Source organism: Triticum dicoccoides, chromosome 5A, assembly GCF_002162155.2.
Source record: "Triticum dicoccoides isolate Atlit2015 ecotype Zavitan chromosome 5A, WEW_v2.0, whole genome shotgun sequence".
Classification (NCBI taxonomy): Eukaryota; Viridiplantae; Streptophyta; class Magnoliopsida; order Poales; family Poaceae; genus Triticum; species Triticum dicoccoides.
Window position 1 is genome coordinate 656,574,238 of NC_041388.1, and position 56,460 is coordinate 656,630,697.

The 56,460-nt window shown below is 45.2% G+C and overlaps 1 pseudogene; it reads left to right on the forward strand.

Moving 5' to 3' along the window:
• Positions 1–43,518: 43,518 nt before the first annotated feature.
• LOC119303808 lies at positions 43,519–53,731 on the forward strand (annotated as a pseudogene).
• The last annotated feature ends 2,729 nt before the right edge of the window (positions 53,732–56,460 follow it).

Below are 56,460 nucleotides of genomic sequence, written 5' to 3' on the forward strand. Positions count from 1 at the left end.
TTCCTTTTTTTTGTTTGCTCGTTTTCCTTTTCTTTCTCCTTTTCAATTTCTTTTCTGTTTATTTTTACCTTTGTTTTATAAATTATAAATCTAGCCCCTAAATTAGTACTAATACTTATGACACTGCCATAATTGATTTGGCACCCTAAACAATTAGTTTATATTTGTTTAGTATTTAAAAGACATTTAAATATTAGTTTACTGTAGTTTTTATTAAACTAGCGCTTTTAACTACTTTATAAAAAAAAGATGTTTTCTCCACCATAATTACCTACGCATTATTTGTCACCTCTCGGACATTTTAGATTTAAAGTTTGAAAACTTTGATGTTTGCATTGATTTTAAATTTGAAGTTTGAACTGGGTTTCTAACCGACGTGAGTTTAACAACAGTAGCTGAGGTGACGTGGCATTGTTAACGCAGGACTACTGTAGCCTAATTACCCGGGCGTCACAAATCTCCTCCACTACAAGAAATCTCGTCCCGAGATTTAAGCGATGGAGTAAGGGGGGAAAGGTGCTTGTAGCGAAAAACCTAACGAGTCTTCTCGGTCTTGGTTACTCTTCTCGAAGAGGTCGATTCATTATGTTGATGTCTTCATTTCTCTGCTTCAGGTCATCATGATGAAGTCGGCATCCTTTCTTCGGAAACTCCATCGTACTTACAAAAAATGATAAGTGGTATCTCCAGAAGAATTGACCTCTACAAGGTCACGTATCTGGTAGAGAACATCAAGGAGGGTGGCGGATAGTAACTCTCGAATCGAAACTTAAGAAAATATCAAGAGCAAAGTAAAGAGGTAACCTGGGAAGTTTCGAGCGGGCAGGCAATCGTTCGATGCCTGTTATAGGGCGTGAAAGGGTCAAAGCAACGGGAATAAGTATTGTGTCCGATATCAGACCTGAAGGTGGCTCGTGAATTACATACGAGTCCACGTGCGAGGATCAACCTTGGAAACAGGGGGTGTACATGAGAGTCAGGTTTTGATCCTGTGGAACTGTGGGTTATGGGCCCACCATGTGGGTTAAAGGTAGAAAGGGCGGTGATATTTTGCACAGTCATGATAACAAGGCATGTCAAAGGATAGCCTATCAATTATGTCGGCAACGTCGGTACCAAGGGCGAGGGACGAAGAGAACCATCTTCCTGCTCGTTTTAGTATTTTTTATAAACATCATTTATCCATATCAAGTATGCTTAATCTTGGTATATTCCCATTCTTTCATTTTGACAAATCACTCTTTCTATATCGTTCACAGGCTTCTGAAGATGCTAGGAGAATTGTTGACGAAGAACGAACTAATGCACGCATGGAGATTGAAAATGCTAGAGTTGCTGTACAAAGAGTTCAAAAAGTACTTAAAGAGAAAGAGAACAGTTCACAAAGAATTAGAAAGCAGGTAAATTGTATATAATTTTATGAGCAGCATATTATCTTGTTTTCTGTACTTTAGTACCAAGCTTACCTGGAACTTATGCCTGAATCTGTATTCCTTATATATTCTTTTATTTATGTCATATACAATTACTCCCCTTGACTTCTGTACAGTTTTTCTGTTCAAAACCAGTGGTAGTTTATTTTAATTTGACTATGCAACCTTCTACGTACTGCATCATACAGCAACAGATCTTCCTGCCCAACTTTGCTTTTATTGCTTGCTTGTCCAGATGCTGTGCTTTGACACTGTCCTCAATTTGTTATACTCATTGTATTACTTGCTCTATCTTGAGAATGTAGATTCATTCGGTTGGGATATAGTTGGTATTAGAGTATTACATATCCATTGTGAATAATTTTAGACTATTCCATCGAAGCATTTTGTCCTCATGCAATTTCTATTACATGTAATGACTTAATATTATGACTCTGATGATATATATCTTCAAGCAGTCCTATTATATTTGTTTGTTTTCTGGCATGTTGAAACACTTAATAAGTTATTTGTTTGTTTTTCTGGCTCAAATATATATATGACATTTCATGAAAAAGTTAGGCAGTCAACTATGGTCATGACTTAAAAAGTTAGGTGTATGACACACATGCGATGTCCAGAATAGACTGTTAGCCTATAATATCTGAAAGAACTGTTTGTATTCAGTTGCAGCCCACCTAATAGGACTGCTTGATTCCGTCGAGTATGGAAAAAGCGAAAGGTATTTTACGGTCTCTTTTGCGTTCTTCTTCTGTTACTTGCATATTTTCTGTGGTATCATTCAAGTCATCTACTGATGTCTTCCTTGGGTTTCTCTCAAAAGCGAAAGGTAAAAACAACATGATAGCAAACGAGTATGGAAAAAGCACAATCATTTTACCTTCTATATTTTTATCTGCAATTACATCAGACGTGCCCGTAGCTTTAGGAGGATATGTTGATTCATTATGCGAGATTGATGTATCAACCGAGCTAGCTGGGTCATCTAATATAACATGCTTGGTTAGTATTTATTAAAATGGCTGTACCATGAATGCTAGGATGTAACATAAAATAATCTTACTTGAATTACAAAGGGGACGAAGATCAACTTTCCTGTGCTTATCATCTCACGTGGGTTTGATTACCTGCCCCAACATATGATCTGCCCCAACATTAGTTCCTATTGTAATCCAGCATGGGCGTTCAGAAAGCAAAGAGAAGTTAAACATAATCACAAATAGTATGATTGTCAAATACACACATATAACTAACGACATTGTAAATCCACCAAATATGTACCAGGGATCCCATATGAAGATTGTTGAACATTTGTGATATCACATAGAGTACGGCGGTGAACAATCGGCCCATCGTCTAGATGGTTTATAAAACCATCTGACTTCTTAGTGCGATAAGATGCCCGCCTCCACGCGTTGATAAGATCCCTATGGTCTACCATTTTTACAACAGGTATGAGAGTTAGAGAACAAAAAAAGCATGTACAAATCACTTAGATAGATGTTGATACAACATCTATGAAACCAACACGGGGAACATCTATGAAGTCAGGTTACTATAACGATTAATTTGCATACTATAGGTATTCAGAAAAACCCAAGAGTAGTCAGCAAAATCACGCTTAAATACTTACCAATCTTTGAAAGGGATGGTTGATTATCCTCTTGTAACCTGACCATATCCTCCTCTTTTTTCTTCCGATAAGATTCACGCCTCTATGCATTGAACTGCTCCCTTGTTTCGCCAACATTTTTTTCTTCATTACATACAGCTACTGTTGCATGCTGCTCGGAAGTTTTGTCATCTGCATTACGTTAAGCGTAAAAACCACAAAGCCCATTAAGCTCATCTGGGAAAATGGACTAAACCTCTCTGATCCGCTACCGGAGATGTCGATTTGGAAGCTGTATAAGCATGCCTGTGAATACCTTGAGTATCACCTCGTAGCTTAGTCATACCATCCTTATTATTCTCAGAATACGACGGAATACCGTCGTTTGAAGGTTCCCGCCCTACATCTTAGCAATCAACAAAATATACGGTATGTACGAAACATTAGCAGCAATCTTGACACAGTCTTATACCTGCTCCCGTCGTGTAAATATCGTGAATATTTGCATGTAAGGGTATGAAGTTTGCATTGTAGTCTCCAACATGTATCCCGCTCGTAAGGACTGCAACACATAAAATGCATTCTGCCACTTTCAGAAATGCACGTGAGGCAACATTTATAACCAATCTTCGCACAGTATTATACCTGATTCCGTCGTGTAAACGTTATCAACAATTTCAGCTACGGGTACGATGCTCGCATTGTGTTCTGCATCACTTCTCCCGCTTGTAAGACCTGGAAGACATTATGCATACAGTCTGTCACTATCAGATATTCAGGTCTCGCAACTAAACAAAAACATGGTAGACTGCATCATACCTGTAGTTACGTCATCTTCTGGTAGATGTTCGCGTGCCGTGCTTTTTGAATTCCCCATATGCAACTATTGAATGGCAAAAATCATGAAGACAGAAATGGTAGTTCTTTGATGATCTTCGCCAACATGGTAATTTCTTCTACATCTTTGACATTCTGCAAGGGTTATTGTTCTACATATATACTGCAACATGTTGCTAGCATATACTGCAATTGTATTTTATTCTACATATATACTGCAATGGCACTTTCATCTACATCTTCTACATCTCTATACTTTATTAGAATGCAAGTGTTTTTGTTCTATCTTTAGTTCAGCACAAGTGGAAACATACTCTTGGGTCCTGTATGGTTTATGTTTTCTTTTTTGCCATATTCACTCAAGTGCAGGATGCAGGATACTCCTTGGTACAAAAAAAATGCCAATTGCCAACTGTAAACATGTGTACTTGAGTCTATTTTTAACATGAAAAAAACCTAAACTGTGTGCAACAGAAATCAATCTCGCAGGCGGATCCATCCCTGTGAAAGCACTTGCCATGGCTGTATGACATGCGATGGATGTATGGGCTGTGAGATGTATGAGATGCGATTGTATGGCATTTGAGATGTATGAGATGCGATTGACGTATGAGATGGTTTGTATACCTATTTTTCGGATCCAGGACGTGTTCTGGCCGGATCCTGGACATGTCCGCGTATACTCGTCTAGGATCAGCGCCGGATCCTGGATCAAGGGCGAGGATTTCAGCGCGGCGGCGAAGTGATGGAGGGCGGCGGCGACCTGATCCAGGACCAGCGCCGGATCGTCGAGGTGTTCAGCGCAGCGGCGAAGTGATGGAGGGCCGCGTCGACCTTGTCCAGGATCGACGCGGATGGAGGACGGCGAGTGAAGCGGGGGCGGCGACCTCGACCACGATGGAGGGCGGCGACGATGGAGGGCAGCGACTGAAGCGCGGCGGCGCAGGGATGTAGGGCGGCCACGAAGGGAGACCTCGCTCGATAACAGGACTCGTCGCTCCTACGTGCGTCCGCACGGTTTTTCTGTCGCTTGTTAACCGTCGTAGGTTTTTCTGTCGCAGGTTAACCTTCGTACGTCTATTGAGGGTCACATGTGGATAGGTGCGGGTTCGGGCCTCAGGAGGAGGTTTTTTTGGTTTGTGGTGGCTTAGTCAGAGGTGGGAGGAGGTACCAAAATAAACCATGGGAGGTGGGACTAAAAAAAACCTGGAAGCGAGACTACCAACTGCTCCCTTAGGAGTAGAGATAAGTTATCGCAACGGTTTTCGATAAGTAAGAGTGTCGAACCCAACGAAGAGCTAAAGGTAGAACAAATATTTCCTCAAGTTCTATCGACCACCGATACAACTCTACGCATGCTTGACGTTCGCTTTACATAGAACAAGTATGAAATTAGAAGTACTTTGTAGGTGTTGTTGGATAGGTTTGCAAGATAATAAAGATTACGTAAATAAAAAGTAGGGGCTGTTTAGGTAAAGACACAACTAAATTAGTTTTAGTAAAGAGCTTTTGGTTACGAGAAAGTTATTTGTCCCTAGGCAATCGATAACTAGACCGGTAATCATTATTGCAATTTTATTCGAGGGAGAGGCATAAGCTAACATACTTTCTCTACTTGGATCATATGCACTTATGATTGGAACTCTAACAAGCATCCGCAACTACTAAAGATCATTAAGGTAAAACCCAACCATAGCATTAAAGTATCAAGTCCTCTTTATCCCATACGCAAACAACCTACTTACTCGGGTCTGTGCTTCTGTCACTCACGCCATCCACTATAAGCAAATCATGAACATATTGCAAACCCTACAGCGGGAATCCCTCACGCTTGCGCGACACGGAAAGCACCATAGGACAGCACCAATAATAAAACATGCAACTCAAACCAATCTTGATCATCAAATAACCCATAGGACAAAACGGATCTACTCAAACATCATAGGATAGCCATACATCATTGGGAAATAATATATAGCGTTGAGCACCATGTTTAAGTAGAGATTATAGCGGGTAAGAGAGAGGTTACACCGCTGCATAGAGGAGGGAAGAGTTGGTGATGATGGCGGTGAAGTTGTTGGTGAAGATTGCGGTGATGATGATGGCCCCCGGTGGCACTCCGGTGCCACCAGAAGCGAGGGGGAGAGGCCCCCCCCTCCTTCTTCTTCTTCTTCCTTGACCTTCTCCCTAGATGGGAGAAGGGTTTCCCCTCTGGTCCTTGGCCTCCATGGCATGGGAGGGGCGAGATCCCCTCCGAGATTGGATCTGTCTCTCTGTTTCTGCGTTCTCAGATTCTTCCCTTTCACCGTTTCTTATATTCCGGGAGATCCGTAACTCCAATTGGGCTGAAATTTTAACACGGTTTCTATCCGGATATTAGCTTTCTTGCGGCGAAAGAAGGGCATCAACCGCCTTACGGGGTGGCCACAAGGGTCAGGGGCGCGCCCAGGGGGGTGGGGCGCGCCCCCTGCCTCGTGCCTCCCTTGGGCACCGTCTCGCGTGGTTTTTCTTCCCAAAAATCATATATATTCCAAAAAAATCTCCGTCAGTTTTTATCCTGTTTGGACTCCGTTTGGTATGGATATTCTGCGAAACAAAAAACATGCAACAAATAGGAACTGGCACTGGGCACTGGATCAATATGTTAGTCCCAAAAATAGTATAAGAAGTTGCCAAAAGTATATGAAAGTTGTAGAATATTAGCATGGAACAATCAAAAATTATAGATGTGACGGAGACGTATCACACACCTCGTGGTCGTAAGTGCACTGTACCAATATGTGGTCCACAGTGTCCTCCTCTTGCAAGCATGTACAACATGGTGAGGTGGTGTCCTGTAGACCATGCCTGGTACGCCCGCCAGAGGTCCACACACGGTACTACACGGCCAGCCACGCAAAAAATTTGCACTTAAGTAAGGCCCAACCCTTCCATATGCATTCGAATGTTGGTGTTCTCGTCAGACCCAAACACAACCTGTGATAAGTAGAGCGGGCTGAGTAGACCCCAGAAACATCAGCTGGCCACCTGAATTGGTCCGGCAATTGTGTATCCCTTGCCACCCTCGAAATTGCAAGTCTGAGGTGCATGAGCTGCATCAACGCCAAGAAAGGGGTGGGTGCATTGATGTCGCGCTCATCTGTTTTCTGTGAGCGCCTATTCGACTGTGCGACTGTTGATCGTGCGGGTATTTACCAAAGACAGAATAGCCGGTGCTATATCTCGCACCGTCAATCCATTAATCCATCGGTCCCTCCAGAAGAGAACCCTGCTGCCGATGCCTACTGTGATCGCAACCAAACTGTTGAACACCTCTTTAGCCTCGTTGTCAACCAAGAACGGGATTCCTTGCCATGGTCGTTCAGGGTCTGTATGTCGCAGCCACTCCCACCGTACTCTGAGCGCCAAAGCTTGTAACCTGAGGTTTTTAATACCCAAACCTAGCAAGTTGGGTGGCATATTGTGTTCCACGCCACCAAGCACTGCCCTTCGTTAGACTTCTCCTTCCCAGCCCAAAAGAAGGATCGCATCCAACCATTTATCTCTTCAAACACCCAAGCCGGCGCCTCGAGGATCATAAGCTGATGTATGGGTCTGGCGGAGACCACTGATTTAATGGGCACAAGCCGTCCGGCCTATGAATGAGGCCTTTCTGTCAGGCCGGGATGAACTTTTTCACTTGGTCAAGTAGGGGCTGCCGGTCATTTTTCGTAAGCTGGTTGATAGATAGAGGGATGCCCAAGTATTTGCATGGAAATTTGCCTATAGCACATTGAAGGATGGTAGCAATCATATTCTGGTCCTCCTCCGATCCTCGTATGAGCACAACCATCGACTTCTTATAGTTAACCCAGAGCCTAGAGGCTTCGCCAAAACTGTGTAGGGCTGCTCGCACAAACTGTAGATCCTGGTCGGAGGGTTTGATAAACAGAGCAACATCGTCCGCATAAATGGATAAACGTTGTCTTGCCGAGACCCCTCTGATCGAGCTGACCACCCCCGCGTCCTCGGCCTTTCTCAAAATGGCCGAGAGCGCCTCCATCGCAATCATGAACAGGAGCGGAGAAATCAGATCTCCCTGACGCAAACCACATGCATGCATGAAACTGAAACTCGGAACTCCATTCACAAGCACTTTGGTGCTAGCAGTCTACAGTAGAATGGCAATCCAGCGCATCCAAGTCTCGCCGAACCCTTTATGCCGTAGCACCTGGAACAAAAAGGGCCAGGACAGAGTGTCAAAAGCCCTAGTTATGTCCAACTTCAGAAACACTCCCGGGGTTTTCATAGCGTGCATTTTCTTTGCCACTTGCCGGACTAACAGAAAGTTATCATGAAGGCATCTTCCTCGTATAAACGCTGACTGGTTGCAAGTGACAATATCTATCATGCGTCTTCTGGCGCGACAAGCCAACGCTTTGGCAAATAACTTGGCAAAGCTGTGTGTCAAGCTTATAGGTCGAAAGTCTCCAACTTCCTCTGCGTCTGCACGTTTAGGGATTAAGGTTATGGGTGCTTTATTAAGCTTGCCAAATCCAAGTCCATCCCCCACATACAGCTTCATGAAGGCTGCCATGATGTCGTGCTTGATGATCGGCCAAGCCTTTTGATAAAAAAATCCCCATGAACCCGTCCGGCCCCAGAGCTCTGTCCGCCGGCAACTCCTTAATTGCATTCCAAATTTCCTCCTTAGTGAAGATATCCTCTAGCTCGTGAAGATCCAGGGTCTCCATACCCAAGTAATCCAGGTCGAGCGTGTGATCCCTTGCCGTCTGGTGCCCTAGCAGATGAGCATATGTTTCAGAGAATATCTGCTCTTTTCTAGCTTGATCCGTAATTATGGTGTCTCCCTGCTTAATGTGGGCGATATAATTCTTTGCCCTTCTCCCATTCGCAACCGCCTGGAAAAGTTGCATGTTAGCATCCCCTTCATGGATCGAACGCAAGCCCAAGTAACGTGACCTTGAAAGTGCACCACAGCCAAAGTTCCTCCTCGCTGAGATGTCGCCTCTCCTGGGCTTGTTCAAGTCTTAGGATAATCCAGTTAGCCACAGCCATCATGAGCTTAATGTTCCCGGTCTTTTTCTGTCCCCACGCCTGCAACGCTATGGCTGTGTTATGAAGCAGAGCGTCCAGGCGCTTGAAAGGGTCTACAATAGCCTCATCACACACCCATGCTTGACGGACAACATCTTCAAAGCCCTCCAGCTTGGTCCAATATAGCTCGAAGCGGAATCTAGGTTTTGGGCTGCAGATCACGTTGGTGCATAAAAGCAGCGGGGCATGGTCCGACACACCGGTAGCTAGCGCTTGGAGCAAGCAATCCGCGTTTGCCAATTCCCAGTCAACAGAAACAAGCACCCTGTCGATCTTAGTAAGCGTCAGACAATCCCAGTCGTTCGTCCAAGTGAAACGCCTCCCATGCATATATAACTCCTTGAGCTCCATCTCATCCACAAAGGCACTAAACTTGTTCATGATACGGCGATTAATGTTGGCATTATTCTTCTCCGAGGCACGAAGGATCATATTGAAATCTCCTAAGAGCATCCATTGGCCATGGCAGACCGCTCTTCTCGCCTTTAGCTCCTCCAAGAATGCAATCTTATCAGCATCCCCTTGGGGGCCATACACCATGGTGATCCACCACTTTTGCTCGTCCTTATTGTGAACAAGCCCGGTTAGACAATGTGTCTCATAGGTCACATTGTCCACCGTAAACCTAGTGGAATCCCAAGCGAGTAGGATGCCACCACGTGTCTCAGTCGCCGGGAGGTAGGAAAACCCATCAAATGATGGTCCAATACATTGCATAATGAGATACGAGTCAAATACATCCATTTTGGTCTCCCGAAGACAAACTATGTTACATTTCACCGATGCGATGAACTCACGGACCGCCTTCCTCTTTGCTGGATTGTTAAGACCTCACACGTTCCAGCATAAAATAGATGGGTTTAAATCCATGGGCAAGATGTAAAGACTCCAACACCGACCGTACATGTCCCTAGTGCGCAGAGATCACTATCCCACTGTCACCCGCAAGGTCTTCACAGCGTGGCAGAGACTTGCCGAAGATGGCGGCAATCACACGTACATGCTACTCCCGTAGCGGCGAATCGAACAGGTCCTTCAACTCGGCCACCACCGACTCATCCGGCACCAGGTCGTCAGGGACAAGCCCCAGGGCACGGAGCAGCATGTTCTCCGCCAGCGTTGCTTTGGCATTGGCCGCAGAGCTAGCCTTCTTTGTCGCCCTGGTCGTACGCCTCGGAGTGAATGGCTCTGCCTCGGGCCGCAGAGATGAGGCCTACACTTCCTTGATCAGGGGTGGAGCTAGCCTCTTGATGATATCGGCGCAAAAAGTCTTCAGTTTTGAGTAAGCTACTGCCTCCTGTGGTGTCATGCCTGAGCTAGCAATGTCCTCTCCATCCCCGTGCTGAGCCATCCCTCCTTGATTGTCACTCTGTCCGACAACTACCAGTGCTAACTCATCCGCATTAGCGCCTGAAGTGGCCACTTGCCCACCCTGAAGCTCAACTCCATTTGCGGTAGCTAGCACAGGGAGCGTCCTGCATGGCTCATGCAGCAGTGGGGTGGGCACCCCAATGTTGCATGTATGCGATCCATCATCCACAGTGGCACCCGATTTGTCGCGATCCTCCTTGTCCTTCACCATTGCCCCACTTTCCTCCGGGATTTGAGCCTCCTGGCCCACCTCAACTTCCAATGACGGGCCATGGATCCCGCCCGCCTTGCAATCCACGTCCGCTCTCACAGGACCGATCAGGTCTATCGGTTGGGCAAGCCGAACCGCCAGCTGCGTCGAGATCTGATGCGTGGCCGCCTGTGAAGCTGTGTCGCCAATCGATGCATCCAACATGACCCCCTAACTGACCAGAGGTGGGGTCTCCACGTCGTGATCCTTCCCACTTGCCTGAGCCGCAGCCCGAGTGTTGGAAATATGCCCTAGAGGCAATAATAAATTGGTTATTATTATATTTCCTTGTTCATGATAATCGTTTATTATCCATGCTAGAATTGTATTGATAGGAAACTCAGATACATGTGTGGATACATAGACAACACCATGTCCCTAGTAAGCCTCTAGTTGACTAGCTCGTTGATCAATAGATGGTTACGGTTTCCTGACCATGGACATTGGATGTCGTTGATAACGGGATCACATCATTAGGAGAATGATGTGATGGACAAGACCCAATCCTAAGCCTAGCACAAAGATCGTGTAGTTCGTTTGCTAAATCTTTTCTAATGTCAAGTATCATTTCCTTAGACCATGAGATTGTGCAACTCATGGATACCGTAGGAGTGCTTTGGGTGTGCCAAACGTCACAATGTAACTAGGTGGCTATAAAGGTACACTACAGGTATCTCCGAAAGTGTCTGTTGGGTTGGCACGAATCGTGACTGGGATTTGTCACTCCGTGTAAACGGAGAGGTATCTCTGGGCCCACTCAGTAGGACATCATCATAATGTGCATAATGTGACCAAGGAGTTGATCACGGGATGATGTGTTACGGAACGAGTAAAGAGACTTGCCGGTAACGAGATTGAACAAGGTATCGGGATACCGACGATCGAATCTCGGGCAAGTATCGTACCGATGGACAAAGGGAATTGAATACGGGATTGATTGAATCCTCGACATCGTGGTTCATCCGATGAGATCATCGTGGAACATGTGGGAGCCAACATGGGTATCCAGATCCCGCTGTTGGTTATTGACCGGAGAGTCATCTCGGTCATGTCTGCATGTCTCCCGAGCCCGTAGGGTCTACACACTTAAGGTTCGATGACGCTAGGGTTATAGGGAATAGATGTACGTGGTTACCGGATGTTGTTCGGAGTCCCGGATGAGATCCCGGACGTCACGAGGAGTTCCGGAATGGTCCGGAGGTAAATATTTATATATGGGAAGTCATCATACGGTCACCGGAATAATTCGGGGGTTACCGGTATTGTACCGGGACCACCGAAGGGGTTCCGTGTCGGGGAACGTAGCAGAAATTCAAAATTTTCCTACGCGTCACCAAGATCTATCTATGGAGAAACCAGCTACGAGTAGAAGGAGAGTGCATCTACATACCCTTGTAGATCGCTAAGCGGAAGCGTTCAAGTGAACGGGGTTGATGGAGTCGTACTCGTCGTGATTCAAATCACCGATGATCAAGTGCTGAACGCACGGCACCTCCGCGTTCAACACACGTACAGCCCGGTGACGTCTCCCACGCCTTGATCCAGCAAGGAGAGAGGGAGAGGTTGAGGAAGACTCCATCCAGCAGCAGCACAACGGCGTGGTGGTGGTGGAGGAGCGTGGCAATCCCGCAGGGCTTCGCCAAGCACCATGGGAGAGGAGGAGGAGGGAGAGAGGCAGGGCTGCACCAAGAGGGAGAGAACTCATGTGTATGGCAGCCCCAAACCTCATCTATATATAGGGGGAAGGGGGGGCTGCGCCCCCTTTAGGGTTTCCCACCCCCAAGGGGTGCGACCAGCCCTAGATGGCAAAGGGGAGGCGGCCAAGGGGGGAGAGGAGAGGGAGGCGCACCAATATGGGCCTTAAGGCCCATCTGGACTAGGGTTTGCCCCCTCCCACTCTCCCTTGCGCCTTGGCCCCCTTGTGGGGGGCGCACCAGCCCTTCTAGGGGCTGGTCCCCTCCCACACTTGGCCCACGCAACCTTCTGGGGCAGGTGGCCCCACTTGGTGGACCCCCGGGACCCTCCCGGTGGTCCCGGTACATTACCGATATCGCCCGAAACTTTTCCGGTGACCAAAACAGGACTTCCCATATATAAATCTTTACCTCCGGACCATTCCGGAACTCCTCGTGACGTCCGGGATCTCATCCGGGACTCCGAACAACATTCGGTAACCACATACAAGCTTCCTTTATAACCCTAGCGTCATCGAACCTTAAGTGTGTAGACCCTACGGGTTCGGGAGACATGCAGACATGACCGAGACGTTCTCCGGTCAATAACCAACAGCGGGATCTGGATACCCATGTTGGCTCCCACATGTTCCACAATGATCTCATCGGATGAACCACGATGTCAAGGACTTAATCAATCCCGTATTCAATTCCCTTTGTCTATCGGTATGTTACTTGCCCGAGATTCGATCGTCGGTATCCAATACCTTGTTCAATCTCGTTACCGGCAAGTCACTTTACTCGTTCCGTAACACATCATCCCGTGATCAACTCCTCGGTCACATTGCGCATATGATGATGTCCTACCAAGTGGGCCCAGAGATACCTCTCCGTTTACACGGAGTGACAAATCCCAGTCTCGATTCGTGCCAACCCAGCAGACACTTTCGGAGATACCTGTAATGCACCTTTATAGCCACCCAGTTACGTTGTGACGTTTGGTACACCCAAAGCATTCCTACGGTATCCGGGAGTTGCACAATCTCATGGTCTAAGGAAAAGATACTTGACATTAGAAAAGCTTTAGCATACGAACTACACGATCTTTGTGCTAGGCTTAGGATTGGGTCTTGTCCATCACATCATTCTCCTAATGATGTGATCCCGTTATCAACGACATCCAATGTCCATAGCCAGGAAACCATGACTATCTGTTGATCACAACGAGCTAGTCAACTAGAGGCTCACTAGGGACATATTGTGGTCTATGTATTCACACGTGTATTACGATTTATGGATAATACAGTTATAGCATGAATAAAAGACTATTATCATGAACAAAGAAATATAATAATAACACTTTTATTATTGCCTCTAGGGCATATTTCCAACAGTCTCCCACTTGCACTAGAGTCAATAATCTAGTTCACATCACCATGTGATTAACACTGACAGGTCACATCACCATGTGACCAACATCCAAAGAGTTTACTAGTGTCACTAAACTAGTTCACATCATCATGTGATCAAGACTCAATGAGATCTGGGGTTTGGTCATGTTCTGCTTGTGAGAGAGGTTTTAGTCAACGGGTCTGAACCTTTCAGATCCGTGTGTGCTTTACAAATCTCTATGTCATCTCCTAGATGTAGCTCCCACGTTCTATTTGGAGCTATTGCAAATAACTGTTCTACTTGAAGCTATTCTAAATTGTTGCTCCACTATACGTATCCGGTATCTCTACTCAGAGCTATCCGGATAGGTGTTAAGCTTGCATCGACGTAACCCTTTACGACGAACTCTTTTACCACCTCCATAATCGAGAAAATTCCTTAGTCCACTAGTTACTAAGGATAACTTTGACCGCTGTCCTGTGATCCATTCATGGATCACTCTTGTACCCCTTGACTGACTCATGGCAAGGCACACTTCAGGTGCGGTACACAGCATAGCATACTGAAGAGCCTACGTCTTAAGCATAGGGGACGACCTTCGTCCTTTCTCTCTATTCTGCCGTGGTCGAGCTTTAAGTCTTAACTTCGTACCTTACAACTCAGGCAAGAACTCCTTCTTTGACTGGTCCATCTTGAACACCTTCAAGATCATGTCAAGGTATGTGCTCATTTGAAAGTACCATTAAGCGTTTTGATCTATCCTTATAGATCTTGATGCTTAATGCTCAAGCAGCTTAATCCAGGCTTTCCATTGAAAAACACTTTCAAAATAACCCTATATGCTTTCCAGAAATTCTACGTCATTTCTGATCAACAATATGTCAACAACATATACTCATCAGAAATTCTATAGTGCTCCCACTCACTTCTTTGGAAATACAAGTTTCTCATAAACTTTGTATAGACCCAAAATCTTTGATCATCTTATCAAAGCGTACATTCCAACTCCGAGATGCTTACTCCAGTCCTTAGAAGGATCGCTGGAGCCAGCATACCTTTTAGCATCCTTAGGATCGACAAAACCTTTCTGATTGTATCGCATACAACCTTTCCTTACGACTGGTAAGGAAACTCGTTTTGACATCCATCTGCCAGATTTCATAAATGCAGCTTGTGCTAACGTGATTCCGACGGACTTTAAGCATCGCTACGGATGAGAAAATCTCATCGTAGTCAACTCCTTGAACTTGTGAAAAAACTCTTCGCCACAAGTCGAGCTTCATGGACGGTGACATTACCGTCCACGTTCGTCTTCTTCTTAAAGATCCATTTATCTCAATGGCTTGCCGATCATCGGGCAAGTCCACCAAAGTCCATGCTTTGTTCTGATACATGGATCCTATCTCGGATTTCATTGTTTCTAACCATTCGTCGGAATATGGGCCCACCATCGCTTCTCCATAGCTCGTAGGTTCATTGTTGTCTAGCAACATGACCTTCAAGACAGGATTACGTACCACTCTGAAGTAGTACGTATCCTTGTCATCCCACGTGGTTTGGTAGTGACTTGATCCGAAGTTTCATGATCAATATCATAAGCTTCCACTTCAATTGGTGTAGGTGCCACAGGAACAACTTCCTGTGCCCTGCCACACACTAGTTGAAGAGACGGTTCAATAACCTCATCAAGTTTCCACCATCCTCCCACTCAATTCTTTCGAGAGAAACTTTTCCTCGATAAAGGACCTGATTCTAGAAACAATCCCTTATTGCTTTCGGATCTGAGACAGGAGGTATACCCAACTGTTTTGGGTGTCCTATGAAGATGCATTTTGTCCGCTTTGGGTTCGAGCTTATCAAGCTGAAACTTTTTCACATAAGCGTCGCAGCCCCAAATCTTTAAGAAACGACAACTTAGGTTTCTCTAAACCATAATTCAAACGGTGTCGTCTCAACGGAATTACGTGGTGCCCTATTTAAAGTGAATGTGGTTGTCTCTAATGCTTAACCCATGAACAATAGTGGTAATTCGATAAGAGACATCATGGTACGCACCATATCCAAAAGGGTGCAACCATGATGTTCGGACACACCATCACACTATGGTGTTCCAGGCGGTATTAATTGCGAAACAATTTCCACAATGTCTTAATTGTGTGCCAAAACTCGTAACTCAGATATTCATCTCTATGATCATAGACATTTTATCCTCTTGTCACAATGATCTTCTACTTCACTCTGAAATTACTTGAACCATTCAATAATTCAGACTTGTGTTTCATCAAGTAAATATTCTCAACATCTACTCGAATCATCTGTGAAGTAAGATCATAACGATATTCACTACATGCCTCAGCACTCATTGGATTGGACACATCAAAATGTGTTACTTCCAACAAGTTGCTATCTTGTTCCATCTTACTGAAAACGAGGCTTTTCAGTCATCTTGCCCATGTGGTATGATTTGCATATCTCAAGTGATTCAAAATCAAGTGAGTCCAAACGGTCCATTTGCATGGAGTTTCTTCATGCATATACACCAATAGACATGGTTTGCATGTCTCAAACTTTTCAAAAACGAGTGAGTCCAAAGATCCATCGACACGGAGCTTCTTCATGCGTTTTATACCATTATGACTTACATGGCAGTGCCACAAGTAAGTGGTACTATCATTACTATCTTATATCTTTTGGCATGAAAATGTGTATCACTACGATCGAGATTTAATAAACCATTCAGGTTTAATACTAATCTTGATGGTAGAGGGAGCGTGCGATGTTTGATCACATCAAACTTGGAAACACTTCCAACATATATCGTCAGCTCACCTTTAGCTAGTCTTTGTTTATTCCGTAGCTTTTATTTCGAGTTACTAACACTTAGCAACCGAACCGGTATCTAATACCCTGGTGCTACTAGGAGTACTAGTAAAGTACACATTAACATAATGTATATCCAATATACTTCTATCGACCTTGCCAGCCTTCTTATCTACCAAGTATCTAGGGTAATTCTGCTCCAGCGGCTATTCCCCTTATCACAGAAGCACTTAGTCTCGGGTTTGGGTTCAATCTCGGGTTTCTTCACTGGTGCAGCAGCTGATTTGCCGTTTCATGAAGTATCCCTTCTTGCACTTGCCCTTCTTGAAACTAGTGGTTTCACCAACCATCAACAATTGATGCTCCTTCTTGATTTCTACTTTCGCGGTGTCAAACATCACGAATACCTCAAGGATCATCATATCTATCCCTGATATGTTATAGTTCATCACGAAGCTCTAGCAGCTTGGTGGCAATGACTTTGGGGAAACATCACTATCTCATCTGGAAGATTAACTCCCACTTGATTCAAGTGATTGTTGCACTCAGACAATCTGAGCACAAGCTCAACGATTGAGCTTTTCTCCCTTAGTTTGTAGGCTAAGAAAATTGTCGGAGGTCTCATACCTCTTGACGTGGGCACGAGCCTGAAATCCCAATTTCAGCCCTCGAAACATCTCATATGTTCCGCGACGTTTCGAAAACATCTTTGGTGCCTCTACTTAAACCATTTAACTGAACTATCACGTAGTTATCAAAACGTGTATGTTCGATGTTCGAAACATCCACAAACGACGTTTGGGGTTCAGCACACTAAGCAGTGCATTAAGGACATAAGCGTTCTAGTGTCCGCATAATCGCTACTGTCAACTTTCAACTATATTTTCTCTAGGAACATAACTAAAACAGTAGAACTATAGCGTGAACTACGACATAATTTGCAAAAGGTCTTTTGACTATGTTCAGGATAATTAAGTTCATCTTATGAACTCCCACTCAGATAGACATCCCTCTGGTCATCTAAGTGATCACATGATCCGAGTCAACTAGGCCGTGTCCGATCATCACGTGAGACGGACTAGTCATCATCGGTGAACATCTTCATGTTGATCGTATCTACTATACGACTCATGCTCGACCTTTCGGTCTCCGTGTTCCGAGGCCATGTCTGTACATGCTAGGCTCGTCAAGTTAACCCTAAGTGTTTTCGCTGTGTAAAACTGTCTTACACCCGTTGTATGTGAACGTAAGAATCCATCACACCCGATCATCACGTGGTGCTTAGAAGCGACGAACTGTAGCAACGGTGCACAGTTAGGGGAGAACACTTCTTGAAATTGTTGTAAGGGATCATCTTATTTACTACCGTCGTTCTAAGCAAACAAGATGCATAAACATGATAAACATCACATGCAATCAAATAGAGTAGTGACATGATATGGCCAATATCATATAGCTCCTTTGATCTTCATCTTCGGGGATCCATGATCATCTTGTCACCGGCATGACACCATGATCTCCATCATCATGATCTCCATCATCGTGTCTTCATGAAGTTGTCACGCCAACGACTACTTCTACTTCTATGACTAACGCGTTTAGCAGTAAAGTAAAGTAGTTTACATGGCGTTCTTCAATGACACGCAGGTCATACAATAAATAAAGACAACTCCTATGGCTCCTGCCGGTTGTCATACTCATCGACATGCAAGTCGTGAATCCTATTACAAGAACATGATCAATCTCATACATCACATATATCATTCATCACATCCTTTTGGCCATATCACATCACATAGCATACCCTGCAAAAACAAGTTAGACGTCCTCTAATTGTTGTTTGCATGTTTTACGTGGCTGCTATGGGTTTCTAGCAAGAACGTTTCTTACCTACGCAAAACCACAACGTGATATGCCAATTGCTATTTACCCTTCATAAGGACCCTTTTCATCGAATCCGTTCCGACTAAAGTGGGAGAGACTGGCACCCGCTAGCCACCTTATGCACCAAGTGCATGTCAGTCGATGGAACCTGTCTCACGTAAGAGTACGTGTAAGGTCGGTCCGGGCCGCTTCATCCCACAATACCGTTGAAACAAGATTGGACTAGTAACGGTAAGCATATTGAACAAAATCAACACCCACAACTACTTTGTGTTCTACTCGTGCAAAGAAACTACGCAATAGACCTAGCTCATGATGCCACTGTCGGGGAACGTAGCAGAAATTCAAAATTTTCCTACGCGTCACCAAGATCTATCTATGGAGAAACCAGCTACGAGTAGAAGGAGAGTGCATCTACATACCCTTGTAGATTGCTAAGCGGAAGCGTTCAAGTGAACGGGGTTGATGGAGTCGTACTCGTCGTGATTCAAATCGCCGATGATCAAGTGCCGAACGCACGGCACCTCCGCGTTCAACACACGTACAGCCCGGTGACGTCTCCCACGCCTTGATCCAGCAAGGAGAGAGGGAGAGGTTGAGGAAGACTCCATCCAGCAGCAGCACAATGGCGTGGTGGTGGTGGAGGAGCGTGGCAATCCCGCAGGGCTTTGCCAAGCACCATGGGAGAGGAGGAGGAGGGAGAGAGGCAGGGCTGCACCAAGAGGGAGAGAACTCATGTGTATGGCAGCCCCAAACCTCATCTATATATAGGGGGAAGGGGGGGCTGCGCCCCCTTTAGGGTTTCCCACCCCCAAGGGGTGCGGCCAGCCCTAGATGGCAAAGGGGAGGCGGCCAAGGGGGGAGAGGAGAGGGAGGCGCACCAATATGGGCCTTAAGGCCCATCTGGACTAGGGTTTGCCCCCTCCCACTCTCCCTTGCGCCTTGGCCCCCTTGTGGGGGGCGCACCAGCCCTTCTAGGGGCTGGTCCCCTCCCACACTTGGCCCACGCAACCTTCTGGGGCAGGTGGCCCCACTTGGTGGACCCCCGGGACCCTCCCGGTGGTCCCGGTACATTACCGATATCGCCCGAAACTTTTCCGGTGACCAAAACAGGACTTCCCATATATAAATCTTTACCTCCGGACCATTCCGGAACTCATCGTGACGTCCGGGATCTCATCCGGGACTCCGAACAACATTCGGTAACCACATACAAGCTTCCTTTATAACCCTAGCGTCATCGAACCTTAAGTGTGTAGACCCTACGGGTTCGGGAGACATGCAGACATGACCGAGACGTTCTCCGGTCAATAACCAACAGCGGGATCTGGATACCCATGTTGGCTCCCACATGTTCCACAATGATCTCATTGGATGAACCACGATGTCAAGGACTTAATCAATCCCGTATTCAATTCCCTTTGTCTATCGGTATGTTACTTGCCCGAGATTCGATCGTCGGTATCCAATACCTTGTTCAATCTCGTTACCGGCAAGTCACTTTACTCGTTCCATAACACATCATCCCGTGATCAACCCCTTGGTCACATTGCGCATATGATGATGTCCTACCGAGTGGGCCCAGAGATACCTCTCCGTTTACACGGAGTGACAAATCCCAGTCTCGATTCGTGCCAACCCAACAGACACTTTCGGAGATACCTGTAATGCACCTTTATAGCCACCCAGTTACGTTGTGACGTTTGGTACACCCAAAGCATTCCTACGGTATCCGGGAGTTGCACAATCTCATGGTCTAAGGAAAAGATACTTGACATTAGAAAAGCTTTAGCATACGAACTACACGATCTTTGTGCTAGGCTTAGGATTGGGTCTTGTCCATCACATCATTCTCCTAATGATGTGATCCCGTTATCAACGACATCCAATGTCCATAGCCAGGAAACCATGACTATCTGTTGATCACAACGAGCTAGTCAACTAGAGGCTCACTAGGGACATATTGTGGTCTATGTATTCACACGTGTATTACGATTTCTGGATAATACCGTTATAGCATGAATAAAAGACTATTATCATGAACAAAGAAATATAATAATAACACTTTTATTATTGCCTCTAGGGCATATTTCCAACATTCCGGGGGTCCACCGGGAGGGTCCACCTGCCCCGGAGGGCCCTATGGGCTGTATGTGGAGAGGGACCATCCCCTTAGTGGGCAGGGCGCCTCCCCCCTAGGGCCCATGCGCCTAGGGTTTGGGGGAACCCTAAAGGGGGGCGACCCCTTGCCTTGGGGGGCAAGGCAAACCCCCTTGGCCGCCGCCCCCTCCTCAGATTGGATCTGAGGGGGTCGGTCCCCCTCTCCCTTGCCCCTATATATATGTGAGGGGTGGGAGGGCAGCCGCACCCAAGTCTTGGCGCAGTCCTCCCCCTCTCCCAAGTCCTCCTCTTCTCCCGCGGTGCTTGGCGAAGCCCTGCAGGATTGCCACGCTCCTCCTTCACCACCATGCCGTCGTGCTGCTGCTGGATGGAGTCTTCCCCAACCTCTCCTTCACCCCTTGCTGGATCAAGGCGTATGAGACGTCACCGGGCTGTACGTGTGTTGAACGCGGAGGTGTCGTCCGTTCGACACTAGGATCATCGGTGATTTGGATCACGACGAGTACGACTCCATCACCCTCGTTCACTTGAACGCTTCCGCTTAGCGATTTACAAGGGTATGTAGATGCACTCTCCTTCCCCTCATTGCTAGATTACTCCATAGATTGATCTTGGTGATGCGTAGAAAATTTTGAATTTCTGCTACGTTCCCCAACACCGAGGCCCCTCCAACAGCAACATGCCCTGCCCGAGAGACAAAAGTGCATCCTGGTGGGTATCTCCAGAAGCCAGATGTCGTCCTGCCTCATGTGCCGGTGTAGACCCCTCCTCCAAGACTGGGCATTGGTCTCCAATGGTTGGCCGATTCAAACCCGAGGCCCGTCAAGAACCATCCTCAGCCCCAGCCTGACCGGTCAAGCGGTTAAAAGTCGATACCCTAACCGAAAGTCTCTCTTTGACAGGCATCATGGGTCCCTCGGCCGTCACCATCGTCGTTGGCTCCATGGGCGGTATGCGCCAATCCACTCCAGGAGCCCTCGCCGCGGTCACCGGCTCGCCGCCGCGGCGATCGTGCCCGACGCCGAAAACCGCACCGTTGTCGCGAACATCCCTGACTCCAAACCTCCACGGCCGTCTAACGGAGACGACACCCGCCGGCGCCCCACCATTGATCCGCCCGTCATATGGGACACCACTCTGGCCGCTGTCCGAGGAAACCCCAAGGAACAGGGGCTCATCCACACCGCTGTAATCCGAGACCATGTCCAAGTGAATCAGGACCTTGTACTGCAGAAATGTCGGCTCCAGAAGCGGCGCCACCAGCCTCGGCTCCGGGATTGCAAGCCACCTGCGCGAAGGAATGGACTCCGGGTCAGCCGTCCAAGAAGAGAGCCTGAACGCCGATAGATCCCACCTCGAACTGGTCTCCGGAGCCACCGTGTCTACCAGACATGAAGAGCCTAGAAGATCCTCCGCCACACTACACTCCCAAGCATGCGGCGGCATGCCTTCCAGGACAAGAGAGACCTTGAAGCAGAACGCAACATGCACCGCTTGAGCCTACCGGTTCCATGGCCTGAAGTAAAGACAAACCCCCTGAAACTCGATGAACGGCCGATCTACCACTCTGTTGCGATGCTCCCGCCTGGCGAAAACCACTAAGAAATCCTCCGTCCTGAAGTTGTGTACTGACACCCACTCCGGATCCACGCCAACCTCGGCGGCAAGCGCCTGGAGAATGAACTCCGACGGGACATCATGCCGGGCTCCCCCAACATAAGCCACCATCGCATGTTGCAGGTGCCTCTCCAGATCGGCCATGGAGGCAGACCGACGAACGACGCGGAGCTCCTGAGAACTGAGCTGCTCATGGCCGACGGGCACCGGGAGGGGGAGGGAGTGGCGAGGCCAGACCGCAGGAGCAGCCACCACGGCCGACGGCGGCAGGGGTGGCGGGGGGATCCGGGCGCCCCCGGAAGCGCCAGCAGCCCTCCGAGACGAAGCCTGCTCGTTGCCGGCCACCCTGGCTGCGACCTGGTGCCGGAGGTCCACCTCAGGAGATGGGCTGCGCGACCTCTTGCAGTCCTTGAAGGTGTGGCCGGAGTGGTCGCATCTGAAGTAGACCATGTCGTTGGTGCAGTCGCAGCGGAAGTGCCCCTCTTCGAAGCAGCGGAAGCACAACCCATCCATCTCCGGCGAGATATCCCGCCGCTGGCGATGCGGCGGGGCCTCAAGCACCACAGGACCAGAGGAACGGTGACGCCGCCTCCAAAGCTCCTTCTTGGAAGGTGGGGGCTGGACCCAGCCCGGCGCCTCTGGGCCAACGACCGTCGCCATAACCTGGGCAGGGGCTGATGTCTACTACACAACCTTCTTCTTGTAGACGTTGTTGGGCCTCCAAGTGCAGAGGTTTGTAGGACAGTAGCAAATTTCCCTGAAGTGGATGACCTAAAGTTTATCAATCCGTAGGAGGCGTAGGATGAAGATGGTCTCTCTCAAGCAACCCTGCAACCAAATAACAAAGAGTCTCTTGTGTCCCCAACACACCCAATACAATGGTAAATTGTATAGGTGCACTAGTTCGGCGAAGAGATGGTGATACAAGTGGTATATGGATAGTAGATAATAGTATTTGTAATCTGAAAATATAAAAACAGCAAGGTAACTAATGATAAAAGTGAGCGTAAATGGTATTGCAATGCGTGGAAATAACGCCTAGGGTTCATACTTTCACTAGTGCAAGTTCCCTCAACAATACTAACATAATTGGATCATATAACTATCCCTCAACATGCAACAAAGAGTCACTCCAAAGTCACTAATAGCGAAGAATGAACCAAGAGATTATGGTAGGGTACGAAACCACCTCAAAGTTATTCTTTCCAATCAATCCATTGGGCTATTCCTATAAGTGTCACAAACAGCCCTAGAGTTCGTCCTAGAATAACACCTTAAGACACAAATCAACCAAAACCCTAATGTCACCTAGATACTCCATTGTCACCTCAAGTATCCGTGGGTATGATTATACGATAAGTGTCACACAATCCCAGATTCATCTATTCAACCAACACAAAGGACCTCAAAGAGTGCCCCAAAGTTCTACCGGAGAATCACGACGAAAACGTGTGCCAACCCCTATGCATAGGTTCATGGGCGGAACCCGCAAGTTGATCACCAAAACATACATCAAGTGAATCACGTGATATCCCATTGTCACCACAGATACTCACGGCAAGACATACATCAAGTGTTCTCAAATCTTTAGACTCAATCCGATAAGATAACTTCAAAGGGGAAACTCAATTCATTACAAGAGGGTAGAGGGGGAGGAGAAACATAAGATCCAACTATAATAGCAAAGCTCGCGATACATCAAGATCGTGCCAAATCAAGAACACGAGAGAGAGAGATCAAACACATAGCTACTGGTACATACCCTCAGCCCCGAGGGAGAACTACTCCATCCTCGTCATGGAGAGCATCGGGATGATGAAGATGGCCACCGGAGAAGGATTGCCCCCTCCGGCAGGGTGCCGGAACGGGTCTAGATGAAGGAAATATGCCCTAGAGGCAATAATAATGTTATTATTTTATTTCCTTATATCATGATAAATGTTTATTATTCATGCTAGAATTGTATTATGCGGAAACATAATACTTGTGTGAATACATAGACAAACCAAACGTCACTAGTATGCCTCTACTTGACTAGCTCATTAATCAAAGATGGTTATGTTTCCTAACCATAGACATGTGTTGTCATTTGATTAACGGGATCACATTATTAGGAGAATGACGTGATTGACATGACCCATTCCATTGTTGGAAATATGCCCTAGAGGCAATAATAAAAGCATTATTATTATATTTCCTTGTTCATGATAATTGTCTTTATTCATGCTATAATTGTGTTATCCGGAAATCGTAATACATGTGTGAATAATAGACACCAACATGTCCCTAGTAAGCCTCTAGTTGACTGGCTCGTTGATCAACAGATAGTCATGGTTTCCTTACTATGGACATTGGATGTCATTGATAACGAGATCACATCATTAGGAGAATGATGTGATGGACAAGACCCAATCCTAAACATAGCACAAGATCGTATAGTTCGTTTGCTAGAGTTTTCCAATGTCAAGTATCCTTTCCTTAGACCATGAGATCGTGTAACTCCCGGATACCGTAGGAGTGCTTTGGGTGTACCAAACGTCACAACGTAACTGGGTGACTATAAAGGTATACTACGGGTATCTCCGAAAGTGTCTGTTGGGTTGACACGGATCAAGACTGGGATTTGTCACTCCGTACGACGGAGAGGTATCACTGGGCCCACTCGGTAATGCATCATCATTATGAGCTCAAAGTGACCAAGTGTCTGGTCACGGGATCATGCATTACGGCACGAGTAAAGTGACTTGCCGGTAACGAGATTGAATGAGGTATTGGGATACCGACGATCGGATCTCGGGCAAGTAACATACCGATTGACAAAGGGAATTGTATACGGGGTTGCTTGAATCCTCGACATCGTGGTTCATCCGATGAGATTATTGAGGAGCATGTGGGAGCCAACATGGGTATCCAGATCCGCTGTTGGTTATTGACCGGAGAGCATCTCGGTCATGTCTACATGTCTCCCGAACCCGTAGGGTCTACACACTTAAGGTTCGATGACGCTAGGGTTGTAGGGATATGTATATGCAGTAACCCGAATGTTGTTCGGAGTCCCGGATGAGATCCCGGACGTCACGAGGAGTTCCGGAATGGTCCGGAGGTAAAGAATTATATATAGGAAGTGCTATTTCGGGCATCGGGACAAGTTTCGGGGTCACCGGTATTGTACCGGGACCACCGGAAGGGTCCCGGGGGTCCACCGGGTGGGGCCACCTGCCTCGGGGGGGCACATGGGCTGTAGGGGGTGCGCCTTGGCCTTCATGGGCCAAGGGCACCAGCCCCAAGAGGCCCATGCGCCTAGGGTTTCAAGAAGGGAAGAGTCCCGAAGGGGGAAGGCACCTCCTAGGTGCCTTGGGGAGGAGGGATTCCTCCCCTTGGCCGCACCCCCCTAGGAGATTGGATCTCCTAGGGCCGGTGCCCCCCCCCCCTTGGACCTCCTATATATAGTGGGGAGATGGAGGACTTCTCACCCCATGCCTTTGCTGCCTCCCTCTCCCTCTCCAACACCTCCTCCTCCTCCATAGTGCTTGGCGAAGCCCTGCCCGAGTACTGCAGCTCCATCACCACCACGCCGTCGTGATGCTGCTGGAGCCATCTTCCTCAACCTCTTCTTCCCCCTTGCTGGATCAAGAAGGAGGAGACGTTACGCTGACCGTACGTGTGTTGAACGCGGAGATGCCCTCCGTTCGGCGCTAGGATCTCCGGTGATTTGGATCACGTCGGGTACGCCTTCCTCATCCCCGTTCTTTGAACGCTTCTGCGCGTGATCTACAAAGGTATGTAGATGCAATCCAATCACTCGTTGCTAGATGAACTCCTAGATGGATCTTGGTGAAACCGTAGGAAATTTTTTGTTTTCTGCAACGTTCCCCAACATCCATTATCTTAGCACCCGATCGTTTAGTATGTTGCTATTGCTTTCATCATGACTTATACATGTTCCTATGACTATGAGATTATGCAACTCCCGTTTGCCGGAGGAACACTTTGTGTGCTACCAAACGTCAAACGTAACTGGGTGATTATAAAGGAGCTTTACAGGTGTCTCCAAAGGTACATGTTGGGTTGGCGTATTTCGAGATTAGGATTTGTCACTCCGATTGTTGGAGAGGTATCTCTAGGCCCTATCGGTAATGCACATCACATAAGCCTTGCAAGCATTTCAACTAATGAGTTAGTTGCGAGATGATGTATTACGAAACGAGTAAAGAGACTTGCCGGTAACGAGATTGAACTAGGTATTGATATACCAACGATCGAATCTCGGGCAAGTAAAATACCGATGACAAAGGGAACAACATATGTTGTTATGCGGTCTGACCGATAAAGATCTTCGTAGAATATGTAGGAGCCAATATGAGTATCCAGGTTCCGCTATTGGTTATTGACCGGAGACGTGTCTCGGTCATGTCTACATTGTTCTTGAACCCGTAGGGTCCGCACGCTTAAGGTTTCGATGACAGTTATATTATGAGTTTATGAGTTTTGATGTACCGAAGTTAGTTCGAAGTCCCAGATGTGATCACGGACATAACGAGGAGTCTCGAAATAGTCGAGACATAAAGATTGATATATTAGACGGCTATATTCGGACACCGGAAGTGTTCCGGGTGATTTCGGAGAAAACCAGAGAGCCGGAGGGTTACCGGAACCCTACCGGGAGAAGTAATGGGCCATATGGGCCTTAGTGGAGAGAGAGAGGGGCAGCCAGGATGGGTCGCGCACCTCCTCCCCCTGGTCCGAATTGGACTAGGAGAGGGGGGGCGGCGACCCCCTTTCCTTCTCCCTCCCCACTTCCTTCCCCCTCCTAGTAGGAGTCCTACTCCTACTAGGAGGAGGACTCCTCCTGGCGCGCCAATAGGGGCCGGACGGCCTCCTCCCCTTGCTCCTTTATATACGGGGGCAGGGGGCACCCCTAGACACAAGTTGATCCACGTGATCATATTCTTAGCCGTGTGCGGTGCCCCCTTCCACCATAATCCTCGATAATATTGTAGCGGTGCTTAGGCTAAGCCCTGCGACGATAGTACATCAAGATCGTCACCACACCGTCGTGCTAACGGAACTCTACCCCGACACTTTGCTGGATCGGAGTCCGGGGATCGTCATCGAGCTGAACGTGTGCTAAAACTCGGAGGTGCCGTAGTTTCGGTGCTTGATCGGTCAGGCCGTGAAGATGTACGACTACATCAACCGCGTTGTGCTAACGCTTCCGCTATCGGTCTACAAGGGTACGTAGATCACACTCTCCCCTCTCGTTGCTATGCATCACCATGATCTTGCGTGTGCGTAGGAAAATTTTGAAATTACTACGTTCCCCAACAGTGGCATCCGAGCCTAGGTTTTATGTGTTGATGTTATATGCACGAGTAGAACACAAGTGAGTTGTGGGCGATATAAGTCATACTGCTTACCAGCATGTCATACTTTGGTCCGGCGGTATTGTTGGACGAAGCGGCCCAGACCGACATTACGCGTACGCTTACGCGAGACCGGTTCTCCCGACGTGCTTTGCACAAAGGTGGCTAACGGGGGACAGTTTCTCCAACTTTAGTTGAACCGAGTGTGGCTACGCCCGGTCCTTGAGAAGGTTAAAACAGCACCAACTTGACAAACTATCGTTGTGGTTTTGATGCGTAGGTAAGATTGGTTCTTGCTTAAGCCCGTAGCAGCCACGTAAAACTTGCAACAACAAAGTAGAGGACGTCTAACTTGTTTTTGCAGGGCATGTTGTGATGTGATATGGTCAAGACATGATGCTAAATTTTATTGTATGAGATGATCATGTTTTGTAACCAAGTTATCGGCAACTGACAGGAGCCATATGGTTGTCGCTTTATTGTATGCAATGCAATTGCGCTGTAATGCTTTACTTTATCACTAAGCGGTAGCGATAGTCGTGGAAGCATAAGATTGGCGAGACGACAACGATGCTACGATGGTGATCAAGGTGTCGCGCCGGTGACGATGGTGATCACGATGGTGCTTCGAAGATGGAGATCACAAGCACAAGATGATGATGGCCATATCATATCACTTATATTGATTGCATGTGATGTTTATCTTTTATGCATCTTATCTTGCTTTGATTGACGGTAGCATTTTAAGATGATCTCTCACTAATTATCAAGAAGTGTTCTCCGTGAGTATGCACCGTTGCGAAAGTTCTTCGTGCTGAGACACCACGTGATGATCGGGTGTGATAGGCTCTACGTTCAAATACAACGGGTGCAAAACAGTTGCACACGCAGAATACTCAGGTTATACTTGACGAGCCAAGCATATACAGATATGGCCTCGAAACACGGAGACCGAAAGGTCGAGCGTGAATCATATAGTAGATATGATCAACATAGCGATGTTCACCAATGAAACTACTCCATCTCACGTGATGATCGGACATGGTTTAGTTGATTTGGATCACGTAATCACTTAGAGGATTAGAGGTATGTCTATCTAAGTGGGAGTTCTTCAGTAATATGATTAATTGAACCTAAATTTATCATGAACTTAGTACCTGATAGTATCTTGCTTGTTTATGTTTGATTGTAGATAGATGGCCCGTGTTGTTGTTCCGTTGAATTTTAATGCGTTCCTTGAGAAAGCAAAGTTGAAAGATGATGGTAGCAATTACACGGACTGGGTCCATAACTTGAGGATTATCCTCATTGCTGCACAGAAGAATTACGTCCTGGAAGCACCGCTGGGTGCCAGGCCTGCTGCTGGAGCAACACCAGATGTTATGAACGTCTGGCAGAGCAAAGCTGATGACTACTCGATAGTTCAGTGTGCCATGCTTTATGGCTTAGAATCGGGACTTCAACGACGTTTTGAACGTCATGGAGCATATGCGATGTTCCAGGAGTTGAAGTTAATATTTCAAGCAAATGCCCGGATTGAGAGATATGAAGTCTCCAATAAGTTCTATAGCTGCAAGATGGAGGAGAATAGTTCTGTCAATGAGCATATACTCAAAATGTCCGGGTATAATAACCACTTGATTCAATTGGGAGTTAATCTTCCAGATGATTGCGTCATTGACAGAATTCTCCAGTCACTGCCACCAAGCTACAAGAGCTTCGCGATGAACTATAATATGCAAGGGATGAATAAGACTATTCCCGAGCTCTTCGCAATGCTGAAAGCTGCGGAGGTAGAAATCAAGAAGGAGCATCAAGTGTTGATGGTCAATAAGACCACTAGTTTCAAGAAAAAGGGCAAAGGGAAGAAGAAGGGGAACTTCAAAAGGAACAGCAAACAAGTTGCTACTCAAGAAAAGAAACCCAAACCTGGACCTAAGCCTGAAACTGAGTGCTTCTACTGCAAGCAGACTGGTCACTAGAAGCGGAACTGCCCCAAGTATTTGGCGGATAAGAAGGATGGCAAGGTGAACAAAGGTATATGTGATATACATGTTATTGATGTGTACCTTACTAATGCTCGCAGTAGCATCTGGGTATTTGATACTGGTTCTGTTGCTAACATTTGCAACTCGAAACAGGGACTACAGATTAAGCGAAGATTGGCTAAGGACGAGGTGACGATGCGCGTGGGAAATGGTTCCAAAGTCGATGTGATCGCAGTCGGCACGCTACCTCTACATCTACCTTCGGGATTAGTATTAGACCTAAATAATTGTTATTTGGTGCCAGCGTTAAGCATGAACATTATATCTGGATCTTGTTTGATGCGAGACGGTTATTCATTTAAATCAGAGAATAATGGTTGTTCTATTTATATGAGTAATATCTTTTATGGTCATGCACCCTTAAAGAGTGGTCTATTCTTATTAAATCTCGATAGTAGTGACACACATATTCATAATGTTGAAACCAAAAGATTTAGAGTTGATAATGATAGTGCAACTTATTTGTGGCACTGCCGTTTGGGTCATATCGGTGTAAAGCGCATGAAGAAACTCCATACTGATGGGCTTTTGGAACCTCTTGATTATGAATCACTTGGTACTTGCGAACCGTGCCTTATGGGTAAGATGACAAAAACACTGTTCTCCGGTACTATGGAGAGAGCAACATATTTGTTGGAAATCATACATACAGATGTATGTGGTCCGATGAATGTTGAGGCTCGTGGCGGATATCGTTATTTTCTCACCTTCACAGATGACTTAAGCAGATATGGGTATATCTACTTAATGAAACATAAGTCTGAAACATTTGAAAAGTTCAAAGAATTTCAGAGTGAAGTTGAAAATCATCGTAACAAGAAAATAAAATTCCCGCGATCTAATCGCGGAGGAGAATATTTGAGTTACGAGTTTGGTGTACATTTGAAACAATGTGAAATAGTTTCGCAACTCACGCCACCCGGAACACCACAGCGTAATGGTGTGTCTGAATGTCGTAATCGTACTTTACTAGATATGGTGCGATCTATGATGTCTCTTACTGATTTACCGCTATCATTTTGGGGTTATGCTCTAGAGACGGCCGCATTCACGTTAAATAGGGCACCATCAAAATCCGTTGAGACGACGCCTTATGAACTATGGTTTGGCAAGAAACCAAAGTTGTCGTTTCTGAAAGTTTGGGGTTGCGATGCTTATGTGAAAAAGCTTCAACCTGATAAGCTCGAATCCAAATCGGAAAAATGTGTCTTCATAGGATATCCAAAGGAAACTATTGGATACACCTTCTATCACAGGTCCAAAGGAAAAACTTTTGTTGCTAAATTCGGAAACTTTCTAGAGAAGGAGTTTCTCTCGAAAGAAGTGAGTGGGAGGAAAGTAGAACTTGATGAGGTAACTGTACCTGCTCCATTATTGGAAAGTAGTACATCACAGAAACCAGTTTCTGTGACACCTGCACCAATTAGTGAGGAAGCTAATGATGATGATCATGAAGCTTCAGAACAAGATACTACTGAACCTCATAGATCAACCAGAGTAAGATCCGCACCAGAGTGGTACAGTAATCCTGTTCTGGAAGTCATGCTACTAGATCATGATGAACCTACGAACTATGGAGAAGCGATGGTGAGCCCAGATTCCGCAAAATGGCTTGAAGCCATGAAATCTGAGATGGGATACATGTATGAGAACAAAGTATGGACTTTGGTTGACTTGCCCAATGATCAGCAAGCAATTGAGAATAAATGGATCTTTAAGAAGAAGACTGACGCTGACGGTAATGTTACTGTCTACAAAGCTCGACTTGTCGCAAAAGGTTTTCAACAAGTTCAAGGGATTGACTACGATGAGACCTTCTCACCCGTAGCGATGCTTAAGTCTGTCCGAATCATGTTAGCAATTGCCGCATTTTATGATTATGAAATTTGGCAGATGGATGTCAAAACTGCATTCCTAAATGGATTTCTGCAAGAAGAGTTGTATATGATGCAACCGGAAGGTTTTGTCGATCCAAAGGGAGTTAACAAAGTGTGCAAGCTCCAGCGATCCATTTATGGACTGGTGCAAGCCTCTCGGAGTTGGAATAAACGCTTTGATAGTGTGATCAAAGCATTTGGTTTTGTACAGACTTTTGGAGAAGCCTGTATTTACAAGAAAGTGAGTGGGAGCTCTGTAGCATTTCTGATATTATATGTAGATGACATATTACTAATCGGAAATGATATAGAATTTCTGGATAGCATAAAGGGATACTTGAATAAGAGTTTTTCAATGAAAGACCTCGGTGAAGCTGCTTACATATTGGGCATTAAGATCTATAGAGACAGATCAAGACGCTTAATTGGAATTTCACAAAGCACATACCTTGACAAAGTTTTGAAAAAGTTCAAAATGGATCAAGCAAAGAAAGGATTCTTGCCTGTGTTACAAGGTGTGAAATTGAGTAAGACTCAATGCCCGACCAATGCAGAAGATAGAGAGAAAATGAAAGATGTTCCCTATGCTTCAGCCATAGGCTCTGTCATGTATGCAATGCTGTGCACCAGACCTGATGTGTGTCTTGCTATAAGTCTAGCAGGCAGGTACCAAAGTAATCCAGGAGTGGATCACTAAACAGCGGTCAAGAACATCCTGAAATACCTGAAAAGGACTAAGGATATGTTTCTCATATATGGAGGTGACAAAGAGCTCATCGTAAATGGTTACGTTGATGCAAGCTTTGACACTGATCCGGACGATTCTAAATCGCAAACCGGATACGTGTTTACATTAAACGGTGGAGCTATCAGTTGGTGCAGTTCTAAACAAAGTGTTGTGGCGGGATCTACATGTGAAGCGGAGTACATAGCTGCTTCGGAAGCAGGAAAAGAAGGAGTCTGGATGAAGGAGTTCATACCCGATCTAGGAGTCATACCTAGTGCATCGGGTCCAATGAAAATCTTTTGTGACAATACTGGTGCAATTGCCTTGGCAAAGGAATCCATATTTCACAAGAGAACCAAGCACATCAAGAGACGCTTCAATTCCATCCGGAATCTAGTCCAGATGGGAGACATAGAGATTTGCAAGATACATACGGATCTGAATGTAGCAGACCCGTTGACTAAGCCTCTTCCACGAGCAAAACATGATCAGCACCAAAGCTCCATGGGTGTTAGAATCATTACTGTGTAATCTAGATTATTGACTCTAGTGCAAGTGGGAGACTGAAGGAAATATGCCCTAGAGGCAATAATAATGTTATTATTTTATTTTGTTATATCATGATAAATGTTTATTATTCATGCTAGAATTGTATTATCCGGAAACATAATACTTGTGTGAATACATAGACAAACCAAACGTCACTAGTATGCCTCTACTTGACTAGCTCATTCATCAAAGATGGTTATGTTTCCTAACCATAGACATGTGTTTTCATTTGATTAACGGGATCACATTATTAGGAGAATGATGTGATTGACATGACCCATTCCATTATCTTAGCACCCGATCGTTTAGTATGTTGCTATTGCTTTCTTCATGACTTATACATGTTCCTATGACTATGAGATTATGCAACTCCCGTTTGCCGGAGGAACACTTTGTGTGCTACCAAATGTCACAATGTAACTGGGTGATTATAAAGGAGCTCTACAGGTGTCTCCAAAGGTACATGTTGGGTTGGCGTATTTCGAGATTAGGATTTGTCACTCCGATTGTCGAAGAGGTATCTCTGGGCCCTCTCGGTAATGCACATCACATAAGCCTTGCAAGCATTCCAACTAATGAGTTAGTTGCGAGATGATGTATTATGAAATGAGTAAAGAGACTTGCCGGTAACGAGATTGAACTAGGTATTGAGATATCGATGATCGAATCTCGGGCAAGTAGAATACCGATGACAAAGGGAACAACGTATGTTGTTATGCGGTCTGACCAATAAAGATCTTCGTAGAATATGTAGGAGCCAATATGAGCATCCAGGTTCCGCTATTGGTTATTGACCGGAGACGTGTCTCGGTCATGTCTACATTGTTCTCGAACCCGTAGGGTCCTCACGCTTAAGGTTTTGATGACAGTTATATTATGAGTTTATGAGTTTTGATGTACCGAAGTTAGTTCGGAGTCCCGGATGTGATCACGGACATAACGAGGAGTCTCGAAATAGTCGAGACATAAAGATTGATATATTAGACGGCTATATTCGGACACCGGAAGTGTTCCGGGTGATTTCGGAGAAAACCGGAGAGCCGGAGGGTTACCGGAACCCTACCGGGAGAAGTAATGGGCCATATGGGCCTTAGTGGAGAGACAGAGGGGCAGCCAGGGTGGGCCACGCGCCTCCTCCCCCCTGGTCCGAATTGGACTAGGAGAGGGGGGGGGGCGCCCCCCTTTCCTTCTCCCTCCCCACTTCCTTCCCCCTCCTAGTAGGAGTCCTACTCCTACTAGGAGGAGGACTCCTCCTGGTGCGCCAATAGGGGCCGGCCGGCCTCCTCCCCTTGCTCCTTTATATACGGGGGCAGGGGGCACCCCTAGACACAAGTTGATCCACGTGATCATATTCTTAGCCGTGTGCGGTGCCCCCTTCCACCATAATCCTCGATAATATTGTAGCGGTGCTTAGGCGAAGCCCTGCGACGGTAGTACATCAAGATCGTCACCACGCCGTTGTGCTGACGGAACTCTACCCCGACACTTTGCTGGATCGGAGTCCGGGGATCGTCATCGAGCTGAACGTGTGCTAAAACTCGGAGGTGCCGTAGTTTCGGTGCTTGATCGGTCGGGCCATGAAGACGTACGACTACATCAACCGCGTTGTGCTAACGCTTCCGCTGTCGGTCTACAAGGGTAGGTAGATCACACTCTCCCCTCTCGTTGCTATGCATCACCATGATCTTGCGTGTGCGTAGGAAAATTTTGAAATTACTACGTTCCCCAACAGTAGATTGGTTTTCGGTGGCTACGGAGGATTCTGGCAGCGGAACTCCCGATCTAATCTCGTTTTTGGAAGTTTTACAATACGTAGGTATATATGGGTGCAGGGGGTACGTCGAAGGAGCTACGGGAGCCCCACGAGGCAGGGGGCGCCCCCCACCCTCGTGAGCACCTCCCGTATCTCCTGACGTGGAGTCCAAGTCTATCTGGTGGCTTTCGTTCCAAAAATAACTTCTCCAATTGATTTCGTTCCGTTTCGACTCCGTTTGATATTTCTTTTCTTCGAAACACTGAAATAGGCATAAAACAGCAAATCTGGGCTGGGCCTCCGGTTAATAGGTTAGTCCCAAAAATAATATAAAAGTGGAAAATAAAGCCCAATATTGCCCAAAACAGTAGATAATATAGCATGGAGCAATCAAAAATTATAGATACGTTGGAGACGTATTAGGGGCCGGCGCCTCCGACCCCTCAGAGGACAACGAGATACCAAGCCCAGATACGATCGGACGCTCGCCAAAGAGGCGGAAGGAGGAGGTGACCGAGTGATACGTCTCCAACGTATCTATAATTTTTGATTGGTCCATGTTATATTATCTACTGTTTTGGACATTATTGGGCTTTATTATCCACTTTTATATTATTTTTGGGACTAACCTATTAACCGGAGGCCTAGCCCAGAATTGCTGTTTTTTGCCTGTTTTAGGGTTTCGAAGAAAAGGAATATCAAACGGAGTCCAAACGGAATGAAACCTTCGGGAACGTGATTTTCTCAACGAACAAGATCCAGGAGACTTGGACCCTACGTCAAGACACAAAAGAGGAGGCCACGAGGTAGGGGGGCACGCCTACCCCCCAGGCGCGCCCTCCACCCTCGTGTGCCCCCTGTTGCTCCACCGACGTACTCCTTCCTCCTATATATACCTACGTACCCCAAATGATCAGATACGGAGCCAAAAACCTAATTTCATCGCCGTAACTTTCTGTATCCACGAGATCCCATCTTAGGGCCCGTTCCGGAGCTCCGTCGGAGGGGGCATCGATCACGGAGGGCTTCTACATCAACACCATAGCCTATCCGATGAAGTGTGAGTAGTTCACCTCAGACCTACGGGTCCATAGTTATTAGCTAGATGGCTTCTTCTCTCTTTTTGGATCTCAATACAATGTTCTCCCCCTCTCTTGTGGAGAACTATTTGATGTAATCTTCTTTTTGCGGTGTGTTTGTTGAGACCGATGAATTGTGGGTTTATGATCAAGTTTATCTATGAACAATATTTGAATCTCCTCTGAATTCATTTATGTATGATTGGTTATCTTTGCAAGTCTCTTCGAATTATCAGTTTGGTTTGGCCTACTAGATTGATCTTTCTTGCAATGGGAGAAGTGCTTAGCTTTGGGTTCAATTTTGCGGTGTCCTTTCCCAGTGACAGTAGGGGCAGCAAGTCACGTATTGTATTGTTGCCATCGAGGATAACAAGATGGGTTTTCATCATATTGCATGAGTCTATCCCTCTATATCATGTCATCTTGCTTAAGGCGTTACTCTATTTTAACTTAATACTCTAGATGCATGCTGGATAGCGGTCGATGAGTGGAGTAATAGTAGTAGATGCAGGCAGGAGTCGGTCTACTTGTCTTGGACGTGATGCCTATATACATGATCATACCTAGATATTCTCATAACTATGCTCAATTCCGTCAATTGCTCAACAATAATTTGTTCACCCACCGTAAAATACTTATGCTCTCGAGAGAAGCCACTAGTGAAACCTATGGCCCCCGGGTCTATCTTCGTCATATTAATCTCCTACTACTTAGTTATTTCCTTTGCTTTTTTACTTTGCCTTTATTTTACTTTGAATCTTTATCACAAAAATACCAAAAATATTATCTTATCATATCTATCAGATCTCACTCTCGTAAGTGGCCGTGTAGGGATTGACAACCCCTATTCGCGTTGGTTGCGAGGATTTATTTGTTTTGTGCAGGTACGAGGGACTCGCGCGTAGCCTCCTACTGGATTGATACCTTGGTTCTCAAAAACTGAGGGAAATACTTACGCTACTTTGCTGCATCATCCCTTCCTCTTCGGGGAAAACCAACGCAGTGCTCAAGAGGTAGCAAGAAGGATTTCTGGCGCCATTGCCGGGGAGGTCTACGCAAAAGTCAATATACCAAGTACCCATCACATACCCTTATCTCCCGCATTATATTATTTGCCATTTGCCTCTCGTTTTCCTCCCCCCCCCCACTTCACCCATGCCATTTTATTTGCCCTCTCTCTCTCTCTATCCTCCCTCTCTTTCTCTATTTGCCTCTTTTTGCCCGCTTGCTTTTTTGATTGTGTGTTAGTTTGCTTGCTTGTCACGATGGCTCAAGATAATACTAAATTGTGTGACTTTACCAATACCAACAACAATGATTTTATTAGCACTCCGATTGCTCCTCTTACCGATGCTGAATCTTGTGAAATTAATACTGCTTTGCTGAATCTTGTCATGAAAGATCCATTTTCCGGCCTTCCTAGTGAAGATGCTGCTACCCATCTAAATAGCTTCGTTGATTTGAGTGACATGCGAAAGAAGAAAGATGTGGATAATGATATTGTTAAATTGAAGCTATTTCCTTTTTCACTTAGAGATCGTGCTAAAGCTTGGTTTTCGTCTTTGCCTAAAAATAGTATTGATTCATGGAACAAGTGCAAAGAAAGAACCGCTAGGATGCATGCTAAGAAAGATGCCTTTATAAGAGCGTGTTCTTCTAGTTGCTATGAAAATAAAGATGAAGATCTAAAAGTTATTGATGTGTCCCCTATTAAATTTTGTTTTGAAATATGAATCTTGATAATGACGGGACCGAATATGATCCACCTTTACCTAGAAGGCGTTCCAAGAATTCAGAATTTTTTGAACTTGATGCTAAAATTGATAGAAGTGGGATTGAAGAAATTAAAATCCTAGATGTCGCTAAACCCACCATTATGGATTTCAAGGAATTTAACTATGAAATTTTCTCTTTGATTGATTGTATTTCCGTGTTACAATCCGTGCTAAAATCTCCTCATGCTTATAGTCAAAATAAAGCAATTACTAAACATATCGTTGATGCCTTGATGCAATCTTATGAAGAAAAACTTGAATTGGAAGTTTCTATCCCTAGAAAACTTCATGATGAGTGGGAACCAACTATTAAAATTAAAATTAAAGATCATGAATGCTATGCTTTATGTGATTTGGGTCCTAGTGTTTCCACGATTCCAAAGACTTTGTGTGATTTGTTAGGTTTCCGTGATTTTGACGATTGCTCTCTAAACTTGCACCTTGCGGATTCCACTATTAAGAAACCTATGGGAATAATTAATGATGTTCTTATTTTTGCAAATAGGAATTATGTGCCCGTAGATTTTATTGTTCTTGACATAGATTGCAATCCTTTATGTCCTATTATTCTTGGTAGACCTTTCCTTAGAACGATTGGTGCAATTATTGATATGAAGGAAGGAAATATTAGATTCCAATTTCCATTAAGGAAAGGCATGGAACACTTTCCTAGAAATAAAATTAAATTACCTTATGAATCTATTATGAGAGCCACTTATGGATTGCCTAGCAAAGATGGCAATACCTAGATCTATCCTTGCTTGTTATGCCTAGCTAGGGGCGTTAAACGATAGTGCTTGTTGGGAGGCAACCCCATTTTATTTTTATTCCTTGCTTTTTGCTCCTGTTTAATAATAAATAATTTATCTAGCCTCTGTTTTGATTGTGTTTTTTGTGTTTAATTAGTGTTTGTGCCAAGTAGAACCGTTGGGAAGACTTGGGGAAAGTCTTGTTACACTTGCTGTAAAAAACAGAAACTTTAGCGCTCACAAGAACTGCTGTAATTTTTATTTGGAAAGTGATATTTAGTTAATTCTTTTTGCAGATGATTAATAGATAAATTCCTCACGTCCAGAAATTTATTTTAGAATTTCTGGGGTTCCAGGTCTTGCGCTAGATACAGATTACTACAAACTTCTGTTTTCGACAGATTCTGTTTTTAGTGTGTTGTTTGCTTATTTTGATGAATCTATGGCTAATAAAATAGTTTATAAACCATAGAGAAGTTGGAATACAGTAGGTATAACACCAATATAAATAAAGAATGAGTTCATTACAGTATCTTGAAGTGGTCTTTTATTTTCCTTCGCTAACGGAGCTCACGAGATTTTCTACTTTAAGTTTTGTGTTGTGAAGTTTTCAAGTTTTGGGTAAAGATTTGATGGATTATGGAACAAGGAGTGGCAAGCGACTGAGCTTGGGGATGCCCATGGCACCCCCAAGATAATCTAAGGACACCTAAAAGCCAAAGCTTGGGGATGCCCCGGAAGGCATCCCCTCTTTCGTCTACTTCTATCGGTAACTTTACTTGGAGCTATATTTTTATTCGCCACATGATATGTGTTTTGCTTGGAGCATCTTGTATGATTTGAGTCTTTACTTTTTAGTTTACCACAATCATCCTTGCTGTACACACCTTTTGAGAGAGCCATACATGATTTGGAAATTGTTAGAATACTCTATGTGCTTTGCTTATATCTTTTAAGTTATATAATTTTGATCTAGTACTTCACTTATATCTTTTAGAGCACGGTGGTGGATTTGTTTTATAGAAACTATTGATCTCTCATGCTTCACTTAGATTATTTTGAGAGTCTTGATAGCATGGTAATTTGCTTAAAATCCTAATATGCCAGGTATTCAAGAATAATAAAATTCTCTTATAAGTGTGTTGAATACTATGAGAAGTTTGATGCTTGATAATTGTTTTGAGATATAAAGATGGTGATATTAAAGTCATGCTAGTTGAGTAGTTGTGAATTTGAAAAATACTTGTGTTGAAGCTTGTGATTCCCGTAGCATGCACGTATGGTGAACCGTTATGTGATGAAGTCGGAGCATGATTTATTTATTGATTGTCTTCCTTATGAGTGGCGGTCGGGAACGAGCGGTGGTCTTTTCCTACCAATCTATCCCCCTAGGAGCATGCGTGTAATACTTTGCTTAGATAACTTGTAGATTTTTGCAATAAGTATATGTGTTCTTTATGACTAACTTTGCGGTGTGTTTGTTGAGACCGGTGAATTGTGGGTTTATGATTAAGTTTATCTATGAACAATATTTGAATCTCCTCTGAATTATTTTATGTATGATTGGTTATCTTTGCAAGTCTCTTCGAATTATCAGTTTGGTTTGGCCTACTAGATTGATCTTTCTTGCAATAGGAGAAGTGCTTAGCTTTGGGTTCAATCTTGCGATGTCCTTTCCCAGTGACAGTAGGGGCAGCAAGTCACGTATTGTATTGTTGCCATCGAGGATAACAAGATGGCGTTTTCATCATATTGCATGAGTCTATCCCTCTACATCATGTCATCTTGCTTAAGGCATTACTCTGTTTTAACTTAATACTCTAGATGTATGCTGGATAGCGGTTGATGAGTGGAGTAATAGTAGTAGATGCAGGCAGGAGTCGGTCTACTTGTCTCGGACGTGATGCCTATATACATGATCATACCTAGATATTCTCATAACTATGCTCAATTCTGTCAATTGCTCAACAGTAATTTGTTCACCCACCGTAGAATACTTATGCTCTCGAGTGAAGCCACTAGTGAAACCTATGGCCCCCGGGTCTATCTTCATCATATTAATCTCCTACTACTTAGTTATTTCCTTTGTTTTTTTACTTTGACTTTATTTTACTTTGCATCTTTATCCCAAAAATATCAAAAATATTATCTTATCATATCTATCCGATCTCACTCTCGTAAGTGGCCGTGTAGGGATTGACAACCCCTATTCGCGTTGGTTGCGAGGATTATTTGTTTTGTGCAGGTACGAGGGACTCGCGCGTAGCCTCCTACTGGATTGATACCTTGGTTCTCAAAAACTGAGGGAAATACTTACGCTACTTTGCTACATCATCCCTTCCTCTTCGGGGAAAACCAACGCAGTGCTGAAGAGGTAGCACCGAGCGTGGGCTGGAAGCCATGGGGAAGCAGAGCGGGAAGCACGGTGAGATGTGGGCATCGAGGACGGGGTGTCCAGTGACGGGAGGGGCGCAAAGTTGGAGCGGCCGACTGCGGGGAGGGTGGACGCTGCCGCCGGAGTGGCGAGCGGCGGGAAGGGAGGACGTCGCCGGAGAGGCGAGCGGCGGGGAGGGGGAGGGCTCAAACTCTCTCTCTCTCTCTCTCTCAAAGGTCCTAATAATGCATCCAACACTAAGTTATCGATGTTAACAAATGGAAGAGCCAAGTCATACAAATCCGAAGACGCATGACGGTAATATCACCCTTCCGCACATGCACAAACTGTCTAGTCACTTACACACACTTGCATACAAAAAAGTCGATTTGTTAAGGTTAACCTGTGTGTTGATTGTATGTTGAGCCCCACATCTCACAACACACTCCATTAAGCAAACCAAGAAAAATCTTTTATCTTTCCTACTTTTAAAGATTTGAAGTGGTGGTGAGTTCACCCGTTACATGTCGGACCATTTGCACCTAATAAGAATCGCGTCGTATTTGCACCTGAATAAGAATCGAGCCATGGACTTCACGCGCAGGCCACACCGCCACAACCCCCTCTTCCGTCCCATCCTTTGCCATCTATCCAACCTCTAAATATTTGAGGTGGACGTGCTACTCTCGATCGCTAGCAAAGGAGGTCGAGAGGCGTTGCACCATCGCCTCAAGGGATTTCTCCCCCACCCCCAAGGCGTGGATTGTTTCCCGTGAAAATGACGCGGACCGGGGAGGAAAACCCGTGGCGGGTGAGGGACCAAATGCGCCATGGGTTTTCCACGGGCTGGCATGTCTCATGGATTGGGTGACCTGGTCTTCGACGGGGATCCCTTAGTCAAACAAGGAAGCCCACGCTGAAGTAGCTCAGGCTCAAGTTCGCGATGCTTTGAATGTCACTAGCTCGGTGTTTGAGAAAAAATACCTTGGTTGCCGACCCCGAAGGGCCGTATGTCCAAGGGCAAGTTCCAAAATCTACAAGCAAGGTTGACAAAACGCCTCATCCAGTGGGGTGACGGTCTGCTAGCTCAACCGGGCCGCGAGGTGTTAATCAAATCAGTAGCACAGTCCTTACCTACTTATATTATGGGTGTTTTCAAACTCCCATATTCGGTTTGTGACGACCTTACAAGAATGGTGAGGAATTTTTATTGGGGATCAGCGGATGGTAAGCGTAAAGTGCATTGGAAAGGGTGGGATCATCTACTCCAACCCAAAGACAGAGGTGGTGTTGGCTTTCGGGATTTCCGGATGTTTAATCAAGCTTTGCTAGCTCGTCAAGCATGACGATTACTAACAAAACCGGAGAGCATGTGTGCCCAGGTGCTTAAAGCGAAGTATTATCCTTATGGCAAGTTGGAGGATACGGTTTTCACAGGTAATGCATCCTCATCTTGGCAAGCTATCAGCCATGGTCTTGATCTGTTGAAAAAAGGGTTGATATGGAGGGTGGGAAATGGAAGGAGCATCCGGATTTGGAGGGACAATTGGATACCAAGGCCGTTTTCGTACAAACCTATTTCCCTACAGGGCCGATGCCGCATTCATTTTGTTTCTGACCTTCTTAATCCCAATGGGTCTTAGAAGGTAGATTTACTGCAACAGCATTTTTTGAATGCAGATGTGATTGAGATAATGAAAATACGGGCGTCTCCTAGGTTGGACGAGGACGTGATCACTTGGGGGCCGAGTAAAAATGGAATTTTTTCAGCCAAGTCAGCTTATCAGTTTGCTTTTCATGAAGTTCATGGTGCAAATTTGGCTTCTAGCAGTACTTCGAGCTCTGGGGGGAGAAGCTGCTGGAAACTTATTTGGAAGAGTAATGTGCCGCCGACGATCCGTAATTTTGCTTGGCGAATGGCGACGGATGCCCTCCCAACATGGAAGAACAAGAACAAAATTGGTTTGGAAACGATAAGTGGCTGCCCGGTGTGTGAAACGGAGGTAGAAGATAATTTCCACCCGTTCTTAAGGTGCCAACGAGGCAGGGATTTGTACAGAGAAATGTCTAAGGTATGGAAACTGCCAGCAATGGATTCCTTCGTGAACACTGGTAAGGAATGGCTCCTTCATGTGCTCGACCAGTTATGTGATATTGATCGTATTAAAGTGTTGCTCATCTTCTGGAGGAGTTGGTATGTGCGTAATGAAATTGTACATCACAAGCCAGCGCCGGTCATGGAGTCCTTGGTGAGTTTTTTTTGAGGAGATATCTGGATGAATTAATTAACATCAAGTTAAATTCGGAGATGGATCCAACGAAAGGAGAGGGATATATATCTTTTGATCAGCATGTTGGGGGCGGAGATCACACCACAACAAGCAATATCTCAAGCTAGATGGGTACCGCCTGCTAATGGCTGGATCAAATTGAATGCTGATGGCTCGTTTGTAGCAAGCGATGATGCTGGTGCTGGTATGATTCTTCGAGACAATGAGGGCAAGATCATCTTCTCGGCATATAGATCACTATTTTCTTGCAGAGATCCACTAGAAGCTGAGCTATGTGGGATCATGGAAGGATTATCACTTGCCATACAAAGGTCTGATTTGCCTGTTGCAATTGAATCTGATTCAAGTATGGCAGTATTCTTGATATCTTCTATTACTTATGTACCCGTGCCCAAAACAAAGTTAGTGATAGTTTAGCTAGCTTTGCTCGAGTTGAGGGGCGAACTATGACTTGGCTAGGGTCTGGACGAGAGGAAGTCTTGGGTATTTCCCTTGATGATTGTAAGGACATTGTCATTTGAGTAATACAAGTGTTCCCGCAAAAAAAGGAAGCCCACGCTGACTTTGTTGCTGTTTGATTTTTTTTTAAGAACATGCTGCTTTTTTTTTTTTGAGAAGGAAGAACATGCTGCTGTGATGATGATGAGTGATGTAAGCTCGAATCGGGCCTTCCTGTTAGCCTTCTGGGCCAGGCCGACACAAGCCTAGTAGGAGAATTGGAAATTGGGCCAGGATGGGCTTTGCGGAGAACTTCTAGCTGGTCCGACGCAACAGTACGGAAAGCGAATAAATGCCCTTCTCCTCCTGGCTCCGCACTTCCACCTCCGCTCCTCGCTTTATTCCACGGGGGCGCCGGAGAGGAGGCGGCGAGGCGAGGCGAGGCGGAAACCACCACACCCACACAGTGAACAGACTCCGCCTCCGCCTCCACCTCCGCCTCCGCAGCCATGGCCGCCGCAGCCGTCGCCACCGCCGAGCCCAAGACCAAGTACGATCGCCAGCTCAGGTAACGCGTCGGCGCCCTCCTCCCCACCCTCGGCCGCATCTCCGCGTGACTGGCGGAATTATGCTCTCCTCTCGGGCCCGGTTTCCGTAGGGGCGGTGTGTGGTCTAGGGTTTTATGCTTCCGCTGTGATTCGGCCAGCGGGCGGCCTGAGCTGCCCGAGGGAAGCGGGTGCCCTGCTTCTAGATTCGAAGGCCGCGGGCCTTGCATTGCAGACGGGGTGGCTGTTGCTGTTCCGGATTTTGGAAGCGCTGCTTGGGTTCTGATTGGAGCGAGTGTTTGGCTGCTACTTCAGATGAGTCGTGCTTACATGGGTGGTTCGAGTTCCTGTGCATATGCTAGTACAATAACATGTTGACTGTCCACTACATTTGTAGCTCTTTTGAACTGCATCCTGGCAATTTCTTGTGACCCAGTTGCAGGCAAAGCTAAGGTGTTAAACTGTTAGTCTGAACATTGTCAGCACATCACAACTGTTAGTTCTAACCTGCCCCCTTGTTTAATCTGCACGGAATTTTGAAATCGAGCTATTTGGAACCAGCAATTCAGCTTATCCAAACCTAATTATCCATGACATCAGGATAGCAACAACATTTACTGATACAAATCTTTGGTGCTCATCAGTGCAAACCAAAACCATAATTCATGACAGTATTTAGTTGATAGATTTAATATGACCCACATTATATTGTATGGCCTTCTGCCCTTCACTTTTTCTCAATAATGTCTTACAATAGATGTTCATTATTATCTGCTCAAGTTTCTCCCTACAAAAGCTTATGATGAACGAACATGTACATATATTGAAAGCTACATGGTCTTGTAAATATGAAGTACAGGATATGGGGTGATCAAGGACAGGCTGCACTTGAGAAGGCTAGCATATGCTTGCTTAACTGTGGCCCTACCGGAACTGAAGCGCTGAAGAACCTTGTGCTTGGAGGAATAGGGGGTGTTACTGTTGTTGATGGCTCCAAAGTCGAACCGTCGGACCTGGGAAACAATTTTTTGTGTAATGCGAATATGCGATGCTGTTCCTTCTGTTCCTTAAATTCATTTCCATAAAAGTGATACTCCCTCCGTTCCTAAATATTTGTCTTTTTAGAGATTTCAAATGGACTACCACATACGGATGTATATAGACATATTTTAGAGTGTAGATTCACTCATTTTGCTTCGTATGTAGTCACTTGTTGAAATCTCTAGAAAGACAAATATTTAGGAACGGAGGGAGTAGAATTCATATTTACTGAGTGCTCTGTATTTCTGTTCAGTGGATGAAGAGTGCTTGGGTCATTCAAGAGCAAAATCTATCTGTTCTTTCTTACAAGAGCTCAATGATGCTGTGAAAGCCAAATATGTCGAGGAGTCTCCAGCGACAATGATAGATACAAATCCTTCCTTCTTTTCCTAGTTCACTGTTGTCATTGCTACACAGGTATGTGTTTTGATATACTCTTAACATAAGCTGCAAACACAGCGATTCATTTGCTGATGCTTTCTGTATAGTTTTAGCTGAATGAACACTTGTGTTTTTTTTAAGCCAAAAAATTGAAGTGATGAAAATCTTGGATTGTAGATTAGACGGTTTGTACGGTCAGGGTTATGCATGAGATGTATATAACTGAATAACCTATGTAGCTTATTTTCTATTACAAATAGTTGTACGGTGGGAAAGAAGTGAATACTTTTGTATATTTAATAGTAAAGCATTTTTAAGCTGGGAAATATATGGATCATGGTGGGTGACTACCTGAAATGCCTATTTCATATTAGAGAATTAGATGATTTGAGCCTGTGACCACAGATGTTAAGCAGTGTTTTCAACCTGCCATGGTAAAAGTTGCAACAAGTCTTTTGTTTTTTGAGGAAATAAATTGAAGTTAGATAAATAAATATATTTATCCTCTCACATTGAATCTCACATGTTTGGAAAGCAATGCTACATTTATTTGCAACTTGATTAAGAAAAAAAAGTTGGTCAAACAACCAAATATATATTTGGAAGCTGTTCGACCAAACAGGGTTACCATATTCCAGTGTCAGATAAGTGTCCGCTTAAGGTGAATTGGCATGACACTTTATCTAGTTATATGCAATATGTTACCATAATCCAGTGTCAGTCTGTCAGATAAGACTTAAAGTGACCGCTTAAGGCGAATTGGCATGACACTTTATCTACTTATGCAAATATGTGAGTAAACTTCTCATAACATAGTGGTCTCAAGAAAATTGTTACTAGTAAATCTCCCGACCCATATAGTTACTGGAATTTTCATTTGCGCCAAAATTTCATTGCACTACGCCCAATGCAAAATAAATAAATAAATAAATGCAGGCTTCTGAGTTAGCATTAAATTAACATTTCTCTTAATGTTCCCTTAAGGATCTACTAACTGCTGTGTGCATAAGAAAATATATGTTGTGATCCACATACTACATATTTGGCCGTGTTTGCAATTGATTATTTATTGAATAGACTGATGATTCAAATGTTTGGTATGTTGTTGTTAGTGGCAAACCTGTTTTCAGTTTACTTCTCCTGTACTTTTGTGAATGTAGATGGAAGAAGAGTTTCCTAGTTTGCCGTTGAAGTCTTTTAGCCAATTTCTAGCAAAACTCTATATGCAGTGTTCCACTCTCAAACTAACTCACTAATACCAAAGTTTTCACTACTGCAGCTTCCTGAGAGTTCTTTATTGAAATTAGATAGTATCTGCGGAAGCGCAAATATTGTTTTGGTTTGCTGCGCGTTCATATGGTTTAACTGGCCTTGTCAGGGTCAGCATCAAGGTACTTAAGCAGGACTACTTCATACATGAGCCTTAGTTTGTATGACTTGTTAACGTTGTTTGGTAGTTAATTATGCTCTGGGAGTCTAACCATCTTGGGAGAGTCCTGGGCCAAATCATTTTGAGAAAGTTGACCTTTTTCCTTGTGATTTGTTATTATAGGAGCACTGTGTTATAGAATCAAAACCAGACCACTTCTTGGATGATTTACGATTGCACAATCCCTGGACTGAACTCAAGCAGTAAGAATGTATTCATATCTTGATTGTTCACAGAACAAGTTGCATGATAATTATTTCATTCTCAACGAAATATTTGCTGCCGACTTGCTATTGGCTTTCAGATTTGCAAAGTCAATTGATATATGCGACAAGGATGCTGTTGTGCACAAGCATACTCCATACATTGTTATCCTTGTGAGGCTTGCAGAAAAATGGGCAGATGCGCATGATGGGCAGTTACCTTCGACCAGGCAAGAGAAAAGGGAATTTAAGGTACATGTTTTTTGTTTTGTTTTGCTGGCCGAACAATTGAAAATATTTCTAGGAGTTTCTGATTATTGACAAAAGCTACTGTTTTTGGCAGGACCTAATTCGAGCCCATATGCTTAACGTAGATGAAGACAATTACAAAGAAGCAGTAGAATCTTCATACAAAGTCTCGGTAACTCCAGGAATCAGTGAGTTGATTTATATAATTGCTTTCGTGAATGTAACTTTAACATGATTCACAGCTTACTTTTCTTAGTACCATATGACAAAACTACTTGAATCACTGTGACGCTACCGAACTGTGGTCTACATATATAATTAGTGTGACCTATGTGCCCCCACAACCTGTTCATACTAAGCATTTACATACAGTTTGCATTCGGATTAGTAATGGTATAGGCCTCTTCCAGCCCGTCGGTTGTGTTAAAGTATACTTGTGTATGGTTGATCTGTATAGGAATGTTATCACCCACTGAATATTGTTGTGATTCGGTTAGGATCTCCCTTGGTCTCCAAGGCTTGTAACCCTATATAATTTTAACATATTGGTTGGCGCCCTAGGTGTGGCGTTTTGGCCTAAACACAATCGTTTACTTGTTATCAATTTCCAAACCACGACTCTCCATTCGATCTCCACCACACCATCGCCATGTCCACCGCACCAGGGACCAGCCCTTCCCTTGCCACCCATACCCTCCCCGCCACGATCAACTCCACCATCCGCGCTCTCATCTCCGTCCCCATGCCCGCTTCTGCCTCACCGGCGGTGAACGTGGCTAGCGTTTGCACCCACGTGCTAGTCACCCTCGACCTCCACACCTCCAACTTCTCAAAGTCGTGAATGTTGATCCGTATTCTCCTCTGCAAGTATGCCTCCTTCCCCACGTCAACACCACCACCGTTGACGCTGACCGCACCCCAGATTGGACTCATGAGGACTACATTGTCAAATCATGGCTCTATGGCTGCATCTTCGATGAGATCCTCGACATCATCATGGCGGAGGACCAGACGACTCAAGAGGCATGGACGCTCATCACCAATCTCTTCCTTGACAACCAGATGACACGTGTCGTCTAACTCAAGGCGGAATTTTGCGGCCTTTTGCAAGGTGAGCTCCTTGTCACCGTGCACTGCCACCGCCTCAAGGCTCTCTGGACGCCCTCGGCGACGCCGACACTCTCGTCTCGGATCAAACGCTCGTCCTCAACTGTCTCCGCGGCCCCAACACTCGCTTCTCTGACATCACCACCATCGTCACCATGCAAAACCCGCTCCTGTCCTTCGCGCATACGCGCTCCCTCACCTTGCGTGAGACCCAGCTCGCCAACTCCACAGAAACCAAACCGCTCTCTACGGCTGCGCCCCCTCCCATGGCTCCGGCAACTCTAGCAACAACCGCGGCTTGGACCATGGTGACGGGAACCGGAGTTACAACAACTACGATGGTGGTCACCATGGTGACAACCGCAACGGCAGGCCAAGTCGCATCGCTGGGGGCGCCTGAGGCTCCTGGGCTTGGCCCGTGTATGGGTTGAAACACACCCATCGACCGACCATAGGAGCGCCGCGGCAGGTGTTGTCATCGCCGCCGCTGTTTCGGTTGCCGTCGGAACTTCCTCCGTTGGAGCTGCTGTCGGCGTTCTTCTTGTGCCAATTACTGCCGCCGTTGCGGTTGCCACCACGGTGACCACCGCCGTAGTTGTTGCCGCTCCGGTTCCCATCGCCACGCTTCAGGACGCGGTTGTTGCTGGAGTTGCCGGAGTCGTAGGAGGGGGCGCCGCCGTAGAGAGTGGTTTGGTTTCCCACTGCCTTGGAGTTGGTGAGCTGGTTCTCGCGTAAGGTGAGGAGGGAGTGCACATGCGCGAAGGACGGGAGCGGGTTTTGCATTGTGACGATGGTGGTGATGTCGGAGAAGCGAGGGTTGAGGCCGCATAGATAGTTGAGGACGAGCGTCTGATCCGAGACGAGAGTGCGGACGTAGCCGAGGGCATCCCGAGAGAGCCTTGAGGCGGTGGCAGTACGCGGTGACAGAGAGGTAACCTTGCACAAGCCCGCGAAATTCCCCCTCGAGGTAGACGACACATGTCATCTGGTTGTTGAGGAAGAGGTTGGTGATGAGCATCCACGCCTCTTGAGCCGTCTGGTCCTCAACCATGATGATGTCGAGGATCTCATCGGAGATGGAGCTATAGAGCCATGACCAGATGATGTAGTCCTTGCGAGTCCAATTTAGGGTTTGGTCGGCCTCGACGGCGGTGGTGTTGATGTGGGGAAGAAGGTCATACTTGTCAAGGAGAACACGGATCAACATCCGCCACTTTGAGAAGTTGGAGGTGTGGAGGTCGAGGGTGATAGGCACGTGGGTGGCACACTAGCCACATTCGCCGCTGGTGAGGCAGAATCGGGCATGGGGGGCGGAGATGAGTGCGCTGGTGGTGGAGTTGATTGTGGCGGGGAGGGTAGGGGTGGCGAAGGAAGGGTTGGTCCCTGACGCGATGGATATGCCGACGGCGTGGTGGAGATTGAAGGGAGGATCATGGTTTGGAAACTAATATCAAGTAAACGATTGTGTTTAGGCCAAAATACCACACCTAGGGGCGCCATCGTATTAACATTGTATAGGGTTACAAGCCTTGGAGACCAAGGGACATCCTAACCAAGTCACAAAATATTCAGTAGGTGATAACATTCCTATACAAAACTATACTTTAACAGTGTCACATAATTACTTAATCATAACATGAAATGGTTTGTGGATTTACCTAGTTATCTACTTCAGGCCTTCTTAAAGCAAAGCAGTGGGAGATGTGCCCACATCGGTTTCTTTTGAAGAATAAGAACTTATCTGCTTCAGGCTTTGTTCTAGATATTGTGTGATTGCTTGGTATTAGTGATTTGAGATGGTTGGTCGAAGGTAACCTGCTTTGTTACAGTGTATTTGAGTACTATCTGACTGTCCTGTAAAAATTAACAATATTGTCACCTGGTGTTTCTTGTCAGTTTGAACTGTATATGAATACCGACTCACTTGCTGTTCTCTATCCTGTCCGTACAAAGGCGTGGGTGTCAACTGTATATGAACACCGACTCACTTGGCTGTTCTCTATCCTGTCAGTACCCACCTGATGGTAGCACGCTAGATGTCACTTAAATAATGTTAGTCATGTGCCATCTGAAATGATTTATTACATTAATTGTTGGAAAAAAAACTGTCTTCATGATTTACTCTGAATAGTATTATTTCCGGATGATGTGTGTTCTGTTATTTATTTGATACAGGAAACACAGCTATGCAGAATTGAAAATTCTGACCCATGACCGTTTCTGCTAGGTAATGAAATCCGTCAGATAATTGATGATAACTCCTCTGAAGTCAATTCTTCTTCTTCAGATTTTTGGGTTTTAGTGTCTGCTTTGAAGGTATCTTCATTATGATTTGCAGCATAGTAGATATGATAGGCCGTGCTACTTTAATACTCTGTTATATGAAATAGCAGCCGTTCTTGATACTCCTTGATGTTGTTGACACAAGTTCAGAGAACTGTTTGTGTGTGTGTGTGTGTGTGTGTGTGTGTGAACTGTAAGAGTTCAGAGAACTGTTTTTTTTTTTGTGTGTGTGTGTGAAGTGTAAGCATCAGATGACAGGTAGTTTATAACTTGTTTTTTATTGGGTAAAGCCAAGCTAAAGCCATGTATGAGTTGTGTTATACTGAGAGGACTCATTTAGTAGAGCAATAAGCCTATATGCGTGAAATGTGGGGAGCTGTTTAAAAAATTGAATGTGAAGTGATGAACTATTCACATACTACTGTTACCTGCTGAATCATTTCACGCATCTTTCATTTCTCTTTCTTACCATGGTTTCCATTTCTTAAGTTGCATTGCCTTCTTTCCATTTTACAGGAATTTATCCCAAATGAGGGCAATGGTGAGCTACCTCTCGAGGGAACAATACCTGATATGACATCACTTACCGAGTCAGTTTCTTGCGACACTATCATCCCTCAGGTTCAAGTTTGTTGGCATGACTGTTTCTTTTATTGCATGAATTTTATTAAGTATTTGCTTTCTGACCAATGCAGGTATTATGTAAGCCTACAAAAGATTTACCAAGCTAAAGCTGAATCCGATTGTCTTGCCATGGAGCATCGTGTGAAGAGTATTTTGAAGCGAATTGGTAGAGATCCTGAATCTATTTCAAGAGCATATATCAAAACATTTTGCAAAAACACTAGAAAACTCAAAGTAAGATGCTTTCTTCAGGGGCATATATATTCGCAACTTCTTTTTAGTGATTGCTATCAGTATATCTTATTGCATGATTCCCGTATGATTGTGATAGATAATTCAGTTTGGTGATGGATAAACCTTATTTTAATTTATTTTCCATGCAAATGATGTGTCAATTACTGCTCACTCATTTGAGAGTAAAATGCACAAGACATTTAAGTCTTTTATTGGCAATGCAACTCTTCTGATTTAAATTTCTTGTTGCAAGTGCTGACTGTCGGCAAGTTTTAATCAGTTTAGATTGGTGCATACTAAATACATGAATGTTGTAGAAGATGCTCAAAAAGCCAACCATTCTTATGGGGCTCTGTTATTTATCTTGATATTGCTTGCTACTGGTTTTATCTTAAATGTTGGTTTGCAAATTGTTAGAGTTTGCTGGTATGCAATTCTTTGTAGCTCAAGTATGAAAGTTGTTTTTCTGAAATTCTGCTAATTCTTTCGGGTTTCTTTGAGCCACCTGACAGCGGATGTGCTCGTGTCCACCTAATAAAGGGAAATCTTAGTGAGATGACTTCGAGGCTAGCCTTGTAAGGATAGTTTTTCATTTCGGAAGAGACAATACAACCTGTCATCTGCACTTACATATTAGCCAACTCAAATGCCAATATCCATTACTGAGCCTGGGCTCATATGCACCAGGTGAACAGAGGTAATCCCGTTTCGTAGCTGTACATGTAGACGAAAAATCTGTCCAGCCTATTCGGATCCGTGAGGCTTCGCCTAAACACCCAAGTCACGCTCTTTCAGTTTTGCTTATTTGAGTGATCATGTAAGTTTTTAATAATAAATTTGCAGCTTACTGCATATGTGGGGGACTTTTTGTGATGATATTTCAATATGGTTTCTTTGGCAGAAGAATCTGCTCTTTCCCCTCGTGTCTTTTGCGTTAACTATATGTGCTCATTGTTGAGTGGTTTCTGTTCTCTAGGTCTGTAGATACCGCAGTATGGAGGAGGAGTTTAGCTCTCCAGTCCTATCTGAAGTTCAAAAGTACTTCGCCGACGAAGACAGTTGGTCAGCATCTATTACTCTTATGTCCCCGTTTCATCTCTTCATATGTAATAAACACAGGAAATTATTATACATGTTCCACATTCCATGCTATTTATTACTCCATATTCTGTAACATTGTTAGTTATCTTTTTGACAAATAATATGTCAATCTAGAACTAGCCAATTCATAATGCTGTAGAATTAGCATTTTTTTCAAGGCAATAAAGTATTTTTTTGTGGAGCTACTGTAATACGCGGACCTTGTGTTTATCTAGCGTAGCGGCATGAGTTTATTTCTTGTTAAAAGTAAATGTTCTTTCAGCACGCCATATTGCAAAATGCATTGCAAGTTTTGTGCACACATGGGTATATGTCTCATGATCATGCGCTTTGAATTGTGTGTGACTTTATGTTGGAGTTGTTAGCCTCTGGTTTATTTGCATTCCTTTTGTATTTTCTAAATCAGTTAGCTTCTCTAATAACAAGCAATTTTATTGATGCAGCTACGCAATGAACTTCTATGTTCTGCTACGTGCTGTTGACCGGCTTGCTGCCAGCTATAGCAGATTACCTGGAATATTCGACAGGTACATGAGAAAAATGCGCATTCACTTATGGTGATAATTATGATATCGTGCGTTTAATGTTGATCCTGTTTTTATAATACTGATAAAGCATTGGGTCCACTAGTGAGATTGTTGAGGATGTTCCTAGGCTGAAGGCGGCTGCTGTCTCGGTGCTGAGTGACATGGGTTTGAAGGGAGCATCCTTGTCTGAAGACCTGGTTACTGAAGTGTGCCGGTTTGCGGGTGCAGAGATTCACCCTGTCGCTGCCTTTATTGGCGGAGTGGCCTCCCAGGAAGTAATCAAGGTAGGGTATCCTTTCTTTGCTGAAATTTATCAACCAGGAGCATGTTGGTAGTATCTTGTGTGTGCCCGTGTGTTCCTTACTAATCGTGCTGTATCCACACCCCTTCTCCAGCTGGTGACCAAGCAGTTTGTGCCGCTGAATGGGACATTCATATTCAACGGAATCGATCTCAAATCTCAAGTCTTGGCCTTGTAACATGGCTTGTTATCTTCTAGAGCATTTTGGAACTGTCATCCAATTGGTTACACTTGAGTAGAACTGGAAGATTCTGCGTCACGGCCTTGGTGCAGTGAGATCATTCTGTCCATTTACTGGGATTTGGGCTGGACTAAATTCCGTGCTGAGGTAGTGGTTTATGTGCTGGTTGGGAATCAGCTCGATATGAGTTTATGAAGCCATTTCCCCTCTCTTGTGCTGGTATGAACACCTCTACCGACCTGTTGGCAGTGGAATGTGAATTGGTGCCTATGTGAAGACTACCATGTCTTCGCGGCGAAGCAAATCTTGCTTACATCTTTGTGCCCAACATATACTTTGAAATAGTTTATTGTAAACAAAGCTTACGGTTGAGGCAGAGTCTGTTGATGATGAAACTGGCTAGTGCGTCACACTGGCATTGCGATTGATGACGCATGTTTCTTGTTGGGCAATGCAGTGTTGGACAAGGAAACAGTCCGCCTATCGACGGCCTAAAGCAAGATGCAGGTTACAGTCTGCCTACCGGCGACCAAGCATGCAGATTGCAGTGCACAAGTAGCACAAAGCAAATGTATTATGCGCACAAGTAGCACAGAGCAAATGGATTACGAGCTGCTTCAGTCGTTTAGTTACGTTACGTCTGCCTATTCATTCAGTTGTTTGGTTACTTTTTCATGGTGCAGTTGTTTAATTAGTACTCCCTCCGTCCGAAAATACTTGTCATCAAAATGGATAAAAAGAGATGTATCTAGAACTAAAATACGTCTAGATACATCTTCTTTTATCCATTTTAATGACAAGTATTTTCGGACGGAGGGAGTACCAGTACTAGTACTTGGTAAAGGCATTTGCGCTGGGCTCGGTAGAGCACGTAAGCACCGACGTCGCCTCGCATGCATCTAGACTACAGGAGTATCTATTGGTCTACGTGCAGCCTCTGTCAGCACATGGGCAGATAGTGTTGCAATATGACAGTTAATTAAGCTCACTGTTTTACCCGAGTAATGCCTCCGGCAGTAACGTAATGCTGTACTCTCGATTGACCGATGGTGGCACCGCCGTGCCGCGTAATTTGGCCACTGCATGCAGAGTTTGTATCCTAGCACTCTGCCGTGTCCGTGTGCTCCTGAAATAAAATGTGTGTACCCGCAAAAAAAGGAGTGTCCTTAGCGTATTCTCTATACCCTACCCTGGGAGCGAGCACAAGGTTTAAGTTAAATCAAGCGAGCTTCTCTGTGAGTCTTGTTGGCTAAGACACTCTTGCTTGATGACCAATCTAAGCACCTCCAATCCAATCATGTGCTCAGGAGACTCGAAATAGTACAATGGTTGCGTGAGACGAGCGGAAATTGCCTGGCGCGCCGCTCTCGATCGCGAGTCAGTATGTGCAACAGCGTCGCAATTTCTTGCAGGGGACGACCATGAAGCGGTCCGCCGCCGGCCTATCGAAACCAAAAACTGGAAGCAGGACGCATGCATGTTAGTCACCAAGCACTAGCTACGAAGCAAGATGCATTCGGTTTGGGATTTTGTAGTGGATCTACAGCATGTGCGCAAGCTAACGTAACCGATTACGTGCTGCTTCGGTTGTCTAGTCTAATCACTCGTTCTTCGTGGATGAACTTGTTTAATCAGTGGTACTTGGGGGAGAGAAGCCAGGCATGTGTAGCGAGGAGAGGTTCCATATCCATGGGAGGGAGCGCGTATGCACCGACGTCAGATCGCCGCACACGGCGCACCGCCCTGACCAGAAGCGATGTATCTGTCGATGTACTTCTAATTCTAGATAGTCTCTGTCAACAGATGGGCAGTGAACGGACGGTGTTTCCTCAGCGGCCAATAAAAAAAAAGAGAATTCTAGTTAACGGTTCCAATTTATTTTGAATTTTGCAGCCTGTGAATAGAAATCCACTTTTTCTTCTTTTTCATCTCAATAGAAAGAAATGGGAAGTTTTATTGTAAGACACATCTATGTCCAGATGTTCTCGGAGCAATTGTCGGCATGGGATGCTATGGATTCATCGTCCACTGATCGATGATGACACCGGCCGTACTCTGCCGTCTCTCCCAATAAATAATTGTAGTAGTAGTAGTAGTATTACCATCCCGTGTGACTAGAAAGTGTAATTTCACACTTCCCCTGTAAAGATACTTGTCGTCTAACCAATCCAAAACGTTAAACCTGGATATATATGCATGGGTCAGGACTCTGCGTCTATGACCAGTTTGGATGCATGCATGCCCAGGACGTCGGCATGTCGACATTAGCTTTTACGCGGCCAATGACAAGCTTAACCGCGTCAACTGTCCAGACTCAGGCATATAGTTTGAATAGAGACGTCATTCATGTAATTATTGGATCATGCACAACGAAACTTGTCCGAACCTGTCTAGCATATATCTATCCAAGAAGTAAGTAAAGTGTTCTCACTGCACACACTTGGGACACAAAATCAGTGGCGGCGCCAACGCGAAAATGATGTACACAGGACGTCATCTTGCATTCATGCATGATGCAACGTAGCTAGTACTGCTTTTATTTTCTCTGTTGCAAACGTTCTTTGACGCGACAACTGTGCATGTTTTTTTCTTAAAAATTACGTTTAGACGTATCATATTTTTATAGATGGCAGAAATAAGTTACAAGAAGATTACACTCATTGCGAACAACAAGTGTAGTGCAAACTCCACACCAAGGCCCCCGAAGAGGCGAAGACAAGCCACCACAAACATTACAACCACAACACATGATGCCTACCCTAAACCGAAAGACAAAGCCACGTCTCTACTAAGACCGAACGCCACGAAGACAACGCACCACCAAGACTTTCCTAATCAACGCACCGTTCACCCATGAATGCCTAAAAGAAGATAGCGAGTAGGTGGTGGGACTTGGTTGGTCTTGAGCAAGGCATCATCTTGGGACACCAATGATGGCGTACATGGCGCCCCTGAAGCTTCATCTAGGGCAGCAACGAGGACCGAAGGACCGCAAAAGGACCATCCCACCGAGTCTCCATTAACAATGTTCCCAACAAAGGTACAACGTTAAGAACGTCATCATCGCTGATTCGAAACCGAACCTAGGCTTTCGCCTGGAGACAACAACCACCAACACCAATGC